This window comes from Equus przewalskii, chromosome 15 (genome assembly GCF_037783145.1).
Source record: "Equus przewalskii isolate Varuska chromosome 15, EquPr2, whole genome shotgun sequence".
NCBI lineage: Eukaryota > Metazoa > Chordata > Mammalia > Perissodactyla > Equidae > Equus > Equus przewalskii.
This window is the reverse complement of record NC_091845.1, coordinates 88,494,669-88,566,757: the sequence shown is the minus strand read 5'-3', so window position 1 is coordinate 88,566,757 and position 72,089 is coordinate 88,494,669.

Below are 72,089 nucleotides of genomic sequence, written 5' to 3'. Positions count from 1 at the left end.
AACTTGGATGGAAGACTGTTGCATCTTTATTTTCCTATTCTTGAAGAGAAGTTTGGTATTTCTTTCAATCATCATAGGCAACAAGCTGTAGTAATGGACGTAATTCTGGATTCCTAGGACTTCAGCGAGTACCACCACCCCTTTCTTCTAAGCCAGGATCTTCAGGAGAGTAGCAGACAGAAAAAGAAACGAGCAAACCAAACTTTCTCCATGGCAACGAGGCCAGCAAATAGAGGGAAGGTGTCAATCCAAAAAGCCATGAAACGTGTGAGAGGCTTCTTCACCCAGCCCCACAGAAGCGGCCAGGATGTCAGCCCAAGGACACGGAGGACTTGACCAGCGAAGTTGGGGCTGACTTTTGTGGAACTGTTGATCTCCCTTCCTGTCATAGAAATCTAGAATGCAGTGTGATCCCAAGCACACAACAATGGGATTAAAAAACAAACAAGGGGCCGGTCCTGTGGCCCAGTGGCTAGGGTTGCACACGCTCCACTTGGGCAGCCCAGGTTTGCGGGTTCGGATTCCGGTGCAGGCCTTCTCCACTCGTCGTCGTGCTGTAAAGGCATCCCACATGCAAAGTAGAGGAGGATTGACACAGACTTCAGCTCAGGGCTAATCTTCCTCACCAAAAAAATAACCAAAAAAACAAACAATAGAAATTGCAGGATGATCTTAAGGAAGAATCTATGTATAGGGTTTTTGTTTGTTTGTTTTAATAAAGAAGAGTGATGAAGGAGGTAAATCTGTGCTGAAAATATAAATTATTTAATAGATTATTGACAAATTGGCTAACTTGCTATGGGAGAGGCAGACAAACAAGTAGCTTCCTACCTTAATTTTAAATCTAAATAAATTCCAGATGGATAAAGGTGTAAGTATAAAGAACAAAACCATCATGGGTGCAGAACAAAAACGTAGGTGACATTTGTGTAGATCGAAGGCAGAGAAGGACCTGCTCAGACAGATGCCAGAGGCGGGAACAGCAAGGGGCAATGAACAGTCACGAAAACGCAAATCTTCACTTAAAATATATATAACCTATATATAATAAAAAAATATATAATATATATATAATCTTCACTTAAAAATATAAAGACAAGTGATAAATGAGAGAACAGGAAAACCCTTCAGTAACATTTATGAAAGACAAGAGTTAATGTCTCTAATCTGTAAAGAGCTCCTCCACACCTAGAGAACCAGGGGGCTCCAGGAGGCACCTGCGGAGGAGAAGGTATTAGCTGGAGACACAGATGTCCATGTGCAGTCGAGGAGACTCACAAAACCACGAGCTACTGGTTTCAACCATCCTGTTGACAAACAAGATCTTTATTTGAAGATGGTGAGCATTATGGGGGAAAGAGGGTTTTCATTTATTGCTGGTAGATACATAAATTAACCTTCCCAGAGAGCAATTTAAAAAACGTGTCCAAATTATTAATGAAAAAAAATTCATGTTACTTAGCTAAGTAAACAAAAGTCGTTTATGAAATGATTGACATTGTAAGACTATTCTTATAATGAATTTATATGAAAATTATACATGATTGAACATAAAACATCTTACAAAAATAGAAATTATCCTCTAATGAGAAAAAGCAATCTAATGAGTACTAGTTCTTTCAATAATTATAAATGGCTATATTTAGTGTGGTCTTCTCCCCATTAAAATTTTAAATATCACTGAAAACCCATCAGAGCGTTACTGATTTAAATTCCCTTTATTTGCAGACCATCACGTAAGGTAAGTAGGGGAAAGTGAATTACTGTGAATGTATGAATGAGCTCTACCCAGATACCAGAGCCTTTGCCAACAGGAAAAGGAAGGCGAGGGGAGAGAAAAGGTGTAAGCCACAATGTAAACAGTAGAGTTATCATACAATATACTGTCTAGGTAGTGTAGGAGGGGTAAATGAATCGGGACAGGACTCCAACACTAGGACCACTGTAGTGTGTGTGAGGTGACGCGGGAACACCGTGGACATGAGAGTGTGTGTGGGGTGATGCGGGAACACCGTGGACATGAGAGTGTGTGTGGGGTGATGCGGGAACACCGTGGACATGAGAGTGTGTGTGGGGTGATGCGGGAACACCGTGGACATGAGAGTGTGTGTGGGGTGATGCGGGAACACCGTGGACATGAGAGTGTGTGTGGGGTGATGCGGGAACACCGTGGACATGAGAGTGTGTGTGGGGTGATGCGGGAACACCGTGGACATGAGAGTGTGTGTGGGGTGATGCGGGAACACTGTGGACATGAGAGTGTGTGTGGGGTGATGCGGGAACACTGTGGACATGAGAGTGTGTGTGGGGTGATGCGGGAACACCGTGGACATGAGAGTGTGTGTGGGGTGATGCGGGAACACCGTGGACGTGAGAGTGTGTGTGAGGTCATGCAGGAACACTGTGCACATGAAATTGTATGTGAGGTGTGTGCTTGCACGGCGCAGATCCTGGGACTCCTCAGCATCCATGGTTGTGTGAGTCTACACCTTATAATAAATCTCTTACTTTGTGTGTGTCTCCTGTTGCTTCTGTTTCTCTGGAGAGCTCTGCCTAATAGACAGGCCACCCTGAAACAATCCCAAATTTCCAGTAATCGACTTGAGAGAAAACACTACAAGAGCACAGAACCTAAAGTAAAGTAACCTGCTCAGTTAGGAAATCTCTGAGGTCTGACTTCACTCCCCAGCTTCTACTAGATCAGAAACTGAGGTGAGAACCCAGAACCATTTGAGCCACGATCCAAAACGAGGCACCTTCTTACTGCCAGTCATTCAATCTGACACTGGTCTACCCACCAAGTGACAAGTCTAGGTGAGTAAATGACTTTCACAACTGCTAAATATTGATGTATCATCCATAATTTTCCAGAAGAAGAAACTGAGAAGAAATTAGTTCACAAATTCTGACCCATGGAGATGCTAATAATTGTGTCTATTGGGTTAACCCAAGCAAAACAGGAGATGCCAATTGGGGTTGGCAACCCAGAGTGAGAGACGGACAGACAGAAATGGGGGCTGCTCTTTAGGAACCTGGTGAGCTGCACTGTCAGTTTCTCAGACTTGCACCTGACAACCTGACATGCCAGGCACAGTTGTGCTGCTGTGAGCTCAGAGGGCCAACCTTCTCAAATGTTCAAATGAAAAGTGTTGAAGGTGGACGAGCAGGCTGGGAAATCACCGAGGGCACGTTTCTGAAAATAGATATTAAGTCCAAAAAGTTGGTGTAAAAGGTTGTTGACTGTCTGCACCCCAAAAGTGATATTGGTCGTTAACAGGCTGTCTCAGATGTTGAGTATGACACATTCTCCTGGCTACACCCACCCCCTAGCTTCACCGTCTATAATTGGCCTGATTCAAGACCTGAGACTCAGATGACCTCACGCTTCCTGAAAACTTTGGGTCTCCAGGATCCTTTTTGGGTATGTGTGGGAAAATAAGAATATTTGACCTTTATGAAAAGATAGTATCATTCTAAGACGGGGAATCTTGGGGAAAAAATAGGATTTAAAAAAAATTATCAAGCTTTGAAAGCTGAAAGCAAAAAGTGATTTTAGTTTCTGAAATGGACTCTGGGCCTGAGGAGCAGGTGTGATTCTGAAATTTCAAGTCTGTGTAAAACCAACACTCCTAAAAATGTTGTTGCCTGTCTGGCTTAATGTGTCTTGTGGTGCCATTTGTTCAGAGGACACTGGAAGAAGGATTCTTTTTTGAAGAACAAACTTCCAAAGTAGGTGAAAGTTTTCAACTTTCAGTAAACATTTCTTTAAAAGTTACTGGGGCTGGCCTGGTGGCACAGTAGTTAAGTTCGCACATTCCGCTTTGGCGGCCCGGGGTTTACTGGTTCGGATCGTGGGTGTGGACACGGCACCACTTGGCAAGCCATGCTGTGGTAGGCGTCCCACATATAAACTGGGGGAAGATGGGCACGGATGTTAGCTCAGGGCCAGTCTTCCTAAAAAAAAAACCCAAACAATTATTAAAAAAAAAAAAACACGTTACTAATTTGTGCCCCATCCCCGCGAGCCCTGAGCCCAGACAGGTAAATACAAGAATGATAATTTCTTTGTCTTGCTCAAGTACAAAAACAAGTGGGTAACTGCCAGGCAAATGGGCAGCTCTGCCTGTGCCACTTTATTCTTTCTGGTCGCTTGTTCAGCAAGTATTTTTAATTCGAGTTAATAAATTTCAAAAAATATTTCCATAACTGTGCACAATATTGTGAACAAAATAATTGTAAAACACCAAGAGCATCTTAAAAATTATGCATTTGAAAGTTGAGCTCTAAGGTGCCAGAAAGAATTGACATTAACTATAGAAACTTGGAGTAAAATAATATTTATAGACTCTGTGTAGTTGAAGAGAGCAATGAATCAGTGGGTGGGAGCACAGTTTGTTTTTTGGTGACTGAGCGTCAACCCAACAATGAGGCAGAGCTCTTTCCTAGTTGCCACTAGAGTCTTGGTCTTGTGACTGGACGGAGCTTTAGTTGGAGGTTCTTTTTTTTTTTCCCTCGAGGAAGATTAGCCCTGAGCTAACATCTGCCAATCCTCCTCTTTTTTCTGAGGAAGACTGACCCTGAGCTAAAATCTGTGCCCATCTTCCTCTACTTTATATGTGAGACACCTACCACAGCATGGCTTTTGCCACGCGGTGCCATGTCCCCACCCGGGATCCGAACTGGCGAACCCTGTGCTGCCAAAGCGGAACATGTGAACTTAACTGCTGCACCACCGGGCCGGCCCCTAGTTGGAGGTTCTTGAACAGAGTCTGTGAACAATGTTATGGGCTGAATTCTGTGACCTCCTCCCTCCCCCAGAGATATCCAGGGTCTTTACAGAGGTCGTCAAGCTGAAATGAGGTCATGAGGGTGGGCTCTAGTCCAACATGACTGGTATCACTAATGCAAAGGGGAATTTGGACCCAGAGAGAGACATGCGGAGAGGAAGCCATGTGGAGACACAGAGAAGATGCCGCCTACCAGCCAAGGAGAGACCTGGAGCAGATCCTTCCCTGCAGCCCCAGAGGAACCAGCCCTGCTGAAGCCTCGGTTTTGGATTCCTAGCTTGCAGAACTGTGAGAGAAAACGTTTCTGTTGTTGAAGTCACCCCGCGTGTGGACTTTGTTATGGCAGCCCGTGTTGGCAGACTAACGTAGCTGGTTAGTGTGTGTCTTGAGATGGGTACAAGGTTGTGTGTGTGTGTGTGAGTGGAAGGGCATGTTCTCCTTTCCCTTCGTCTTCCCAGTGCTGGACATCAGAGTGCTAGGATGATGGAAGGGGACAGGTTCTGTAAGAAAGCGTAATAATTCTAAACAAACGGGCAAACATGGATAATTTACTGTGCTGCAGCTTCTGGCTTCCTTCGACTGTTGGGAGAGGAGTCACTGTCTTCAGTTTCGTGTTGGAGATGTGGGTACTATTGGAATCCCCTGACTGAGGAAGATAAGAGAGAACCATGGAGGAGACAGCATGGCAGACAGCGTAGCCTAGCCCTGGAGAGACACTCACATTCTGCTGAGAATTTTTGTCAGGCAAGGCTCCTCCCACTGCCCCTGTGGGGCTGGGGTGGGCAAAACCCTTGTGAGGAGCCTCTGAGCTGTGGGCACTGGAGGAGGGAAAGTGAGCCCTGCCTCAGGGGAGGTCCATGGCCTTTCCAGGATGCGGGGCTCTGCTCCAGAGATGCGGTGTTGTCTATAGTCATCGAGTGCACCATGGAGGGGCTATGGGAACATTGGGAAACAGTGCCTTCTAGGAGCCCCCGCTGCTTGCAGACTTGAGCCACTTGGGGAGGAAAGAAGCACTGGGGGTACTAGTGCCGTCCTTCTGCCTCTGATGGTGGAGAAGGTGGTGACAGAACAAGACCACTGATCACTGCATTCAGGGAGAGGGTTTTCCCCAAAGGTGGGCCATCTAGAAATCATTCAATCAGCAAAACTGAGAATTAATCTACATTGAAATTTTTTGTTTGAGGGCTAGACATCTGAATCCTTAGTGATAATTGGTGGCAATGGACTGTTTGTCCACTTTCCCATCCCCAGGCACACACCATGCAGATTCAGGAAAAAAATCTTAGTAAGGTGAAGATTTCTCTCTTGGTTTCTGATCAAGGAAGACATTTTGAGCTGTTTACTACTAGAAGAGTTTCAGTTGTTTGGGATTAAAAAGTCTGAGACTAGTCTATTATCACCAGCAGAGGTATCAGCAACCCACGGTGCTTAACAGATGTGTACCAAATGGTATGTGAGTCCATCTAACAAAGGGCCAGCTGGGCTTCATTCAAGTTTATGGTCCATTTGAAGGTTGGACTGAGCCAGGGCTCAGGATGCTCTCCTGTTTCTTAGGAGGCTGACCTTATCTCTCACAAGGAAGTTAATAGGCTGGATTCCAAAGTCAAGAGTCCCCTCTACTCTGTCTCGGGGTGAGAGATATGTACAGTGAAGGGTGACACTCAAAGGTGAGGGCTCAGAGGCTCGGTGACTCCTCCCCTCAGATGTGTGGAAGATTTCTACCATTCCTAACAGGAAGGAGGTGCACACCTGTAATGTGTCCAGATGGGAGCGCTCATGGTGTACTGGGAGCAGAGTGACCTATGGGTGTGTGGGTATGACTGAGGGAGTGCTGGTGGTGGAAAGCTGTGCACAAGCTGTTGGTCCTGGGAGACCAGCACAAGTCTAGAGACTGAAAGGTGTAGGCAAAGTACGTGTGGAGAAACTTCGGGACCTTTACACCACGAGTGGGGTTGGGAGGGGGACTGGCCTTCGGGAGCATTGAAAGGTTCCCACGGAGGGGGCATAGCAGGATGGATCTGTTTTCTCTTCCTGTTCTCCTTGGTGGGAGAACAGATGAGAACACATTGGGAGATGCCCCCAGGATTTCCGGGTGATAGGAGAGTGCTCCTCACAGGAAGACATCACATCTTAAGTAAGACATCTGTAGATGCCTCTTTCCATCTGTCCTCTCCTCTGCCTCCCAGAATGCTCTGCCGAGAACCATCTAGATGGCATTGGAAGTGTGAGGATGACTTCCTGTGCACAAAAAGAGAATATCCCAAAGGTGCAAAATTAGAGAGGAATCTCTTTAGTGTACAACGGGCCTTGAGGAAGACAAAGCCGAAGTGGGAGAGGAGGCTCCTCTGCTGTCCCCAACGTGGTGGCCAGTCAGCATGTTAAGGGTTAAGAACTCAGTTCCCACCCCAGTAAGAAGTCAGCTCCGAGCAAATGCATGTTGTATATATTCTTTTGGACTCATGTGTCTGATGGGCTAACAGTAAGATGATGTGGATCTAGACGTTACTGCCCTACCCTCTCCATGAAAAGCCAATGCTACCAGTGTTTCAGGAGCAAATGTGATTTTTATTTCCTAGGCAGAGGGCATACAGCTGGAAAGACTGATATAATTTAAGAACCATTGCTTGTGTTATGGTTCTTTTATTTTTCCTTGCCAGCCTATTATCTGGGAAATGGGGAGGATGAAAGGTGTGATGGTCGCCATTGGATGTGAGCCACCTATGTGCGAGGTTCGTGGACACATAAAACCTTATCAGTCCTCACAAAACCTGGGAGGTGGATGCTATGACCTCCATTTTCCAAATGAAACTTGAAGCTCAGCAAGGTTAAGTGGTTTGACCAAGGTCAAGAGTGGTTTGACTATGGTGAAGAGCTTGGATTTGAACTAGGTCTGCCCTGCCCTGACGCCCTGAGCAGATTCTGCTCATTATCACACTGTCTCCCAGGACGTCCATGGGTGTGTGTGTGTGAAGAGTCCTTTTTTGAGTAGAACGGCGTTACTTATATGGCCTTTCTCCCTTATGCCTTCATCTTGGCAGCTTTAGGACAAAACAGTATGACTGATCCCCACCTCTATCTTGAAGCTCGAATGAGGCTTAAAGCTGGGATCGTCTTGTTTTAATCAAGTGAGACACTTTCAAAATGCATTATTCCTCTGAATGCATTCACATGTGGAACACTGAGTGAATTCAGTGGGAGCTTTCACCAGAAATGTTGATTTATATGCACATATTTTGCTAAGTGAGATTTGTAAATTATAATATTTTATTCAATCCCTTCTTAGTCATGCAAAATATTCTGGAAACAACTAATTTCATTGCGTCAAAGAGCAAAGAAAGAGCTGTGGACAGTACCAGGTCTGTTGTGGTGAGCAGAATGAAATAACTTAGTGAAAATTGAAACCCAAATGGCTACAGGTATTGGAGTTGGTATGGTGACATTTAGCTGGTTTCAATGACTGCACTTTTTAGATTCTCCCGTAGTCGACAGCAGTAAACAAGACCTTTGAAAATGTTGCTTCTCGGAGGTCTCACCATCACAGAAGAGAAATCCAAGCCCAGACATTCTTGCCTGTGTTTGACAAGGAGATCTGAGTTTCATTCGTTTGTCTGTTTTATGCTGTGCTGGTGAACACACTTAACAGGTTATTCTCAGTAATTTTTCTTCTGTCTTAAAGAAAACACTGACCACTTATGTAGGGGAGACATGACATTCTTTTGGATTTGTAAGGGTCTCTGAATCTACCCTGTCGTGCACAGTTGTGCATGGTCGTGACGCTGTGGGGATGCGTGAGGGAGCTCTTCTCATTTCTCACTTCGTGCTCAACATGCTTCATTCATGGCAGAAAGCTCAGAAGGCAGCAGGTGATATCTGACAGCTGTGAAAACCCAGAAAGTTTTCCTAGGCACTCTGGAACAAATCAGTTATTTTCTTTCGAGATGTAATCTGGGAGATGACTAATATTAATATTCAAGGGGCTCTGCAGCCCCTAGCAAGAAACTATGGGGGGAAATTATTTTTGGTTGTTGTAGCCAGTGATAAGAGAAGCAGGCTGTATTCACTCACGTGGTTCTCTAGGCAGTTCCTCCCATTTCCCAATCCCCTGACAGCCCCCCTCCAGTCTTGAGGTTGCAGTCGGGTCTCAGAACCCACGCGCTTTTCTAGGTGAGGTGCTGGGTGCTACAGTAGCAGGTGATGTGCTGAAGCCCTTGCTGTGCAGCTGACGGGCCAGAGCACCCTGTTCCCGGAGCGTCTCCTCCGCTGGACGGTGTCTCAGCATGCGGCTTCCTCCTCGGGCCCCAGCCGTTGGATGCACTCGAGGCCGTTTTAACTTGCTTGATTTCTCCTCACTGCCCATTACAGTGTAAAACATTTTCCTTAGGGGAGAACAGTTACTTGAATAAATGTGGATTCTTCCTGGCTGCCTCCTCGTGTACACTCCTGGGATTCACCTGGGTCCACTCAGAATGTCCACAACCAGAAGACGCAGGGTTTGTGCTCTCGTGTCTCAGGTTTGCGAGTGTTCATATCTTGTGAAGGCTCCTCTTCCACAGTTTAAGTGATGTTTGGGCATGTCAGTGTCAACTTTGTAAAAGCATAGACGATTCTTGGTTTTTAGTTTCTGCTGATAAGCACTTAGGAGCGTTCCAGGCTGAAGACGTCTGTTAATTCTCATGTGATGTTCCATCCTTTCTCTCTTGGGTTATATCGGATCTTCCCAGAAAAGAAGGTGGATATGATTTTCTTTGTCCAAGTGTCTCTGCCATGGACTCCAGGGGCACTGAGATGTTTTAGCCCCTGCCCATCCCCATCCAGGCTCTCTCGTGGTTATAGCAGAAACCTCAGTGGTGGTGTACATCTAGTCTTGGTTCTAGAAGCAGCTTGCAAAGGGATTAAATAGTGTAGAGAACATTGAAACCGAAATAACAAAAGAGAAAAATGTTAATGAATGGTAAAACCTGGGTTCGAATCTTGGCATCCAGACAGTTTGGTCACGGTGCACGGCTCTCTGTGGGAGCAGGAAGGGGACCGCCCGCCTCAGAGGAGCAGGAGGGACGCTTAGAGCTCACGTCCACACTAAGTCCACAGGAGTCATCCAGGCACCCAAGCGGAGGAGCAAAATGTATACGTAAAGTTCTATATTGTCTGTGCAAGAAAATCCAATCAATTAGTGGGAATGTTTTGGGGATTCCATGCCGCTTTGGAGTCGGCAAATTCCTCATTCTCATTCCATTGTTGGGATCATGGTTCTTAAGAAATAACATTTAGGCTCTGGCCATTCCTATAGAACAGGTACAGATCCTAGGATGTATAGGGAGATCAAAGAAAACCTTAGATTTTCCACACTGACCCTCCGCTTCCATACACAGTGAAATAGAGGCAGACAGTTCCACATCTAAACACTTGGTTTTATAACAGTCTCATTTTGGGAAGCTGGAAAGAGATGTAAGCAGGAAAGAGGGAAAAATGCAAACTAGAGGGATGAAAGTCTGAATCTGCGACTTTTCCTTGGCCTGTGCTTGCTTCTTACCGTGGAGCGATCACATTTCACAGTCTCGCATGACTGCCGCATGAAAGGAGGAAACAGTGTGGGTCACTTCACCTCGAGGAAAGAGATGAATCACTTCCACTTTGCAAAACACATACTCTATTTTTTTCTTTAGAGATGAATTCTTACCAAAAGCAGGGAAAAGTCATGAAGGTATTTAATTTTTCTCTGACAATGTCTGTCATTTATTAGTATTCTTTGAATGAATTGTCCTTTAATTTTATTTTGAATGGGATGAGATGATTTTCTCTAAGAACTGAATTTGAAATAGGCATGGGAAGAGAGAGAGAGAGGTGGAGCGGGGAGAGAGGGATAAGAAGCAGAATAGACTGTAGGAAAATAACACGTTACTATGGCTTTCTGGAAAAAAATTCACTGTTTCTCCCCATCAGCTCCCTGTTGATGTTTCAGAATGGAAGTTTCTGGGAAGGACCGTGGTGAGTTCATGCAAAGGTGAGCCGGAGCCACAGGATCTGAGAGACACAGCCTCTCCCCACTCTTGAAAGGCACAGACGACACTTGATGGACATCAGGGAAGTGAGAGGAATTGTCGATCAAAGAAGAATAAGAGTATTTTCAGTATGGTCACACTGAATTCCAGCAGTAGCTAGCAAGGGACTTGTAGTTGAGATTGCTTTGCTAGCTAGTGTTTCTAGCTTAGCTCACCAACTCTGCTGCTAGCGTTGCTTCTTGAGCTGGGCATTCCCTGAACTGGGTCAGGAAATGGTTAACTGAGTTGGCTGGTACCAGATGAGCAGGTCTTGGAGTGTACATGACGTGGTCTAGTGCGCAGAGCGTGGCAGGAGGTGTCTTAAGGTCCGAGGTCAGGTTGTGGTTAGGGTCTTCACCTAGTGGCTGAGAACTCTCGTTCTTCTGTGTCTGTACAATGGGAGTCCTGGATCGGCTCTGCTTATTCCACACAGGGAGCTCTGGTGATGGTGAAATGAAAACGTTATGGGTGGAATCGCTTTGAAAAGAAGAGAGAACTCCACAAATGTAACAGAGGGCCGTTAGCAAAGAGCAGAGTGCTTCTTGGGAAGATGCCTGTGCGGGCGTGTGGCAGGTTAGTCAGTGGGGTAGCTCCTTGTCCTTGGGAGGGATGCTTTGAAGGGGACACTGGCTCCACTGCCAGTGCTTTGCTTGTGGATGGTGCCAGAAAGGCATGTAATTTCGAGGTGTGACCTGTGGGAGGGCACCCGGGAAGGAGGGCCCCACATGGTGCAAGGTGTGACTTGTGGGAGGGCACCCTGGGAGGAGAGCCTGACAAGGTGCGCTGCATCCTGATCTTGCCTCGGGGAGACTCAAGGGGAAGTTCCGGAAATCATCTAATTCAGAAGCCATCTGAGCTCTGAACCGGTGTCCAGGGAGAAAGACCTGCATCCTTGTCCCTCAGCTCTGAGGCAGGTGTCACCCGCGACTCATGGCGGGGCCACGGGTGGTGGTCAGAAGGGAAGAGAATTGGTCACTTTGACAAACAACACTCATGCAGTTGAGGATTATAACCTGCTGTCTTTCATATTTTCTCAACAATCTTTTATTTAGCGCCTGGTGTGTGCGAGGCCATATGTTAGGAGATTAAAAAGTTAAGAGACACAAACATGATTGGGGTACGGTTCCTGCTGTGAGGATGCTCACCAGGTGGTGAGACAGACGTGGAAAAAGCCCAGCAGCACAAGGGTGTGATGCTGTAGAAGCACAGGCGAGGAGGGAGGCAGTGTTGGAGTCAGGAAGACTGCACAGAGCTGGATCCGAAAGAAGCAGGACGGACTGCCCAAGGGGACGGGGAGGGAAATCTTTCCGGCTGGAAGAAGCAGCATGTTCGAAAGTGTGGAGAGGGTGAAGATGCGTGATGTGATTGTTGGAGTGTGAGCGGAGGATGGGGATGGGGTGGAGCACAGTGAGGAGAGATGATGTCAGAAGTGTTGGAAGATCCCAGACCACGAGGGCCTATGTCTCTGGCTTATATACCAACTAACAGATCAAGGGTCCAACCATGATTTTAGCTTCCCTGTCTATAATCTTGCCCAAGACCCATGAAGATAACTTGCTCTGTCAGTAGAGTTGGAGCTACCTGGTATATCCCAAACAAGACACCTGTTTCCCTTCCATGTGTACTAATTGTTGCAGTTGTATTACCATCTTTCCTTCCAGGACTTAAAGCCATAACTACTCTGCTGTTAGCAGGCTTCCTCTGATCAGGTTGGAGGTGAAGACCCAACTTCATATGAATATTTATTCTGATTCTTTGAACTTCTTGAAGGATTTATTCTAATTTTATGTGGATTCAGAATAATTTCACTTATATTATTCAGGACCAAAATTAACCCTTTGTTTATATAGAAATAATATGAGCAATACCAGCAATTGGATTTTTAGGATATATTGTGAGTAAATCGTATATTACCATAGAAATAGTTCTAGACACAATCGCCCCCTTCTCATCTACTATGATAATTATTGCTTGCCCAAGAAGGGTATAATTCCTCTAGCTGCTTTACACAGAGGAAATATTAAATGATGGTCAGGTAGACTGTGCGCCTTAGGCTTGGTTTTCCTATTTACTGTTGGGGGGCCATGGTTAGTTTTCTGTGTCAGCTTGGTTAGGCTATAGTACCCAGTTATTTAATCAAACATGGATCTAGGTGTTCTGTGAAGGTATTTTGTAGATGTGGTTGACATCTACCATCAGTTGACTTTCAGTAAAGGAGATTGCCCTTGACAATATGCCTGAGTCTCCAGCCTGCCCTGCAAGTTTCAGATTTACCAATCCCCACAAACAGGTGATCCAGAACCCAGAATATAACTGATAGGGTAGGTGTGTATATCCAACCACCCAATCATATATGTATGTATATGTATGGAGAGAGAGAGAGAGAGGAGAGGGAAGGAAGGGGATTTACTTTAAGGAACTGGCTTACACAGTTGTGAAGGCTGGCAAGTTGCAAATCTGCAGGGTGGACCAACAGGCTGGAGACACAGTGAAGAGGTGGTGTTGCAGCTCGAACCCAAAGGCAGTCAGCTGGCAGAACGCCCTCTTTCTTGGGAGGCCGGTCTTTTTTCTCAAGGCTTTTAACCGGCTGGATGAAGCCCACCCACATTATGGAGGGTAATCTGTTTTATTCACAGTCTATTGATTTAAATGTTAATCTCATCTGAAAAATACCTTCTTAGTGACATCCAGTGGTATTTGATGAAGTATCCAGGTACTATTGTCTAGCCAGGTTGACGCGTAAAATTAACCATCACAACAATATATATTATGTTTTTATCTATTTCCATTGTGTCCTGTCTATCAGAGGAGGTGGCCTTGTAGACCGATTCCTATTGTTTTCAGGATTTACACCATAAGTTACTTGAACCAAAAGCCCATCTTGTGATGGTATGCCTAGGTGTTAATTTAACCCCTCTCTCCCCAACATATTCTTAGTCTTTCTGGTATGTGTGCTATGACAATACTCAGACTATCTAGATTCTACATGTTTACACAACATGAAACACAGTTTCATCTACAGGGTCATTTATTTCACTCAAAACAGTAATGCTAATAATATTTATAATTGGAGAAGCATTTGTCTGAAAACAAGAAGTATGCCCTGCATCGTATCAAAATGCGAAGAACCAACTTACTAAAAGCTTAAATATTTGAAACACTTGAAATCCAAAATATCCAGCCCTTGAGAATCAAATTCCGCAAAATTAGTTTCAATCTTATATTTAACAAATTATTATATAAATTTGTCAAAGTGATTTATTGGTTAAAATTCTTTATACCATAGTGGCGTACCCATTTCAACTATCATTTCAAAATGTAACTTCTATTATTTTCCATATTTCCATGACCTTGTCCTTATAATTGTATTTCATTTGTGCAAAATTATCTCACACAAGAACAATAGGCACTCAGGAAGTACAAACAGCAGGAACGTTGTTACCTCAATTATTTTCATTTTCTTTTTTTCATCTTTATGTGTTCTTTGCTTAATTCTATACTTTTGGATAAAATTGATAATCTATTCTTAACCACAGAAACAAGAGGATATCAACAATGTTGAATTTATGAATATACAGATGATAAAATCTTAACTTTGATTCATATGGAATATCAACAACAGACTTAAAACCGGGACAGTTTGATCTACTGGAACTTGATAATCAAATAGCGCCACTCACAGAACCTCCGATCCATATATTGATCTCATCAAAGGATGTGCTCTACTCCTCAGCTGTCTTTAGATCTAAAAGAGCAGATGCTATTCCAGGAGTTTTAAATCAAGAAAGTCAACATTCACAAGACCTGGTGTTTGTTAGGGGCTGTGCTTTGAGGTCCTGCTTCAGCTCATGGCGCTTGACATGGCGCCCGCAGTATATTTCAAAAGCTGGCCTGCATCCATGCTATAAGTTAATTGAGGAACTCATGTAGCATTAACCTTTCTGGTTAAACATTGAGAGTTTAAATTGCTCCTCGTGCCCGGGAACCATTACTGTCTTACCAGTAATTCTAACATCATTTGGCAATTTTCCATTTAAAATTTCTCATTCTATTTTTACACTATCATCCTTGCTCAAAACACTTGGAACACCAAAACACTCAGCCCCTTGAGAAACAAAATGAAGCAAAATGTACTTACCTCTTTTATTACCCCACAAAATTAGGATTACCTGTTGTAATCTTATATTTCTAACAATTCCGTTCCTCTCACCAAACTACTTCATTAAGAACTGCATAATTCATTACATTCCAGCACAGATTAGACTAATTGCTTTAAAAACCACTACAGTTAATTCACAGCCACTGAGGACAAACTTTATGTCTAGTGTTTATGTCACTTACTTTATTTACTGGGACTACAAGCCTCTTAGGGGTGCTAGACAGACGTTTACCCCACTCACTCAAATCTTAATAACCCTACAAATGTCAGTCCTGTAAACTGGAACAGTTATTACTGGTTTCCACTATAAAACCAAAACCTTGTTTGTACATTTTCTATCCCAAGGAACATCTGTTTCATTTCTCCCTATATTAGTCGTCAAACAATCGCTCTCACCGTGCACTTACAGGAATGTGATAGCTCTCATTTCCAGTTCACCCAGTCAGAGGAGGAAGGTTAGCCCTCTGTCCACTGGCCCATTGGCACTCTCGACTGAATTTATGATTTCAGTGCCTCTTACAGTTGAACAGCCAGCTAGCAGCTGCCTTATTCCCATGTCTTCACATTCTTAGGAAATGTGTCAAGACTCACCAAATAGGTACTGACCCATCTAGGAAACTCAAGCCCTTGGCCATTAACAGGAGTAGTATTGATCCTATTCCCTATTAAGGATCTCAGGACTGATTGTATGATTCCATTTCAACTCATCAACCTTATTAATACTACGATTATTAACCAATGCATTAGCAATAAACCAATGATGATCGATGAAGGTTGTACAGGAGTGTATTTTCACAGGTTGCTGTACATCAGTTGTATAAAATGACTTTGATACAGGAAAATCCTCTTGATTCTGTCAGAAGCATTTTTCTGTGCAGGGTTTTTCTGGGTTTCCCTAGACTTAACCCCGAAGGTGGAACTTGGCAGATGCTGAGCAACCGCAGGTGTTTACCTGCTGCACTCGGGCGCTAGAAGAGCTGTTACTTAACACTTCAATCCTTCCAGCTCCTGGCATTCCCATCCCTTGTCTAATAGAAGGAAATCATAAACAAATGTTACTTATCACCTTTGCTCTAGGAGTTCGCATTATTACAAGCGCCAGAACATTACGGAAGAGGGTCCCCATTTCTGACAGCGTCTGTGGATCTACACTTTTTAGAGAAAGAGGATGTTGTGGGTTACATGTAGTTATTTACACAGCACTCCTAATCGTGTGCTCTCTGTATCAACCAAGATTCCACTTCACATCTAATCAGCGTTTGCGGTTAGAAGCTGCCACCTGATACTGACCCCTTGTAGAAGTCGGGATTACTCGTCCATGTGTTAACTTACCCATGCAGAGCCTACTTCTCAAGTACTAATTGCACAACTGACTTCAAATCAGCTACTTTTGATATAAATCCGAGAGAAGAATAGTTTCATACGATCACTAGTACTTAATACACTGGTCACTTCTGTGTTAGCAATTATCACAATTTCATGACCGCAATTAAACACCGTCCCAGAAGAATCAAGTCCATCTCAATCTGGATTTGACCCAGAGGATCTGCTTTCCTGCCATTTTCAGTAAAATTCCTCCTAGAGGCGATTGCTGTCTTACTGTTTGGCTTAGAAATTGTGCTCTCCCCACTACCTTGGGCCTCCCAGACAATCAGGCTACCAACTATGAGTAGTATTGGATGTATCCTTATTCCACTATCAGCCAACCCGTGATGAATTGGAGGAACGTGAAGGAGTAGAATGAGCTGATGTAGGAAGTCTTGCTTCTGTCCTCAAATCCTCCCATCCTTGTCGTGACAGCCAGCGCGTCCACACCTGATGTTGGAAGCTGCTGCGAAGTCCCTAATGGGGAGAAAGTGCCCCAGAGCACCAGCACCCGCCTTGACCCCACACCCTATGGTTTCGGGGCCAGACTTGTCCCTGGCCGCACATCCTGTGATTCCTTGGTTTTCTCGCTGAAGAGTCAGTGAGATCAAGGGGGCCTCGACCCGTCCTGTGAAGGGCGCCAGGCAGTACTCTGCCTGCACTCTTCTCCGAGGCTGTTGAGTGCCCTCCTCACAGGCCCTGGCACCCGGCTTGTTCCAGCAGCAGCAGGACTTGTTCCTGTCTTACTTATTCCTCAGACTCCCTCAGAGAAGGGGAACCTAATTACTATTTGTTGTGCTCAGTGCACACACTTGAGGGAAGTTAGAATCGCAGCTCCTTAGAGCTCCAGGTCCAGTGGACCTGTACAGATCTACCCAGTTCACTGCATCTGAACCAAACATCCGCTTATCAAATACGCCTTCCTCCTTTTGGATTCTGGTACCAGAGTGAGAGAACTGCAGACAGGGCTGTAAGATGCTCCAGCGCAGGAGGTGACTGCGGGCAACTGGCAGGTCGGGGCGCCAACCACCCGGACTCATTCAACACTCAACTCTCTGAGCTCTCCATTTCTCAGTTCACTGACAACCCAAAGACGATAGAAACAGGCATCTCCTTGTGGGGAGGGGCTCTCATTTAGAAAGATGGTGTGGACCTGGCTCTCGGCTCCTCCCCTCTGCCTCTGGCTCTCCACTCCACTGGAGTCACCGTCACCCTCCTCACTCCACCTGCTCTCAAGGTAGATCTTGTAGGAGCTGATGTCAGTCGGTACCTTCGCATGAGCTGAGGTCCCTGGGTCCCATCTCTTTTCTAATGACGGGAGGCTTGGTCTCAGTTAGAAATCTCATGGCTTGCAGTCAGTGGAGGGGTGGGTCTGGCTGGGCTTAAGTCTGTCCCAACCCCTCAAGCAAAGTTCTCATTGTGGGTCCCTGGATTCCATAATCTCAGACTTCCTAGAAATGCTCGTGTGTCACTCACAGCAGATCTCCTGGCTCAGAAATTCAGAGGTGGAGGGGAGGCAGCAGTGCAGAATCACCCTCAGGTTTGAGAACCACGGCCGGGGACTCACCCCCTAGGCCACACAGCAGGGCCTATTGTACGAAGTCATTGTGTGTGAAAAATTCGATGTAATCATGTGAACACATCACGGGGCCAGGCCCAGGGATTAGTATTTGCAATTTTGAGAGACCCTGGGATTAATTTTCATGATGAATATTACTCTGTCATGGGATTTTATGCATCCAAGGGATTAAGATTTGCTAATGGAATTAGGAGCAGAAACAAGGGACCTGCTCATCCATTTGTGAACCCACATCTGCATTCAGACCATGAAGAGGATAATCACAGCTCCCATCCCTTCCAGAGCAATGCTTTCTCATACCCTTTTCAACCAGTGTTCTTTTCGGCCTTGGAGGTAATGAAACTGTATTCCTTTTAAAATGCTCTCAGACCCACCAGACCGACATTTGTCTTCAAGTGGGGAAAACTTGCAGGATTTTATGATTTTGAAAATCCTTCAATCTAGCCTCAGAGAACAGAAACCATCATGAACACGGAGGAAAGGCGGGAGAGAGAAGCTCAAGTGCAAAGGGCGTAACTCAGGAGGAGGGGCCATGGTGAGGGTGGAGCATGTGTGAGAGGGAGGAGGCACTGGAGGGGAAGATGCTCCATGTCTCTGGTGCTAGAACTTAAACTGATAGACATTTATACAACTTCCCACGTGTTTACATGTTAAACTTAAAATGTTGAACTAAGACCAAGAGACATGGCAATGAGTGGAGAAAAGAGGACAGCGAAGAAGCAGGGCAGCGTGGAGACCTGGCGTCCTGACAGCTTGCTGCTTCCACGCTCTAGTTCACTGAGCATTTACTTCTTCCTCACAGCGCTCTGAAGGAGCAGGGTTATGGTACTGACTCCACTGTATTGTCGGTGAAAATAATCCATAACCAATCTATAAATGAAAATTGGGGTATGTTTATTCTGAGCCAAATGTGAGGACCATGGCCCGGGGCCTTTCTTCCCGAAGGAAGAAAGGGCACCAAAGAAGCACAAAGTGGTTATATACCCTCAAAGAGCATGTTTCACATATGATTGAAATGTCCCTTTTACAATAGTTGCGATACTGCTCTGTCAGCACGATTGATGGACACAGCAGGTAGATCTGCTGTCTCAGTGGACACAGCCGGGTGGCAGGTCTGTTGTCTTGAGCTGGGTGGTCAAAGGCGAGCTGTGTGGTCACAGGTGAGCACAGCAATCAGTTCCTAGCCTAAGGAAAGATGCTTATCCTTAAGGAAATACCAATGTGGGGGAAGTTGCATCTTTATCTTAAGGGATTTGTTCTTGTCTTTGGGACACAGCAAATGCTTAAAGCAGATACACAATGCATGCTCTACAGCCACATTGGGCCCTTTTGTAAAAACAATGTCAGGCCGAATTAGGTTTACACCAAATGGCTTCCTCATATACTCCAATATATCCTATTCCTTGCCATTTCTATTTGTCATTTCCTGCTTTTGATCTTTAATCTTTTGATGGAAAGCATTGGTGATCAAAATATTGTCCCTTGGTGCCAGGGAGGTTGCTGCCTTCCCTGGGTCCATCATGTCCCTCGGTGCTAGCCTTTTATCTCATTTATTTTCCCAGTTGTCCACGTTGGGGGAAAGTAGTCAGATATGGTAGACAAGGCCAGAGGTATATATATTAACAGAGGAAGCATTTCATAGGTTGTATATTTTCAATTAATTTTAGATTGTTGCACAAACATTGTATATGTGCTTTTCTATGCCTCCTTATGTTTACATTGTTCACAATTATAGGACAAGTACAGTAACAATGATAATAATTCAACAAATTTGAAAACAGTTTAAAATGAGTTCTTAAGCATAGTCCTTATCAGAAAAGGAAATTTGTTCAGTGTTATTAGATCAACCATCTCAAGTCACCAAGCGACCATTACTCTAGCTTGTGTGCCAGTCTTACAACATTAAGTCAAGAAAACAGCAATTAGTTTGAAAATTATGACTAGCACAAGAATTCCAAGAATAATAGAAATAGGAATTGCAATCCAGATCAGAAAAGGGAACCAATACTGGAAGGGAGCCAACCGAACAAATCAAGACTGGGTGTGGGATTGCATAAGTTACCCACCTGTTTCTTCATGTGCTTTAGCAGAGATGACACATTGGAAGACTCATCAGTTTAAAGCACAGCCTTCAGTTTGAGTGAGTGCATATGTACCACCTTGGGATGCAGTTAAAATATCTAAAGCCATTCTACTTTGAAGGACAGCTTTCCTGAATTAAAAACATTTCAGTATTTAATAAGGCTATTCCTGCTTGACTAACATTAAGGGCTTGTTGATTAAATTTAGTCAGGGCTTCTACATGTGATAATGACATCTTTTAGCCCCAAAGAAGGAGAAAATATAGCCGTTTGGTGGCCATACCAGTGGAACACTGAATGAGCCCATCTGGCCTTAAAGAAAGGGAGGTTGGCAACGGGTATTAGCTCAATATGAATCCTTCCCTGCATCCAAGAGAAGCTCAGGGTGCAGCGTTTTAGCCATCCAGGCAGCAGCCAAGGACAGAGGTATGTTCCACATAACGATTGAGTTCCATTAGGAGACACCTGATAAATGACTGGCCTTTAAGACCAGTCTGTTCCAAATCAATCACTTTCTTCAAGTATGATAGTATTCCAAAACCTTAAATGGAACAATTGTAAAATGGGTATACAGTTTAAGCATGACAAAGGTTTAAATGCAGAGACACAGGTTGGGAATACAGGCCTACTCTGGAGTCTTGGGGCACTTGTCAACACAGATGCCATCTTCTTCTCATCCTGGTGTGGTCCTTTCCAACAGGCTGCAAAGAGTCTTTTATTTGATGCCTCTTCTGATAAATAAATGCTCCAGGTTATAGTCCATGATCCTTAAGGTCTAGGAGCTCCCTGTCAGCTACCAACATTTCATTTTTTTAAGCATCTCAATGAGACCCTGACAACAATGTAATATATCTCCCTTAAGCAAAGTTGGTTCATATATTTCCTCATCTAATTGCATAGGCTGTCCTATAATTATTTCAAAAGGAGACAGCTGATGTTCACCAAAAGGGTGTAGATCTAAGATTAAGGAGCACTAGCTCAAGAGCTGTTGGCTATGAGAGAGTAAATGCTTCTGAAAGCTTTGTCAATTGAGTTTTGATTGTGCCGTTAGTTCTTTCCAGCAATCCTGAGGATTGGGGGTGGTAATTGCAGTGGAAATGCTGCATTATTGGCCACATGCTACAAATAGATTTGATTATTTGTCCAGTTAAATAAGTTCCCTGGTCACTGTGTAACTCGGTAGGAATACTTCAAACAGGAATTATTTCCTCCAATAATAATTTACCTAAAGCCATGGCTCTTCTGAAGGAAAGGCCTCAGCCCAATGTGAGAACATGCAGATCATTAAAAGATGTATTTATCCTTGAGATGGTGGCATACCAGACATACTTTTTTCTTCTTCTTCTTCTTCTTCCATGGTGATTTCTTGAGCCTGTAGAAGGAACTCTTTTACTGGGTTAGCAGAGTTAATAGAAAGTATCAGGCATTCTTGATGCTGGACAGCATATCCAGTTTGGTAACATCCTTGCTTATCATTTAAATACAACACATTTGTAAACCAAGTCAAATAATAGTATGCAGTCATGGTTTTCTCCCCTTGTCATATTGGAAGCAAAGTAGCAGGGTTAAAATAGTGAATAATATTTACCTACACAATATAACCTAAGAAGGTTTATGATCATTTACTTGACAATGCTTCCCACGCAATTTAGCACCAAACAAGGCTAATTAGTATCCCCCCCCATCTTTATAGGAAGAGAGAACAAATTTCTCTGAGAAGTCCCAGGGACCCTCTGAAAATCCTCAGAGAACTTCCAAAACAAAGACTTCATTTAGGACATGAATTATGGGGAGCTTGTACCTTAATAGAGAGACCTCAGTCTTTTTTAACATAGGAAATTATCTTAACAAAACATAGATCTTCTGTCTTTTAGGTAAACTTACTCAAAAGAAAGACCTTTTATAACCTCTTTATCAAGAGAAGACTAAAGAGTTTAGGAAAATTATCCTTTTAAGAGAGGGAAAAAAACGAATTCTAAATTTTGTACCAGCTTACTTTGTATATTAAACCTACTCAATTAAATTTTTTTCAATCTTAGCCAACTTGGCCATGCACAAAACTCCTGAGGATTTTACTTCCTTCAAACTTCTGTCACTTTCTTTTTACATTTAGAATTTGTCTCATGCCTTTCTTTTTTTCCCTTCTAGTACTTTGGGACAAATTTATCTTTCTTAACCCAACAAACAAAATATCTCCATTCTTTATACCTTCTTTACTGAAAACTTATATCTTACTTTCCTCTAATACAAATATGTTTCCCTTAATTTCTAGTAGCTTTAATCACATATAGTAGAATTCTTTAACCCTTAGAAACCTTAATTTTTAGTGAAAATTAAGAAGTAGGCAATTATAAACTTTCTTTAGCATTTTGTGGCTTGGCAAATTTATAAATATCTTCTATAATTTCTGAAAACATGTTACTTTTAGTACAATCTTTTAATAAAATATGACATGTTTACTGTAGACACCTTTTAGGTTTTTTTGTAATAAGATGGCAAGAGTAGGGAAACCTACATTTAATAATTAGTGTCTAATATTTTATCTTATTTAGTGATGATCTAGATATTCAAGGAATCTGTATCATTTAAATTAACCTAGCAAAACTTCAAAGTTTCAAGTTACCAAAGAGATTTTGGAAGTTATTTTAAGTACATACACCATAACACACAATCGTTGTTAAAATTTCATGCAACACTCATGTTTTTCACATCTATTTAGTTACTGTTCCCAATAATCACTTAGATTTCCTACAAGACTTCATGAGACATTAGACAAAATTAGCCATCATTTTAAGTTATTTTTGTTAACCGGTTTTGTAACAGAAATAATATCAGCTTATTTGACCAATAAACCTAGAATAAAGGCCACATGTCTGCATCATATCCAATGCTGGTAACTCTGAGGACAAGCCTATTTTAATCAAACCGAGAAACTTAAACAAGCTTTCATTCACCAAAGATTATTTCATCCCATGTTAACTTGAAAGACATTTGGGTTAGCTGCATTTAGAAAATTTTTGTAAGCACTTACTTTCAGTCATTTGAATAGAGCTCCTTAGAAACTGTACCATCCAGAGGTAAAACACCACACATTTATAGCATACATAGATGGACACACACAAACAACAGACAGATACAACAAAGATTTTCTTTAGATTTCAAGGCTAGGGTGTTCTCATAGCAGAGTGAGTCTGCAAAAACTTGTTTTCCCAGTTTTTTTTTTCTTTCAGTCTTAGGAATCTGGGATGGGAATAGACCCCCTTTTGTTAAGCACTTGGAAGTCACAGCATGAAACCAACCGTAGTTCAGAGGAGAGGCTGCCCATTCTGGAACTGGTTGGGCTTTTTTAGAAGCTTAGTTTCCTGCTTTTCTTTTAATTTTGTTTTGCTATAAAGTCCAAACAACTTCTATGGATCGAGCAGTTTGTTCAGACTTTATAAACACAATTCTTTCCAATTTAAAGGTAAATTAAAAACATCAGCCTGCCCCATTCACTCCAAAGTTCCCTCTAAGCTCCTCAGTCCTAGGAGATTCCCTCCACAGGTTCCTCTTACCTAGGGTATGTACCAGTACCACTAAGACACCCAGTCTTAAGGTTTGAAACAGCTCATAGAAACTCAGGATCATCTATGTAAAATAAGGAGGTCTGGGTTTTGGGAGAACTCACCAGGGTCACCTGAAAAATGCAGTGATCTGGGGGGGCTCAATGGGCCCCTATTGGTACCAAATGCCAGTTCAGTGTAGATTCCAGGTGGTCTCTGGTGGGTTTCTCTGAAATCCTGCCAACTACACGACGAAATATTGACACAAATAATCCATAACCAACCTATAAATCAAAATTTGGGTGAGTTTATTCTGAGCCAAAAAGTGAGGACCATATAGCCTGGGGCCGTCCTTCCCCAAGGAAGGAAGGGCACCAAAAAAGTGGGGTGTACCGAGTGGTTATATACCTTCGAAGAGCATGTTTCACATATGACTGAAATGCCCCTTTTACAATAGTCACGAGACTGCTCTGTCAGCACAGCGATTGATGAACACAGCACGCAGTAGGTCTGCTGTCTCAGTCACAGGTGAGCACAGCAATCAGTTCCTAGCCTAGGGAGAGATGCTTATCCTTAAGGAAATGCCAATGTGAGGGCAGTTGCACCTTTATCCTAAGGCCATTTGTTCTTGTCTTTGGGACACAGCAAATGCTTAAAGCAGACATACAACGCATGCTCAATGGCCAAGGCAGGCCCTTTTGGAAAAACAAAGTTGGGCTGAATTAGGTTTACATCAAATGGCTTCCTCACTTACTCCGGTATATGCTATTGCTTGCCATTTATTTGTCAGTTTAGAGGAGGAGGCTGAGGCCCAGGGATGATCCGGGATGGATCAGGGACCAGCGAGTGATGGAGCCTGCTGTGGAGACGAGCAAGAGCAGCACAGCTGTTCATCCCGGGCGTGCTCCAGCAGGGGCCCGGCCACTGTCCCTCACCTGGTGGGACCCACAGGCTGGCAGAGGCGGGACAAGGGATGGCTGGGGGTGCTGACTGGGGGCAGGGGAGCTGGGAGCAGCTAGGGACGCGAGTCTGCATTCTCTACTGGACCTAAGTTGGAAGCAGGGACAGAAATTAGGGAAGTGCCAGTTACTGATCAAGTCCTGGCCTTTTGGGGGCCACTGTTACGGGGGGGACTGTTGGGTTCCTAGACTTTCCCAGGGGCAGTTGTCTGACTTCCCGCAGGGCTGATGCGACGGAGAGCAGGCTAGCCTCGGCCAGTTAACGTGGGTAACGGACAGTTTTCCTACAGCCTGTGGCTCAGCGTTCTGCTTCAGGAGTAGTCTGGTCATGGTCTGTTGATATATTTAGTCTCATTCCTGAGTCCTTCTTGGTTTTAGTTTTTTTAAAAAACCGGACCAGAGTTGTGCCGTCCACTTTCTGTTTTGCCCGAGGCTGTTCTGGAGAGTTCCAGAGCAGCCTTTTCTGGGGTGCACAGGCCTTCTGGGCTCCCGCCGTCCATGGTAGGAAGGTTGGTGGGAAAGTTGTTGCTGGCCCCTGAGTGCGAGGCTGTGCCTGGTTTGGAGGGAATGCCTTGTGCATCTGTCTGCGTGATGGAGGACAGCAGCCTTGGCTCTGGAAGCCCTTGTTCCTTACTGGCTTCTGGGGCCCCAGGGGCTGAGTGTGCCGCGTAAATGAGGGACCGCGGAGGGCCCCGTCTGCGAGGGGTTGGCTGCCCTGAGCTTCCTCACCCTCAGGCAGACCTCCTCCCCTCTCCTGTCAGCTGGGGGAGTTGCTGGTGCGACAGGTGAGTGAAGCAGAATCCTGAAACCTCACAGTGTGGAAATCACTTCCCTCTCCAAATATAGGAAATAAAGCCCAGGAAACCTGAAGCCAGAGCCCGGCTCCTGCTGGTCTGCAGCAGGAGGAGAAGCGGTGTCCGTCGTCATCGCATGATTTGAGGCGGCCCAGGAACCCGACACAGTGCCCTAGATGTCAGCAAGGCGAGCAGCCCTTGGCCTCCCTGACCTGGCGCCTCCTCTATGGACACCGCTGAATCCTTAGGGCACAAATGCCCTCTGCTGCAGGCCCAGAGCAGGGAGCGTGTCCTCAGAGCAGGCGGCTTGGCACACGGGGCTGACAAGTGGACCAGTGGGCTCTCCCCAGCAGACGTGCCCCAGAACAGAGGTTCAGGCCCCCAAAGGGGCCTTTTCTCTGACAGTGCTGCCACGCTGTAGCCAGACCAGCTTTCAGCTTTCCAGGGCCCTTGTCCTTGCTCCCACTGGCCTCCTTGCTGTCCACAAATGTGCTGAGTTCTTCCCACTGAGGCCCCTGGGCTGCTGTCCCCTCTCCTCCAACGCTCTCCGCTTCTGCACCTGGCGGGACCCCGACCATCCTTGGAGGGTCCACATCCTTTCCTGGGTACAGGCTGCCTCAGTCTGCTGCCTGCACGTTTCCTCTGAAACGCTTGTTTGGGAAAGGGAAACGCTTCCCGACCCTCTTACGGTCCTGGCGTAAATTAAACTGATAAAGGCTGACTAACAGGAAAAGCATACGAGTTTATTTAAGTTTTACAGGACACAGGAGCCTTCATAAGGAAATGAAGAACTGAAAAACAGATAAACCTGAGTGTTTTTATGCTAGGTTTGGAGAAGAGTGGACAGATGTGCCAGGACGAAGGTGAGCCGAGTGTGCAAACTGGAGGACACTGGCCAGGCCTGCTGTTCTGCTCTCCCTCCGTCCCTTGTCTTCGGGAGAGATGAGGAGGCTCTTTCCTCCTGCAGAGGGAGGGCACCTCTCCCCGAGGGTTTTACAAGCTGCTTCAGGGAAACCAGCAAGTCCTTCCGCAGGAGCAATTCTCTGATTCTATGATTCCTTCAGCCGGAAGGACTCGACGTGCCAGGGGCCACGTCTGGGGTAGCAGGTCCTGTCACAATTCAAATGGCACACTTGTGTGGTCACTTGGTGGTGGCTGCCTTGCCCACTGGACAGTGAGCCTGCTGGGGCGAGGACGGCGTCTGCCTCCACAGCTGATCTCGCCGCAGTGCCTGGCGCCGTGCCTGGCTCACAGGCACGCAAGACGTTTTCGTCGGATGAATGAAAAGCACGAGAAGAATTCTGTGACTTCTTTCTTAAATCAGATTCCCTAGGACTAACCTCACTGCTGGGCTTTCTCTTTGTTCCAACACACTCTTTTCTGCCTGAAAAATAAGCTGCTTCTTTCTCTCAGAGACCTACCAGCTGTGTGCCCCCAGTTCTCTCTCTGGCTCGAGCCCCCGCCCCTCACCAAACCCTCACCCTGTTCTGTCCTTTGTCTTTGTTCTCTGCAAGGGGAGGGGGCCGGAACACCAGGCTCCTTTCCTGTGTCTTGTCAAAGGCAAGAGCTGTGAGTCACCTTATGAGGACGGCAGGGGCAGCTGCCCCCTCGGTGCTGGCAGCCTGGGCTCTGAGCTGGACCCCCTTTCCTAGCGCAGCCCTCCCAGCCCGGCTCCAGCCACGGTGGAAGACTGTCTCCCAGCTGTGTGCGCAGGTCCTGTGGGGACGAGCTCTCAGGGTAACGTGTGGAGTTGGCTGGTTCTTGGAGCAGCCGCGTTAGGGCTGGTGCTGCAAAGCCCCAGGGGCTGCATTTACATAGAAACGAGGCAGCCACCTCCTGGGGTTGAGTGCTGACAAATAGAAATGGCAAGCAATAGGATACACTGGGGTATATGAGGAAGCCATTTGGTGTAAACCTAATTCAGCCTGAACTTATTTTTCCAAAAGGGCCTGAGTGGTCGTGAGCATGCCTTGTATATCTGCTTTAAGCATTTGCTGTGTCCCAAAGACAAGAACAAATGGCCTTAAGATAAAGATGAAACTTCTCCCACATTGGCATTTCCTTAAGGATTAGCATCTCTCCCTAGGCTAGGAACTGATTGCTGTGCTCACCTGTGACCACCCAGCTCCAGACAACAGACCTGCCACCCTGCTGTGTCTACCGAGACAGCAGACCTGCTACCTGCTGTGTCCATTCCTCGCTGTGCTGACAGAGCAGTCTCGTGACCGTTGTAAAAGGGGCATTTCAATCATACATGAAACATGCTCTTTGAGGGTGTATACCCACTCTGTACACCTCACTTCTTTAGTGCCCTTCCTTCCTTGGGGATGGAAGGCCCCAGACTGTATGGTTCTCACATTTGCCTCAGACTAAACTCACCCAAATTTTGATTTATAGGTTGGTTATGGATTATTTTTGTTGACCGTGCTTAGGGGAGGGGGGAGCTGCTGTGCATTCTTATTGATGCATCATTCTAGCCCTTGTTCGTGGATGAAAAGTAAATTCAAATGTTGTTCTGTGGCTTTAGGATGAAGTTGTACAAGTCTGGGCCTTTAAATCAAATAGGCAGTGACTTAGCAAGTGACAAGCATAAAACATCCCATAGGAAAGTCTTAATTTTACTAGTCAATAAGTCTGAAAACCAGCAACCGGACTGAAATGATTGCGTTAAAAGGAAGGAAACGAAATTAAGTTTCCATGTAGTCAGTTTGCAAGTCTGTAAGGAGTCTAAGACTTGCTCTTGAGTTTACCATCTGAGCACATGTGAGTGTGTGAGTGTGTGTGTTGACAAATAGAAATGGCAAGCAATAGGATACACTGGGGTATATGAAGAAGCCATTTGTTGTAAACGAAATTCGGCCTGACCTTGTTTTTCCAAAAGGGCCTGACATGGCCATTGAGCATGCACTGCATATCTGCTTTAAACATTTCCTGTGGCAAAAACAAATGGCCTTAAGATAAAGGTGCAACTTCCCCGTACATTGGCATTTCCTTAAGGATAAGCCTCTCTCCTTAGGCTAGGAACTGATTGCTGTGCTCACCTGTGACCACCCAGCTCAAGACAACAGACCTGCCACCCTGCTGTGTCCACCGAGACAGCAGACCTCCCTGCTGTGTCCATCAATCGCTGTGCCGACAGAGCAGTCTCTCGACTATTGTAAAAGGACCATTTCAATCATATGTGAGACCTCCTCTTTGGGGGAATATAACCACTTTGTGCACCCCACTTCTTGTGTGCCCTTTCTTCCTTCAGGAGGAAAGGCCCTGGGCCATGGTCCTCACATTTTAGCTCAGAATAAACTCACCCAAATTTTTGTTTATAGATGGGTAATGGATTATTTTTGTTGAGAGTGTGTGTGTGAGCATGTGTGTGTCTGTGAGTGTTTGTGCATGTGCCTGTGTGCACGAGTGTGTGTCTTCCTCCAGACAAGGTACAACACTTGAAGTCGGTCTGGGGTTGGGGTCACGTGGAGAGTCTGCATGAAATGACCCTGGGGCTGAGCAGGTTGAGAATGGCGGTGGGGAATTAGAAAACAAAATTCAATGGAATAAATTTGAAGATCTGATTGAGTAAACAGAAGGGAGCTCTGAAGAGCTGTACAAAGTGAAAGGCTTTTTTTTTAGGCAGAAGGGGCGGGAAAAGGAAGTTTCTAGCAAAGAGTGGGTTGTTTCCACTGAGGTCACCTTCCTATGGGGGAAGGAATGGATTACCTCAGTGGTGCCGACCCAGAAACCCCAGGTTGACTGGCTAAGGGTCTGATTCCTGGGAGAGGCTGGACCTGCAGTTAGGTTGGGCTAAGTCTCCGTTTGCTGACGTGGGGTTGACTTAGTACAAGTGACCCCAGTGGGGCCTGTTGTCTCTTTTCTAACAGAGGAAGAGAAAGACAGTGGGTCCTTCTGCTGTATTTTCTGCACTTGCACAGAATAGAACATGGAAACCACTGTTCTCAAAATGCTTATGTACTCAGTGTCTGGGTGGTTGGTCCAATGATGGAAAGGGCTCAGAGGTGTGAATTAAGGGAACTGGGGCTCGGCCACCTTCCACTGCTAAGGGATGAATCATGGCGGGAACGTTCATCAGGAGCCTCTTAGAGAAACGCTGGACCAAGATTACGAGCACTGAACCAAGGGACTGCCACGCAGCCGAGGTTCCCCGGAGGCTGTGAGCACAGTGACAGAGGCTGGTGGGTTACCTGGTGGCCATTCCAATTGCATCCACTAACCTCCTCCCGTCGCGGCGGCTGAGCAAAGCCAGCGCCCACTTCGCCAGCAACCTTGCAGCTAGTTGTCCACGTAACGTGGTTCTGACCAGTGAAAACAAAGAGAACGTCGACTGGGGGATTCAGGGCCGGATTCCGCTCCCTGATAAACGGAGAGAAGCCATCACAATGGTTCCTTCTCGCCTTCCTCTTCCTGTTCTGCGGCCGGCCCTGATCCTGGCTTTGGACGCACTCACGTAGACCTGACACTGCGTTTCACAACCGTCGTGCGGCGACGTAGAGATGGTGTGGGAACCATGGAGATGCTGGCTCGGTCCTGCCTCTGTGTTGCTTCCGAGCCAGTTTTGGAACTACCTATGTCCAGATCTAATTTCTGTGTCGTTTAAGACACTCTTAGTTTTTGTTGTTATTTCTTGCAGCTGAAATTGTTCCTAATTGATACAGGGCATAATATAGTTCCTACCAATCCAGGGAGTGGTGCAGACTGATGAGGGGAAGGATGAGCTTTATTTGGAATCAGACAGGCCTGGGTTCAAATCCTGGCTCCCTCATTTACTAGCCATGTGAATCTGAGCAAGGTGATAGACATCTTGGAACGTGAATTTCCTCATCTGTGAAATGAGAGCCTTGGACAAATGGATGCTAAGATGGTGCTGTGAGAATAAAAAGTAGTGGCCCAGTGAGCTAAAGGTAAAAAAGGGCAGGATGACGGTGTATGCAGGGGGACAAGCAATGGAGGCATCTCTCTCAGTGTTCCCTAGACGGGGTTCGGTTGCCCCAGACATGACCCAGTGGGGTGCATTTCTAAAGGGCAAACCAGGAATTTATTCACGGTGGCTCTGATCTTGCCAAGAGCTTGCCTCAGAGCATGACACCATCTGCAGCAAGTCAAGGAGGGTTTCTTGTTTCTTCAGTATGTAATTAGCAAACTAGCAGCTGCATCTGACTGTTGCTGTCAGCTCTGAGGACCCGGTCTCTGGCCTCTGCAGCATCCGAGGCTTTGGCTGGATGGGCGCCATGGCAACAGCTCCAATCCTGCGCCAGAGATGTGCTTGTTTTTCTAAGAGCTGGGCACTGGCCTTCCGATTTGGGGGAAATGAGCTTTCTCTTTCCTGAGTCCTGCCACAGAGCTCTCCAGCCTCCCTTTTAGCCCATGATCACCCCACAGCCAGACTTCCTCCAACTGGCTGGCCAGGCAGACTGTGGTTTTAGGCCACAAGGTAGGGCTTTCTGGGATGGGATGTCCCCAGGGATCCAGCAAGGTGCCACTTCTGAGGGAGAGAGGGAATTTGAAGTACACACGCCCACCTTAAAAAAGCAGCCTTCTTTGGAGACCATTAGCCAATTTCTCATCTGACTTTTCCGGGAGACTCGGTCAGCTCTGCTGAGAAATGAGCACGGGAGGTAAAATGCTGGCGCAGGGGCCCTTAGCCGTCTGACGGTGCTTGGAAACCAGGAAGGACGAACACGACTTTGTTCCCAGAAAGATTTAACCCGACCACTGCAGGGGCTCCCGAGGCTCGGCTCTGACTCCCCTCAGCCCGTCTGTCGTGCCGTCCCTCTGCAGGCTTGGCTGCTGGGGCTGGAAGAAGTGAGAAAATGGATGAACGCCAGGACCATGGCCCACAGCTGTGTAGACTTGTGAACAACGAGAGTTCCTCAAGTTTTCTCTCTTATCAAAAAGCGGGATCTGGAAAGTGTGCATTTTGTCCTTCTGTTAAGGTTCCAATCGTAATAGCATCTTCAATTTAGAGAAATAACCACCATGTCCTGTTTGATCATTATGCCCAGTGCCTTGTGTTATGGGTGACACAGTAGTGGGGATCCCCGTTGGAGCCTAAACTGAGTTTATTTCTGGGATTTGGAGCTTCTGGGCAAGTCTGGAGTCTTGGGGAACAGGACCACCGGGAGTCTCTTTGCACGTGGACGTAAGAAGCCTGCTGGAGGAGAGCTGCTCCTGAGGCCTAGAGTCGGGCGACGCCAGGTTCACTGCTCAGCCGTCCCAGCAGAAGGGCGACTTGAGGACCAGCGGTGCCCAAACGTCTCCATCCTGATTACCTGCAGCCTTGGAGGAGAGCGGGAGCTGTTGGTGAAAGACGGCCCTGTTCTCACACGGAGGCCCCGGAAGCGGCAGGGGCGTCAGCCTCCTTTCTGTCACAGCTGCAGGTGCGTGTGGAGGCGGCGAGGTGCCGGTGGGTGAGGCAGCCGATGGAACAGTCCGGGACGGGTGGGGCGGTTCCCGGGCAGGACCTTGGGGGTCAGTGCAGGCGGGGGCCTCGCTCATGAGCAGAGGTGAGGCTTCCCCCGAGGGCGCCTCGAGCTGAGGGAGGCGACTTCAAGAGCGCGGGATGTCCAGCCACCCCGCGGGCAGATGACGAGTTGGAAGGGCCTTCTGGGGCAGGCTGGGGAGTTCAGTCCTGAAGGCTGAGGTGCAGCTTGCTAGTTGGGGGAGTGACCTGTTCAATTGCTCTCAGAGGGCCGGCCGCAGTGATCTGTGATGATGAGCTGGAGACGCAGACGCGTGGGAGGCGGGCGGTTCTTCCAGCAAGTGTAGCCAGACTTGTGAGCCGGAGTCAAGAAATGCAGCGTCGCAGAGAAGGTCAGACTCTCAGGAGCAATGTGAGGGATATTGGGGTGTTCTGGGAAAACAGGCTTTCCTGGGAGGTGGGCAGCCTTGGGTTCAAATCCCGAGGCCCCCACTCACTGACCAGTCGCCCCCAGTAAGGCTCCTGTGCTGCTGTCAGAGCTGCGTCTTGTTCATTGATGAAGTGGGGGTGATGCCACCCACCTCCAGCTGCCGTGATGGTGGAGGGAGCACGGGCGTGTGAAGAGCCCCTCACAAGCCATTGACGTACGACGTCCTCTTCCCGCTCGGCTCCTGGGCACACACAGCACCTGCAGGCGGTGGTTACCTGAGGGCAAGTACTGGCCGTTATTTTATGACAAATTCCGTCCCCATCTCGTCCCATTTAAAGGTTATGGAGGTGACTCTCCTGAGGAGCTCAGGAAAGAGGCTGACGAAGCAGCTGTCACATCCCCTTGTGATTTTTTGTTACGTGAATACAAATGTGGTAAACCAGGGAGATATGTCTCCATAAAATGTAGTTTTTAGTAATCCCTTTCTAAAACCTTATCCTAATTTTGAAGAAGACGAAAATATGAAAAAATGTTTTATTTGAAACAAAAGGATGCATCTGAAAATTCTTGGAGATGGAGCAAACGGACTGCCTTTTTTGGTATTTTTAACCGGGCACAACGATTTGTCACCGGTTACATTAGCAGCCTTGCTTTGTGTTCATGCACTTGGTGGGGACACGGGTCCTGCTGAGAGTGGGCCGAGCGGCCCCCGGGACCCAACGCGGAGTTCTTATAGGAACTCTCCTTGTCGTTCCTGGTGGAGGAATGTGAAAGGATGAAAACTGTCCCTGGGGCCCAGGAGGCAGTGGCAGGGTCCGCTGAGGGCTGGCAAAAACACGATGGTTTCAGGAGGTCTGGGTGGGGCCCGGGAGGCCGCATTCCAGCGAGTCCCCAGGTGACGCTGGGGCTGCTGTAACAAAATACCCCAGACCAGGGGCTTGAGCCTCAAAAGTTTATTTCTCGCAGTTCTGGAGGCTGGAAATGCACGGTCGAGGAGCGGGCTGACTCAGCTGCTGGCGAGGACGTTTGCTGGCTTGCAGCTGCCTTCTTGCTGTGTCCTCATGTGGAGGAGAGAGACGTGAGCGTGGGCGAGCTCTCTGCAATTTCCTCTTGTGAGGACACGAGTCCCATTACGAGGGCCGGCGCTGATGGCCTCGTCTAACCTCGGTTTCCTCCCAAAGCTCCGCTCTGCAGTGTCATCACTTTGGGGGTTAGAGCTTCAATATGTGGACCTGGGGAGGGACGAACGTTCAGTCCATAACCTCCCACGCTTGCTGCCCCAAAGTCGTGTCCTTCTTGCATGAGAAATCCTCCATTCCAACCCAATAGCCCCCAAAAGTTTTAACTCACTCCAGCATCGACTCTGAAGTCTGAGGTCCAAAGCTGTTAAATATTATCTACCTCAGGTGAGGCATGAGCCGTGGTTCAACCTGAGGCCAAATTTCTCTCCAACTGAACCTGTGAAACCAGACAAATACAGTGTCCAAAATACAGTGGTGGGGCAGGCATCGGATAGACATTCCCACCGCAAGAGGAGAAAGTGTGAGGATGAAAGGGACGCTGGAGCCAAGCAAGCCCCAAATCTAGCAAGACAAACTCCTTGAGATCTTAAGGCTGGAGAATAATCCTCTTTGGTTTGGCGCTCTGCTTCCAGGCCCTCTGGGGTGGCAGTGTCACCCCCGTCAGCCCCACAGGGCGCCACCCCCGCAGCTCTCCGAGAGGAACTGAAACCAGCAGGCAGCAGCCTTGGGCCTCTGCCTGTGGTGGGAGAGGTCGTCCGATGTCTCTGAACTGCCTCCAGGGCATTCCTCCCTCTTCTTGAAGAATAAAGCCTGTCTGCTGCCAGCTGGCTCTGTTCCTATGGTTGGGTCCTGCAGAATCCCAGACGCCTAACAGTCTTCTGTCATGCTGTCCCATTTCTTCTGTTCCCTTTAGGGCCAGCTGGCGGTGTCTCTGCTGGTGTAATCCTGTCTCCCTTCCTGACTTCCATGGAGATGGCTCTTAAGTCCCTGAGTTGCACCGTGACCTCTCCATCAAATGATCGTTCAGCCACATCTGAGTGCTCTCTTCAGAACGAGCTTTCTCATTTTTTGCAATATGGATGGGCTGGGAATTTTCCAAACCTCAAAGTTCTGGTTCCTTTTCACTTAACAATTCCGTCCTCGCCTCATCTCTCCACTTTCATTTTACCGGAGGCAATCAAGAGGAACCACGCTGCTTCTTCCACACTTTGCCAGGCCAGGTATCCAATTTCATCACTCGCAGGTTCCACCTTCCACAAGACGCTGGAACACAGTTCAGCCAAATTCCTTGCCACTTGATAGCAAGGATCGCCTCTCCTCCTTTTTCCAGTCACCTGTTCCTCGTTTCCATCTGAGATCTGGGCAGAACGGCCTTTGCCATCCGTACTTCTATCGTCATTCTGCTCACAGTAATTCAGCATACGGACTTGGGAGGGACACACACATTCAGTCTGTAGGGTGCTGCTGGTCTGGGGGCCGCACTGAGAGCAGAGGCCTTGGTCAGTGGACTGCTGTGTTTTGTCCTACGACTTCCTGGGCAGCACTGACCCGTCTTGTTACTCTGAGAATGTTGTCAGGAAACCACAGCCTGCCCCACGCCCTCCGAGCTGTGTCCCTCTTGACCTGGCTGCGTCGAGTCCTGCTCTGGTTCATTCTGGGCCTTCTCTCGCCTCACCCCTCCCTGTGGGGAAGGAGTCCATGAGCCCAAGTGACAGCCACCCTGGAGCCCGTGTCTCCTTCCACACCCATTCCTCTGGGTTCCTGGGACACTGGAATATCTTGTCCAAAAGGCCATGAGCCTATTTCTTGAGTCTTTTCCCAGGATGGGGGACGGGCCGAGAAAGGGGCAGGTCTGGAGAAGGGCAGATGTGGGATTCTGCCTTTGAGCCTGGTCTTCCACATTGTAGGGAGGGGTTTTGTCAGGGTGGAGGATGGGACGTCCTGGGACCTCTTTTCTCTCAGCTGATCTCCAACTGTTAAGTATCTATATAAATGGTGTAGGGTGCCCTGGGCTCCACAAATATTAGGACAGACTGACTTCAACTACTAATAAAATAGTCGGGAAAGGTTACCCGAGGTCTCTTACCTTATAAAACACAACTGTATCTTCATACGCTCCCTCAGGATCATTTGTTCTATTTCTGTTACACTGGGCCTGCAGATTCCTTTGGGTGACATGGACATTTTCACAGTGTCAGTTGCTCCAGTCCATGGATGTGGTATCTTTCTGTTGGGTGTCTCTTCTTCAATTTCTTCCATCGATGTTTCACGGTTTTCAGTGTACAGAGCTGCCATCTCCTTGGTTAGGTTTCTTTCTAGGTATTTTATTCTTTTTTTTTACTTTTTTTCCCTTCTTCTCCCCAAAGCCCCCCAATAGACATTTGTATATTCTAGTTGTGAGCCCCTCTGGTTGTGCTCTGTGGGACGCTGCCTCAGTGTGACTTGATGAGTGGGCCATGTCCTCACCCAGGATCTGAACCTGCAAAACCCTGGGCCGCCAGAGTGGAGTGTGTGAACTTAACCACTCGGCCACAGGGCCAGCCCCCGTTTTAATCTTTTTAATGCTATTGTAAATGGGACTGTTTTCTTAAATTCTTGTTCAGAAAGTTCATTGTTAGTGTATGGAAATGCAACTGATTTTTGTATGTTGATTTTATATCCTGAAACTTTACTGAATTTGTTTATTAGTTCCAACAGTTTTTTGGTTCAATCCTTAGGGTTTATGTCTATAAGATCATGTCATCTGCAAACAGATAATTTTACTTCTTCCTTTCCATCGGGCCCCAATTCTTGTCTTAAGAAAGCATAGGCAAAACAAGTGAATTTAAAATTGGAGGAAACTAAATGTAAGTCCCAGCTTGGTCAAATCCTTCTTACCCACTTAGTCCAAGAACACCTGTTTTCTGCCTGTGTGGCCAGGCTGGCACTGATTTCTCCCATTTTTTTCTTGTTCCCCATCCAGGATGTTCTAGATCCAACAGATATATCTTTTTCCAACCCCTCAGTTCTTATGCTAACTGATCACTGTGTACCAGTTGCGATACTTGCAAACCGTGGCTCAGGGTATAATTTTGCCCTGAACGACGAACATCTGTCTTGAACTCTCATTCCACCTGGAGCTGAAACTTAATCTTGGACAACGCAGGGCTCGTCACTTCTGGGATTCCCTTAGATAGATTCGGGGTCTCCCCTTTCTCCCTGGTCTCATCTGGATTCTGTGGATGTGGGTGATGAGGTGGTTTGTGTGGGCAGCTCTGTGAGTCGACCAGGGTGTTGTGTCCTTGGCTAGTGTCCGCTATGGCTGGATCAGCATTTATCCTCAAGCATCCACTAGGGGCCAGGCCTCTCCCCTGGCCTCCAGTCAATACTGCCCTGTTCTCCTTAACACAGACATGATCGTGGGCCTGACTCTTCTGCATCTTGTAAGTGTCACCTGGGAAACCCTGGGCACTGGGAAGGTGTGTAGGAAGCGTCCCTCTGCTGCCCAGCCCCTTGCCTCCCCCTGTTCATTGGCACCTGCTGCTCCCCACCCATGAGAGTGGGTAGAGAAGCTGTGCTGACCTGAATCCACCCTTGTCTCCTCCAGGAGGCTCGCAGGTCGGCAGGGTGTATGTTGAGTTCTGGAAGGGGGCAGAGGATGGAATGGCATGTTGCTTCTGGGCCAAGCATCTGATTGCTGAATGAAAGACACTCTGGTATCCACTCTGCCAACAGAGAAGGCGTGTATTTCGCATGGAACAGCCGTGGACCAGTGGGCCTCTCTCGGCCCGAGTCCCGGGTGAGGGTGGCGCAGAGCCCTCACTGCCCTGCCTTTCTCAGGCAAGGCGGGCAGGATGGGAGCGTCCGTGGCGCGTGCTCATGGATGTGGGCTGTTGGCCACTGCGGCGTCCCCCGTCTCCTGACCAGCACGACGGCACGGGGATTTCTACAGGGCTCCAGAGAGAAAAGGCTGTGCCGCCTTTCCACGCTCGCTGCCTGAGGGTTCCTTACAGACACGCGGCCCAGCCTCCGGCTTCAGCTCGGGTGCGTGTGGTCGTGGGTCCTCTGCTGCGGTGTCTCCTCGTCCTGCCCTCCATCATTGCCTTCGCTCTGTGATCCGAGTTCAGGCTGATGCGGATTCCTGTGCCAGCGAGAGCATCAGCTCGTCTGCTTCTCCAGAGACCGGAAGAGAGAAATACTACGCTGTGTTCACTGTCATGAGCACACGGGATCTGGTTAAATAAGAGTTAATCAGCTTTGACAGTCATGGAGGAATTTGAGGCTCATGCGAGTAATAGCTTAAATAAAAAAACCACTAGAAGTCTAGAAATTAAGAAACAAGGAAGGAAACCAGCACCGAGTCGTGCTCTGTGGCCGGCTGTGCTCAGTGTTTTCTTGCACGGCGACTTTGTGAGAGAGGTCTGCTGTCTGGCGATGGAGAAACTGAGGCTCAGAAAGTTGCCTAAAGTTGAATATTTTATAAGGGACAGAATCAGGATCTAAACCGAAGCCATATTAAGTCAAAAGGCCAAACCATAAACACCAGATGATGGAAGAGTCAAATTAGACAATCCTTCTGAAGCCACAGGCAAAGGATCCAGTAGGGTCCAGTGACAGCTGACGACTGACACAGAGCGCTTTGTGTTATTCTGACAAGTCTGTAAGGACATATTTTAAATGGAGACAATAAACAGAAAAGCAACTTGGCTTTTGGTATTTTAACCATCATTTTAGATCAAAAGCCAGAAGCCATTGCTGAGATTTCTTGGAGAATTATTTCATTCTAATCAAATTGCATTGGTTGATATAATCAGAATGAAGAAAACTGAATCATCCTAGCACATAGTAGTTTCAATAAATACCTATTGATTAGGTAAAAGAGTTCTGATAATGTGAGTTTTTTATTAAAAAAAGACAGTAAAATATGTACACAATAGATCTAAAAAATATATTTGATAGAAAAATTGAATTAAGAATAAACATTAATAACTAGAAGAAATGTTTTATAATGTATTCCAAAATATTATGCATCTTTCAATCATTCTGAAATAGAACGAAGCTTGCCCTTAATTTCAGTCTGAGAGTCAACGTGGAGAGAGAAAGAGACACGGCCACTGCTCTGAATCGGGATTTATTTCAGTGGATTATTTATGTTAATAAACAATAGTCTCAAACCAGCAAACCGATCCCCACAGGATGCCTCCTTTTTACTTTGGTTTTGTTCAGAGTTTTTGCAGTAAAACAATTTAACAAAACGAGTGCTTTTCTTCTTCAGCCTGCTCCAGACTGTTCAATTATTGATACGGCTCAGCACTCCCGCTGCTTCCCTGGCACCAACCGTTCGGGTCAACGAAAAACAAGGTGAGGCCGTGGTTGTCATTCAGGAACTTGTTTCTGTGCAACGTGTATAAAGTTTCTGAACCGATGACTCGGGTCGTGGTAACTCTTCTATGAATAACTTCTGAAAAAGACACGAGCATTTATGGTGCTTGAACACCTTGCTATTGGGGAGAAGATAATTCTCGTTGACGTAGCTGCTCAGCTAATGAAAGGACCCAGGAGACGTTAGGAGTGGCCTCTTGAGCTCGCCAGCCCTGTGAGTGTCGCGATCTCGTCACCGCTCAGTTTCAGACGTGACCTTTCCTCTTTGCCCCTCGACTGCTGCGCTTCATTATCAAAATTTACAGGAAATAATTTTGGGGAAAATGACTCCATTTTGGCTTACAAACAAACCAACTGAAACCCCAAACATTCTGCACAGGAAATAAAGAGTATTAACTACCCAGTGAGAATGTTATTTTGTGTGGGTGGCAAAGAACCTCAGTGAGCAAAGGACAACCAGGTCAGGGCCGGGCCGACAGAGGACACTTCACGGGTGTTGGAGTCCCATCGGAAACAGCCGCAGCCCCACTGCCTGCCTAACTGGGTTGCTGTGGACGTTCGATTTAGCACATTGAATCCCTATTCTGAGCAGACAGCTGTGTTTGATGTGTGTCTGCGTTAGCGGGAGAGGTCGATTGGGGTCAAGGAAAAATCGTTTGGGTTTGTAAAGACTTTGGTGTCATCTAGTCCTGAGCTCTCGATGTGCTGCTGGGGCAGCCGAGGTCCTCAGAGGTCACCTGACCTCCCTCAAGGTCACAGTGCTGTGGGGAGGGGCGAGCTGGGGCTGTCACACGGCAGTTCCTGTGTTTCCTCCATCGCCTGCCTCCCCAGATGTCTGTGCTCGTAGTAACCAGCCGGCTCCCCCCACCTCTCATTGAACAGCACCTTGGACCTTGGCCATCTGTATTCTTCACGAGAATGGACTTCTCTCCAATTTTCCCCCAAAGATGTGGATACTCAGCTGCAAGCAGGGCTCATGTGGGCAGGATGGCTGTGCCCACATTGGTCGGTTACAGCGTTAAGTGTCTCTCTTCCCTCCTGGGCAGGGCGCAGACCTGGGGCACTGAGCACGGCTGGTTTTCCAGGCTAAGAAGTAGGGAGTGGAGTGGGCTTGGCTGAGGCTGGGGCTACCATGCAGGGAGCTGAGGGGGACAGTGGCTCTGGAACCAGACCGTCTGGATGAAGCTGCGTCCCCACAGGGCCAGTTGGTCTCAGAGTGAGGGGCCCAGGACCCCAGCCCCTCCTCACTCTCCTCGTGCCCTCCTGGCACAGAGGGCCTGGCTGGAGCCGCCATGGCAGAGTGGACTCTGCTCGCTCAGGGCTTCATGGTGGGTGGGCCAATGGCTGGCATTGAGTGGAGATGGGTTTTAGGACACATTTGGGGCCCTTTGGGAAAAAAGCCTTCCAAATTTTTCCTAAAAAGAAAAAACTAAAAAACAGCTCTTACAATTGTTTCCAGTATTTTCAGAGCCAAAGAAGACTTCCCACAGAAAACATGCCAATTCCATCGAGTTTGGTAACGAAATTGCTGTTTGACTTATTGTCTCTGCATTTGAGGATCACGTCCAACCGAAGCTCAGACAAACCTAAATGTGCCAGTGACGACGTGTGTTAGAAACACTGTTACACTTTAAGTGGAAAATATCTCTTAATCCACCCAAATTTTTAAGAGAGCAAGAAAATAATTCAAAAATTGAAGGACTAAACAGTGGTTAACTTCCTCTGCTTTTGAAGGTCCCTTCAAAACTTAGGCTTCAGAAGTTCTTCCAGAAGCTTGGCTGAGTGGAGAGAAAGTGTTTCCAGTGTGTGGTTCAGGGATGTCCTTCGGGATGCGCGTGAGTGTCCAGCTCAAAATGCACTGATGGAAGAGACGCCAGCTGTGCAGTTTCCACTGTAGAGTCACATGGATACACGTCCAACAGACACAGACGGCAAGAGCACTTGCTGTATGTGCAAAATCAGGATTTAAAGATTAAATATTTATGCATTTTTTATATTTAAGAATATGGAGAAAAAGACCACAGTGTTGCACTTGGTTTGCCTGGCCCCAACTCTGTATCAGTAAAACATATGTATTCTCATCTGTAAAAGAAACTTTAAAATAGAGGCAAAAGCAACTACCTGATAAACCACGTATTAAATGCAAAAAAAACCCACCAAACCCCCAAAACCCCACAACCGCGAACAACAAGAGGCTGTGATCTGAGTGGATTTAGTAAGCGAAAAGACTCAATACTGAAAATAATTATATTTATAGATAGCACCCGGAACAACAATTAAAATGTCCACCAGGGAGCAACTGCGAAGATTCAAACAGGTTGAGCGAAAAATAAGAAAAATCTGCCTTTGGCCTCATCAAAATGGTGAGGAGATTCCTTCCTTTCTCTGGCTGAAGCCGTTCTCTGCTTTCTCGTGGACTCTCCTTCTGGTTTATTAATACAGAAGTGCGAAGGGCAATATGAGGAACCTTTGTTTTTCTCTTCTTTTATGTCCTAGGTGATAGGGAATGCCAAATGTTCTGGAAAAAAGGAAATGAGGGAATGTATCCATTAATTTATAACAAGACACTGTGTCCTTTTGTTTTACCGGCATGAATATATTTATAATTGTTCTTTTTTATTCTTTATTGATTATACAAGCTTAGAAAATAGTTACATATAATGTATGCTGATTTATGCATTTTACCTCAGTTTTTTTTAGATAAGGTATTTATATAAGGTACAATATCTAGTGGAATTTTTCAAATAGAATTGACTGAGAAAACTAATTTCAAAGACTGTGTTCTGAAGTTTGGCATATTCTAATTTCAATTCTGCATTTTAATACAATAACACATTACCTGAAAACAAAGTGAATGGTCTGGGACATGGGACACGTTGTTCCTGACCGGATGGCAAAATAACATGATCTCTGCTCTGAGGATGAAGTGGGAAAATACCGAAATCAAACAAGAGAAGGGCTTTGGGTGGATTCACAATGACAGAGAGCCTGAAACTGAAGACACTGTACTCATCATTCTTCCCAAAGTCCAAAAGGAGAGCAAGAAGGAAACAAAGGAGGCAATGTGCACCCTGAGTCTGAGAGGCAGCGGGAAGTACGGTCCAGAGACGTCCCTAAAGCGGCAGGCCAGAACCCTGTGTCTTTTCAGGGCCGGTGGTGGGGCGTGAGCCGAGAGGGAGCTCAAGGGGCTGAGCCTGTCCCGCAGACGGCACACACAGGCTCAAAGCTGGCATGTCTCTGTGAGCCCAGGACTCTGGTGAATTCTTTATGGCAGGGGAAGACGGTGACACTGAAACAGAGTCGCGAGGTGAGTGCGCACCGCCAGGGCGTGGTGTCTCAGTCTGTTTGGGCTGCTGTAACAAAGTGCCACAGACCGGGTGGCCTATAAATAACAGAAACTTATTTCTCACAGTCCTGGAGGCTGGAGTCCGAGATGAGGCTGCCCGGTGTTCGGGCTCTGGTGAGAGCTCCCTTGGGGTTACAGACCGCCGACTCCCCGTGTGTCCTCGCAGGTCAGAGAAGGAGCGAGCTCTCTGGTGACTCTTACAAGAGCAGTGATCCTGTCCACAGAGGCTCCACCTTCACGGCTCATCCACTCCTAATTACCTCCCCAAGGCCCTGTCCTCCAGCACCCTCACACTGTGGGGTAGGGTTTCAACAGCTGACACAAACGTGCAGTCTGGAGCACACGGCATATGAACTCAGCAGCAATATATCACAGGGAAGTTTGTGGAGGGCAAACCAACCCTCTCTTTCCAAAAAAGAGCTCTGTGAGGAGCAAAAGGCCCCACATGCACACCTCTCCCCAGGACCCTTGCACTATTTACTGGGCTGTCCTCTTACTAGTCCGCCATTTTGGCGTGGTTCCTCTCCAGACCAGAGCAGCATGTCCAGAGTCTGCACGCAGGGGTGAGTGGGCGTCTCCCGTGGCCCAGACCTTTGCACAGGCCTGGTGTCCAATCACACATTAGTCCCTAAGGGGGCATGAGAACATCCCCATAATCTGTTCTGACAAAAGCTGGATTAAATATTTCCAGGTCATTGGGTGCTCAGTGTGGCTCAATTAGACAGACCCGAACCCACAGGCATCTGGCTGGTTGTATTTTTGGAGAGCAGGCCAGTACGAGAGAGAAAGTCACCAAGGCAACTCCATGCGGCCGAGAGACAGGAGGTCATGCAGACTGGATTCCCCACCCGGCGGCTTCGGGATGGGCACCATTCATGCACTGTTTGATGCTGTCACCTTGTTAGGTTCTCTTTGAGGGGCATCTGCACTCCAAAAGGGCATGGATTTACTTATTTCTTCTAAATATAGACTTCAAGGTGCCGTTATTAACATGAGCACGTCTATAAAGATGTCAGATCTCATTATGCAAAATTTCAAATCTCAAATGTGTGTCATCTCTGCTACTTTACATTCAGAAGTATCATGGGATCCATTACACAGCGCAGGTTATGGGACTTCATATATTCCAGCAACTTCTAACGGTCTGTGTGAACACCATTCCTGGCTTGCACTAAGTGAAATAGTTCAGTCATTTTAAATGCAGAGTAATCCCCACTGCATTTCTATCTTTTAAAATTCGTTTTGCTTTTAAGCTAGTGGTTTCATTATTTCTCTTTTAAAACTCAACTTATTTAGGGTTTAGGACCGTTTTTTCCCTATAGAGCTGCTACACAAGCATGTGTGTAATGCTCTGGAGTTGCAAGAAAACTTAGCAATTATTAGTCCAGTCGACCATTGAATAAAGCGTCACAGGACTTTTCCAAAATGAAAGGATGTCTCTGAAGCTAGGGTTACAAGTTATTGATATTGTTTTCCTTGCAATGAGACGAACACTTTAGGACCCAAAGTCAAAGGATTTTGTTGTCCCTTTCTTCACTATCAGATACGAAGCTAAGAAATATTCCTGTCTTGTCTATCTTCCAGCTTTCTGCCAACAGTGAGATTCAAAGATCTGCACGGTCCTGGACCCCGTGGCGGCAGAGCGTGCTCGGGGATGGGACACACTAGAAAGGTTTGCTCATCGTCCCCGAGTCTTTGGCAGAAATGAAGTGGCTGCTCCTGTAGAGAACAGTAGTCCTGGGGAGGAGTCCGATTCTCTTTCAGACCTTCCTCAGAGCAGAAGCTTTGGGTCCCTTGTGTCTGTCAGTAATAATTCTCCTAACTCACTCAGGACAGTGGGAGATGATTCTTTCTCTCCTGGAAGAACCATGGAGAGAAGTCAGCACAAGCTTCAAAGAGAGCGTTGAGCGAGCTGTTTGGCAGGTCTTGCGTTTTCTCTTCCCTCAGTGTGTTTATCTTCCAGAGAAGAGGCACTTAGATCCTCTTGTAACTTGTTTACGAACAAGGGTTACCGTCTGTTAACTTCCTCCTCTTCCCCGAGGAAGAGAAGAATTACAGGCTCGTTGGATTGTCCCAGGATTTCTGAGGGTCTCTTCTAACATTCAGCCCCTTGATTCATCAACTGGTTACCAATATCTGAGACGTTCTCTGATGCATAAAATAGCCTCTTATTTGATCTGTTAAGGCTGATTAAAGACAGATAGTTAATGATTACCTGCTTTGATGACAATATAAGAATAGTAAGACAATACTTCCGAGTCCAATAAATGCAGAATTTCTGTGCAAGAGTGTTTTCATCTCAGCAGCCTGGAGATGACCGTTCACAGATTTCAGATTGGTCACAGGTTAGTTTGACACATTTGGCTTGTTGTTGCTGCCATTCAATTTTCAACTTTTGGATTGTTTATCTTGTATTCTTTTTTTAAATTGAAGTGTAGTTAACATACAATATTATATTAGTTTCAGGTGTACAATATAGTGATTCAACATTTATATGCATTATGAAATGATCACCACAATAAGTCTAGTAGCCGTCTGTTACTGTTCAAAGTTATTACCATATTACTGACTATATTCCCTATGCCGCACGTTACATGCCTGTGACCTTTATTTTATAACTGGAAGTTGATTCCTCTTAATCCCCTTCGCCTGTTTAACGCATCCTCCCACCCTTTCCCCTCTGGTGACCACCAGTTCGTTCTTTGTATTTATGAGTCTGTTTCTGTTTTGTTTTGTTGGTTTGTTTCGTTTTTCAGATTCTATGTATAAGTGAAATCCTATGATATTTGTCTTTATCTGACTTATTTAACTCAGCATAATACCCTCTAGGTCCATCCATGTTGTTGCAAATGGCAAGATTTTATTTTTTTTTATGGCTGAGTAAGATTCCATTGTGTACATATGCCACATCTTCATCTATTCATCTGTTGATGGGCACTTAGGTTGCTTCCATGTCTTGGCTATTGTAAATAGTGCTGCAATGAACATAGGGGCGCACATATCTTTTTGAATTAATGTTTTTGTTTTCTTTAAGTAAATACTCAGAAGTGGAATGCTGGATCATATGGTAGTTTTATTTTTGATTTTTTGAGGAAACTCCATGCTGTTTTCCATAGTGGCTTCATCAATTTACATTCCCACCAACAGCACACAAGTGTTCCCATTTCTCCACATCCTCACCAACACTTGCTATTTCTTCTCTTTTTAATAATGGCCATTCTAACATGTGTGAGGTGATGTCTCATTGTGGTTTTGATTTGCATTTCCCTGATGATTAGTGATGTGGAGCATCTTTTCATGTGCCTGTTGGCCATCTGTATATGTTCTTTGGAAAAATGTCTGTTCAGGTCCTCTGCCCATTTTTTAATTGGATTTTTTATATTGAATTGTATGAGTTCTTTATACATTTTAGGTATTAACTCCTTATTGAATATATCATTTGCAAATATCTTCTCCCATTCAGTGGGTTGCCTTTTCATTTTGTTGATGGTTCTTTCACTGTGTAAAAGCTTTTTAGTTTGATGTAGCCCCATTTGTTTATTTTTGCTTTTGTTACCTTTGCCTGAGGAGACAGATTCATAAAAACATTGCGAAGATCAATGTGCCTATGTTTTCTTTCAGGAGTTTTTGGGTTTCAGGTCTTACATTTAAGTCTTTAATCCGCTTTGAGTTTCTTTTTGTATATGGTGTAGGAAAGTGCTCCAGTTTCATTCTTTTGCGTGTAGCTGTCCAGTTTTCCCAACACCATTTATTGAAGAGAGTGTCTTCCCTTTGTATGTTCTTGCCTCCTTTGTCACAGATTAATTGACCGCGTAAGTGTGGGTTTATTTCTGGGCTCTCTACGCTGTTCCATTGATGTGTGTGTCTGTTTTTGTGCCAATACCATGCTGTTTTGATTGCTATCGTTTTGTAGTATAGTTTGAAATCAGGGAGTGTGATACCTCCAGCTTTGTCCTTCTTGCTCAGGATTGCCTTGGTTATTCGGGGTCTTTTGTGGTTTCACACAAATTTTAGGATTATTTGTTCTAGTTCTGTGAAAAATTTTGATGGGGATTGTATTGAATCTGTAGATTGCTTTGAGCAGTATGGACATTTTAACACTATTAATTTTTCTAATCCATGAGTATAGTATATCTCTCTATTTATTTGTATTGTCTTCAGTTTTTTTCATCAATGTCTTAGAGTTTTCAGAGAACAGGTCTTTCACCTCCTTGGTTAAATTTATTCCTAGGTATTTCATTCTTTTTGATGCAATTGTAAATGGGATTCTTTTCTTAGTTTTCTCTTTCTGATTGTTTGTTATTAGTGTATAGAAATGCAACAGATTTCTGTATATGGATTTCGTATCCTACAACTTCACTGAATTAATTTATTGGTTCCACTATTTTTTTGGTGGAGTCTTTAAGATTTTTTATTTATAGTATGATGTCGTACAAATAGTGACAGTTTTACTTCTCTCTTTCCGATTTGGATATCTTTTACTTCTTTTTCTTGTCTGGTTGCTGTGACTAAGACTTCCAACATCATGTTGAATAAAAGTAGTGAGGACAGCCATCCTGGTCTTCTTCCTGACTTTAGAGAAAATGCTTTAAGCTTTTCTCCACTGAGTATGTTAGCTGTGGGTAGGTCATATGTGGCCTTTATTATTTTGAGGTAATTCCCTTCTATACCCATTCTATTGAGAGTCTTTATCATAAATGGATGCGACTCTTGTCAAATGCCTTTTCTGCATCTTTTGAGATGATCATGATTGTTAGCATTCATTTTGTTAATATGGTGTATTGCATTGATTGATTTGTGGATGTTGAACCATCCCTCATCCCTGGAATAAATCCCACTTGATCATGGTGTATGATTTTTTTTTTTTTTTTTTTAGGAAGATTAGCTCTGAGCTAACATCTGTGCCCATCTTCCTCTACTTTATATGTGGGACGCCTACCACAGCATGGCTTGCCATGTGGTGCCATGTCTGCACCCGGGATCCGAACCGGCAAACCCTGGGCCGCTGAAGTGGAAGGTGCGAACTTAACCACTGTCCCACCGGGCCGGCCCCATGATCTTTTTAATGTATTGTTGTATTTGGTTTGCTAATATCTTGTTGAGGATTTTTGCATCTATGTTCATTAGGGATATTGGCCCGTAATTTTCTTTTTTTGTAGTGTCTTTGTCTGGTTTTGGTATCAGGATGATGCTGGGCTCACAGCATGAGTTTGAAAGAATTCCTTACTCTTTAATTTTTTTGAAGTTTGAGAAGGATAGGTATTAACTCTTATTTAAATGTTGGTAGAATTCACCTGTGAAGCCATCTGGTCCTGGCTTTTGTTTTTTGGGAGGTTTTTGATTATTCATTCAATCTCCTTACTAGTAATTGGTCTGTTCAAATTTTCAGTTTCTTCCTTAGCCAATCTTGGAAGATTGCATGTTTCCAGGAATTTGCTCATTTCTCCTAGGTTTTCAAATTTGTTTGTGTACAATTGTTCGTAGCAATCTCTTATGATCCTTTGTATTTCTGTGGTTTCAATTGTAACATCTCCTTTTTCATTTTGATTTTATTTATTTGGGTGCTCTGTCTTTTTTTATGATGAGTCTGGCTAAAGGTTTGTCAATTTTGTTTATCTTTTCAAAGAACCACCTCTTAGTTTCATTGATTTTTTTCCTTTTTTTTTTTAAGGCTCTATTTTGTTTATTTTCACTCTGATCTTTATTGTCTTCCTTATGCTAACTTTGGTCTTTGTTTGTTCTTTTTCTAGTACCTTTAGGTTTAAGGTGATTGTTTATTTGAGATTTTTCTTGTTTCCTAAGGTAGGTCTGTATCACTCTGAACTTCCCTCTTAGAACTATTTTTGCTGCATCCCATACATTTTGGAATATTGAGTCTCCATTTTCATTTGTCTCAAAGTATTTCTTGATTTTCCGTTTGATTTCTTCATTGAGCCATTGGTTGTTTAGTAGCATGTTGTTTAGTCTCCATGTGTTTGTGTTTTTTCCAGTTGCCTTCTCATAATTGATTTCTATTTTCATACCATTCTGGTTAGAAAAGATATTTGATATAATGTCAATCTTCTCAAATTTATTGAGGCTTGTTTTGTGGCCTAACATGTGATCTGTTCTGGAGAATGTTCCATGTGCACTTGAAAAGAATGTGTATTCTGCAATTTTTTGATGGAATGTTCTGTATATGTCTATTAAGTCCATCTGGTCTAATGTGTCATTTAAGGCCAATGTTTCCTTGTTTTTTTCTGTCTGGATGATCTGTCCATTGGTATAAGTGGAGTTAAAGTCCCTACTATTATTTTATTTTTATTTTTTTGAGGAAGATTAGCCCTGAGCTAACTACTGTCAATCCTCCTCTTTTTGCTGAGGAAGACTGGCCCTGAGCTAATATCCATGCCCATCTTCCTCTACTTTATACGTGGGACACCAACCACAGCATGGCTTTTGCCATGCGGTGCCATGTCCGCACCTGGGATCCAAACTGGCGAATCCTGGGCTGCCAAGAAGCAGAACATGCAAACTTAATTTCTGCACCACTGGGACCCCACCCCCCCCGCCCCCCAACTATTGCTTTTTACTGTCCATTTCTCCCTTTGTGTCTGTTAATATTTGCTTTATGTATTTAGGTGCTCTTTTGTGGGGTGCATAGATAAGTTTTATGTTTGCTTATTGGATTGTTCCCTTTACCATTATGTAGTGTCCTTCTTTATCTCTTGTTGCAGCCTTTGTTTAAAGTCGATTTTATCTGACATAAATATTGCTACTTTTTTTCATTTCTGTTTGCATGGAATATCTTTTTCCAACCCTCCACTTGCAGTCTGTGTGTGCCTTTAGATCTGAAGTGAGTTTCTTGTAGGCAGCATATAGATGAGTCTTGTTTTTTAATACATTCAGCCACCTATGTCTTGAAGCCATGTACCTGGTTTTGACCAATGGATGTGAGAAGAAGGATGCATATTCCTTTCAATCGGAAGTGATTACGAGGAGGCATGAGCTCCTTGCCCTCTCTCCTGCCATGCTGCGCATGTCCTAGAAGCCAGGTGGAGGAACGCACATCCCCAAGAAACATGTGAAGGAAAAGCTGCCTTGGGGAATTGCTTGTCCTTATTGGACTTTACATGAGCAAAGAAATAAATTGCTGTCATGTCAGCCACCAAGATTTGGGGGTTATACTTTGTTAGAATAATTCAGCTTAACCTGACTAATAAACCACCCGACCAGAGGACTGTTATGTGGGAGCCAAAAGCCCGGGGCAGTGTGGTTTGGACTCTTGGTGCCGCCTCTAATCTCTGGTTTCCTTGTAGTCCAGCCCATCAGGAGATATTCTGGCTACTAAAGGTTTGCTGAGGAAATCGGATATTTGTGACTAAAATGAAGCTTTCTGTACTAGTTTCAGTTATCAGTGTGATCTTATTACCCTGAGGCAGAACTATCAGAAAAGTGAGAAATTTAATTTTTGAGGAGGTTGCAAAGAAATGGAATAGCTAGTTAAATTGAGGCTACAAGACTAAACCATTGCAGAGGCTTCTCTTGCTTGTAAAAATGACCAAAATCTTTTTATTTTTAGTAATAATCTCCTTCTTTTGTGGTACAAGATTTGCTCCTGTTGTTTGCATCTTCCCCATGGAATGAGGACACTGTCCCTTCCTGAGGATTTGGGCCACATGCAGACATTCTGCTGTCTCTCCTCTACTGTCCATCACAGCATTCCATCCATTTCCTGCTGCATCGTGATAACCCTCATTGTCTACTCGATTCCCCGACTGAAGTAAATCCTGGAGAAGGACTCTTTCTTCAGCTGCGTTGGTTCCACCTCACGCCACGCCAGGCACGTGGCAGGCACCCGTTAATATTTCCTGCCCCAACGTGGGGTCTAGTTCTAGCCCTGGGCACACCGTTCTTTGTTCTTTTAAAGTCACATATGACTTTATAAAGGAAGAAAAAGGGGCGTCCCAAAATCTAGAGCCATTTTTTGCTACTCATTTGTTAGTTTAATAACACATAAAAACATAAACAAAACAGTTCTAATATTTGTTTCTTTCAATGACGAGCACATGTTCCATTCACAGTTAGAGTTAGTTAGACCACAAGCACTTTGAAGCACGACCTGGAGAACAAATTCTTAACAACAGCAACCAGTATTTGTACATCTAGTGCTTCTTAGGGCCAGGCATCGTTCTAAACTCTTCTCGTGAACACCCTTATTTAACCTTCAGTGCATCTCTGCGGTATACGTGCTATTGTTTTCTCAATTTCTAGATGGGAAATTTGCATTGAGAGGCCAAGTCACTTGCTTAGGGTCACGTAGGATGCAAATCTGGGCAGTCAGCCCCCAGGTCTGTGCTCTCCACCAGGAAAGGTCATGGACGGAGGGGTCCGTCTCTCAAACATTCTTGGAACTGAGATGGTTCTTAAATATCCTCTTTAAAACATCACTGCCAAAGCACTGTCACATCTCTCTTTGAGCACTTTCAATGACAAACAACTCACTACCTCATAAAGTAGACCACCCCTTCTTCAGACAAAGTCCAGATGTTTGAAAAGCTTTTTCTAATATTGAACTAAAACCTTACTCTCCACGTTCCTATTTCTTCCCCTTGGTGCATGAAACAATGCCAGTCCTCCTGACACAGGACGCGGTACATTGTGAGCCCCCGAGTCTTCCCTCCGTCAGGTCGTGCATCCCCAGCGTCCTGCTTGTTGTCCAAGTAAGACGTGGTTTCACCTCTGTCTCCTGAATATATTCCACATCCTGCAAGTTTGTCTTTCTACTCAAAGCTCTTCTTGAATTAAGTCTCTCAAGTGAACCACACACTGGTGTCCTCCACTCCCTCCGGTTCCCGCCTCAGGCTGTGGGAACAACATCTGAATGTATTTCTGCTAATATGATGCCCAGTTAGGCTCCTCTAGGTTTCAAGAAGCAAAGACAAGCTCAGGCTCAGGAATAGGGATTTGCAGCAGCTGCAGGGGGAAATAAGGCCACAGCGAGGCCACAGCAGCAGCCCTGGGGCCCCAAAGAACGTCGGTAGGTGACCCTCAGAAGCGGCCTGCTCTCCCCCTCTGGGGCCGGGTCCCCGCGGGGACTCAGCAAGCCTCCGACTTGGTGCCTGTTGCTCCTGCCTCTTGCGGCCTGGCGTCCTCTGCTCTCTGACTCCTGACCTCTACTGCTCCAGGCTGCTGCTTCCTGCTCCTTTTCTGTGCATGTTTTCAGGTTCATATTAAGACATTTAGACCAGAAAATGTGTAAGCTACCCTCCCCCCTCCCGACCCCTAGTTTCACAGTAAAAGCCATACAAAGTTTTAAGGTAAATATAAATAAGTCTAGAAAAAGTTCTGATTTTTTCCCCCTGTGATGATGACTTTAATGCTTTACAAAATAAAACAAATATCAATTCTTTCCAAAGTAGTTTTTTTTTGGTACCCTGGTGATTAGATACACTTTGTTTGCTTGTTCCATTAGCAAAATATTTTTATTCCCTCTACCAACTGCTACTTGTTTATTTTAATGCTGGGCTCTCAAATGGTCTAAACCATGGGATCTGATCAGCTCGGTCAGGCCACAATTGTGCCTGTTTGGCAGGGTCCCTGAGCCAGGCTGCCCTCGTCAGGCGTGCCTCCTCGGTCCAAGTGTCACCAGGGTTGGTACCAAATAGCTCACCGAGTGGGTGTGCTGGAATCTCAGAGGGGGCGAGGGGCCTGGCAGATGATTGCGTGGCTGTTCATACAGATCTATGCAAACCCCTGCCACACGCCACAGCACCATTCACTCCTCCGCTTTGAGATGTGATGGGCTCAGCCAGGTCCAAACTAACTCAGGTCGCCAACCTCTCCGGGAACACTGTCTCCACAGACCAGGGCTCCAGGGCGCCATGTGGCCCTGGCCAGACTACTCGAGGGTCTGCAGGTGGTGAGGGAGCGAGAGAAGCCACCTGGCTCCCCATCCTCCTCCTCCTGCTCAGCCTAAGTGCAGGAGGCCACCAGCTGGGGGCCTCTGGAGGATGTTGGGTTGTCTACGACTGACGTGGATTAAGGATTTCAAAGATATCGGTTTAGATGCATCTGTTTTTGCTCTAATCTTGTCACTGTTTTTCCAAGGAGGTCAGATTTGTGTGTAGATATGGCTCGTGAATTCTCCATGTGAAAATAGACCTTGAAACACAGGAGACCCTGCAGAGCCGTCTGCTGGACTCTGACTGCCCTGACGCTCTCTCCTGCTGTCTGGAGGGTCCCTTTGGTGGCCACATGGGAGCTGTTGTCGGAATGCTTCTGCTTGGCCCAGAATCCCTCCCTTCTCCTTGCACTGTGCCCGTGACAGCTGATGTTTGTGGCAGGGCAGCCTGTTACGTGGCCAACAGCAGAGAGCTGGTTTCCGGAGATGTGAAGAGCCTGGCAGACTGGGGGAACATGGGTTGTTTTTATTGTCCTGCCCAGAGGTAATTGCCAGGAAAGCGGCTGCCCTGGGCATCTTCCCGTCAGGTGCAGGTGTCACGGCTCGAGGGCAATGGCAACGCTCGTCCCTCCCCACTCCCCAGCAAAACCCAAGGCTATAAAATTAAGTCTAGCGTCACTCTTTTTTACATTGAAAGTGCTCTTAATTCTGAATTATGGATTCAAACGGCGCTCACAGGGGGCACCCGAGAGGCTCAGAGTGCTGCCAGATGGCAGGGGAGCTGTGTGGGAGATGGTACCCGCTGCCTCGGATGGAGATGACGCCACGGGGGGGTGGTGGGGGCCGTTTCTCTTTTCCACGCACATCTCCAGCTCAGGTTTCCTCGCTTTCCTGAAATTGGCTTTTGTGTTTGGTCCGACGCCCTGCCCCGGGTTGACTCAAGGATCTCATTAGTCCTCTTGGACATCGGGACCCATTTATGGGATGCACACCGGGCCCCTGGTGTTGAGCCAGTTATTCAGGTCTGCGGCTTGTATCCTGTGATAGCTCGGGCCTTGGAGACCCCTGATGTGGGGCCTGGGGAGACTGGAGAAGCTATGGGTCTACAGGGCCTCCGGAGGAAGTGGGGGATGGAGGGAACGCAGAGGGAGAAGCGAGAATCTGCCAGAAGTGAAGTGCAGGCAGTTTGCTGTGCAGTAACTGGGGGTCTCTGGAGCTGGGGTGGGCTCAGCTCTGCCTCCTGCTGCAGGAGGGTCTGAGCTGAATGGAGTCTCGTGCGCCTCCTCCCAGTCTTGTCCTAGTTCAGGGTGCCTCGCTTTCCCTCCGCATCCACTGGACATTTGTCCATCCACTCACCCACATTCCCCCCAACAAACACAGATGGGTCTTGCACTCTGTGCCGATGCCGTGCTACTCGCTGGATGGAAACACTGACCAAGACACAGGGTGATTCCCCAGCGAGGCCCCCCCATGGGGCGGTCACCTGGCGAGGCCCCCATGGGGCGACCTCAGAACCTTCTCGGAGCTTTTACAAGTTCGGCATCCTGGTCCACCCTAGGCCGGTGGAGTCTGAGCCTCCAGGTGTGAGGCCTGGGCATCTCTGTTTTCAAGGCTCCACCTGGGCTGGAGAGCCACCTGGGGGAGGCGGTCACAGTCCGGCGGTGACAGGAGAGCTGGCAGATAAATCATGAGTGCTGCTTGAAGCCTGAGCAAAGTCCTCCGGAAGCTCACTCCGTTCTGGACAAGAGGGGGACGTACCCAGAGGAGGTGACAGGGGGGCAGTGCTTGAAGGACAAGTAGTGTCCCAAGTAGGATACCGGTGCAGGGAGGGTCTAGCCACCGGGAGCAGCACCCACAGTAGCGTGGGGTGTTCAGGGAAGAGGGCGTTCAGTGCGAGGGAGGGTGGGGGCCCTGGGATGCACAAGCAGGGGGCCTGGGTCACGAGAGGTGGCACAGGCGTCAAGGGAAAGTCGATGGCTTGACTGTGGGGTTTCTGTGGACATCCTGGGGACATTCAAGAGGAAACGTGGAGCGTGTCTGAAATCCCGGAGAGCCATCTGTCTGGACACGTATTTTTGGGAACAAAAGCATACAGCTGGGCAGGAAGCTGCCGGGTGTCTGTGCTGGAGCCTCTGGGAGAAGCTGTGAGAGCTGGAGGGAGGACTGAGGCTCCAGCCCAGATCCCAGAGGAGCCCTGGGACCCCTAGACCGCTGAACCCTCTGGGCACCGGGGAGCCCTCTCTGGACCTGGCTGTACCGAGGGATGCTCGTGTCCAGGTGGAGTCCTTGGGGTTGATCTGCCAGCTGAGATGCTGTCTCAAGGTGCCGTCATCTGCTGCCTTCTGCCGGCCTGGGCCCTGAACTGGCTGTCGATGGTGTCTCTGCCCAGCCATTCTTGCAGGAAACAGCTGGCGCCGGGCACGGGGCTCCTCACTCATTTGTTCAATTGACAAACACCTACTGTGCCAGGCCTTGGGCCGGGCTTGGTGGACGTGAGGGTGAGTAAGACACAACTCCCAGGTGTGTCTGCTTCTGCCACTGATGCTATTTTTAAAGCTCTGGGTCCCTGCCTTTGTTTTTCTTTCTCTCTGAGCAGAACAGGGGTAAATACCCTGCTGCTTCTTACTGAAAAATGTGCCGTGGGTTGAATAAACGCCAATGAGCAGAGAAAATCAGAAGAGCCCATATTCAGCTGCTCTATTCAAAACCAAGGGTTTTGATGTGGTATTTAGGGTGCAAGTCATTCCCCAGGAGAGCGCCCCCCGAGAGCAACTGGTTTAATAAAGTCCTGAGTTCTGAATTGCCTTTCTGGATAACAAAAGCTTTTGGTGAATAATGGTAATGACAATACTAATAATAAGGATGCTCTGGAAGATGGCTTTTGTTAAAGGAGGGAAAAAAATCTCATGCATTTTTTATGCTGTGTCCAGTCTCTACACAAAAACCTGTCAGCTTCCTGCTGTTTCGGTCAGTTTCACAGTTGGGAAGAGAGAAAGGCTGATGGCTCAGGAGAAATAACTTCAAAGCAGGAAACACAACTGCTGAAAACATCCCTCAGAAGGAGAGCTTTTTAACTGTAGCTGGACGTATGGAAATAAAAAGCCAATAGGTGCATGTGTCGGGGCGCGGGTGTTGGTTTGGGGAAGTGCAGCCCCCAGGGAGGGGCGTGAGGCTGCGGTTTTAAGAACAGGGAACCTTAAGCACCAGGCTGGCTGTGAGTGTGCGGAGGGCAGCAGGCTGTGCTTCTGCTCTCAGGAGGGTGCGCCACCCGGCTCGGGGCTCACGCGGCCTGGGGGGAGGCGCAGGATCTGCGGGCAGTCGGACCTGGACCCTCCCTCGTCCCAGCTCGGCCACCACTCAGCACCCACGGCAGGTCTCAAGGAATATTTGTTGAACGAATAATTTGCATGCATTCTGTTAATATTCACAAACACTCAGGCAGTGATGGTCCTGGCAGTGTGACCGCTCTCCCAGGGTTCAGGCTGTTAGCGTGAAACCCAGGAGGGACTTAAGTGAATTGTTCTTGCTCATTTCCACGTCTAGATGTTTTTAAAGGGGAGCAGGCTCTTTAAGTCGTAAGAGCCAACAGGTGACCCTTATCACCAGCAGCGCACCCTGCACTTCACCAGAGGAAATTCACTGAGGGAGGGCACGGGGGCACGTCCCCCCACCCAGTGCAGCCTCAACACCGGGCAGGGGTGGCTATGTGGGTTTGACAAAGGGCCAGGCTGAAGTCTGAGATGTGGGAGAGGGCTGGAGGGGTGTGGGGTGTCACCTTCCCCGACATTGTGCCGCAGAAAGGGAAGGAGGATGTTAAAACTGTGACAAACGAGAACAGGACTCCCTCCTGGCCACTGACGCCTGGAACATCGCTGCTGCTGGGCAGCCCTTTCTGATCCAGATCACGAATAGGATGCATGGGGTTTCCCATCCGCCAGTGCAGGCCGCTGTTCAAAAGTCGATTGAAATACATGTTTCAAATATTCATCGTAGAATGATATCAATAAAAAAAGAAATTCTAGAGGAAAAACAAATCCATCACCTGTTGACACCAACAGAACAATTGTTTCTATTTGCCAGGCTCCTTTCTAGCTGTCGGTTCTTCCCAGAGGCCGAGACGTCTGTGGCTGCCAAACGGCCCCCGCTTTCCTTAGCTTATGGGGTCCTGGCAACCTGCCGCCACCAGCCTTTCCTCTGACCAGGCTATTCTCACGTGTGGGAGTCGTGTTTTTCTGGTGTGTGTGTGTGTGGCTGCAGGATCTCCCTGCTCCAGGCATGCGCTTGGGAAATTCTGTCAACTCCTCTTATGCTCGGATCTATTCCAAGGCAATATCCATTCTACTCTATCCACAGAGCTCCAGAAATCAGTCTACACTGTCCTAAAGTGCAAACATCTTGCCTCGTTTAATCATTTTCCTACTTTTGGATCATTGTATCCCATCCCAAATAATGCTGAAGTAAATGTTTATAACCTCCTGTCCTTTCCTTTGGATTATTTTTGTTGATTAATTACTCTTAATTCATAAGGTTAAATCCCATGAATGGAATTATGAGTCAAGGAATTTAATTTATTTTGGCTTTTACCAGGACACGATGGTGACTTGGACCCATCTACAGTTTACAGAGTGGGGCCAGACCATCGTGAGTGTCTTGAAGTATTTTCACTCTGGGGGCAGGAGGGGCACTGTGTGTCACATGGGCCTCCATCTGGGGCTGTTCACCGAGGTTGTGGGAAACAGGTGAGTGTGGAGAACACGTGTGACTGAGAACGGGGCGCCTGTGACGACTTCAGCACCTTGAGTCCCTGTGTGTGACGTTTCCTGGCGGGCCTGTGGCCTGGCCAGACCACCTTTCTGCCCGTGCTGTTGTTTTAAAGAAATTTGGGGGAAAATGTCTGCTTTCCCTCCAGACACAGCACTGCGTGAAGCTATTGCTGAAGAGACCGCTGAGTTAACTGAGCGCAGCCGGCTGGAGAAACCTTGTCGGTTCGAGGTGCACGCGGTGGGCTCACCCGTCGTGACAGTGGGTCGGGGGCCTGGAAGGTCGTGGCAGCGGCTGGTGGTGCTTGGTGAGGACAGCGCTGAGCCGGGCGTCCAGGGAAGCCGGAGGAGGAGCAGAGCTGGCACAGCCGAGGCCAGCGCTGGGAGGCTGGACAGCCTGAGGGAGCTCAGCCTACCACAGCGCCGACTCGAGGCCCACGGGCTGCACCCCCCAGGGAGGGAGGGAGGGAGGCGGCCTCGGGCCTCTGTCCCACTGCCCGCAGCCTCACAAGTGCTGTGAAAGCTGAGGCCACATGGCCCCAGTTAACAGACCAGGTTATGGTTGAATTTGGGAGCGCATTCTTCACATGGGGAAGAAAATGAAGCAAATGAGAGACTTTGTCAGAGGGAGTTGAAGGGGCCTGTGGGGGACGAACGGGAGGCACTGGAAGGGCAGACAGGCTCAGGGCGGGAAGGCCTTGAGTCCCACCTGAAGACGGGTCTGAAGGTGCAGGCGAGGCAGAGGTGGAGCGTGTGGTCGGAGCAGCTCTGAGTGGAGCCCAGAACGTGGGGCATGAAGGCAAGGGAGGCTCTGAGCACGCTGGCTTCCGGCCGGTGAGCCTGGCCTTGTCTGAGGAAGGGATGCAGAGGCCAGGGCAGGTCTGGGGGGCGTGCACAGCTGTTGATGCCCAGGGGCTCCAGGTGGGGCCTCTCAGGTCCACTGAGCCAGCCTGCTCTGCCATGAGACCGTGCATCTTTGGTGCCCACTGCTGTCTGGAGGCCACGCTCCTTCCAGCGGGCTGGTCTCTGGCCGTCCCTCAATGCCTTCCTTTCCCAGTGTCTTGGGTGGCTCCTGCCCTGAGCATCTTGTGTCCCCAGACTGGCTCTGGCTTCAGCTCCCAAGCGCGAGCACCTCGTCACAGCCTCTGCTGTCCTGCCAGACCCGGCCCGTCTCTTCTGAGGCTCAGGTGGGACTTGCTCGCCTGTCGCTGAGGCCGGACAGCGGCTGCGTCTGCCCGGGTCAGCCCTGTTGTGGACTCCGCAGACCCCGTCGCTCTCCCAGGTGCACACCTTCCTGGGCCCCTTTGGAACCCGCGGGGGCAGGGAGAGAACTCGAGACACGGCATTGCAAGCCCTTCATGGGAAGTAGACCCAGGAAAAGTGATACACCCACAATGAAAAGCCACGACCCGGGAGCGGGGGCCTTTTCTGGAGGGAAACTGTGTGGAAACAAGGCCAGTCTTTCAGGAGACGCGTTTCCCTCTTCATCCTCTTGTCAGACTCCATCCACAGGACCCTTCCTGCAGCCCTGGCAGGAAGGTTTGAATTGAAGAGTCATGACAACAGGAGCAGCTGATATTTGTTGCGCACACGCTGTCTCCAGGAGCCATGTGTGCTGCGTGAACCCTCATCTAACCCCCACGTTGATGCTATGAGACGTGTCCTGTGATGACCCTTTTCACCAGGTGGAGACAGGGCACTAGGCCAGTCACACGACTGGACCGTGTCTCCCAGCTCTGCCGTTGGGGAGCCTGACCGGCCACCTGGGCCATGCTGTCCATATGGGGCTGAGCTGTGTCCCCAAGTTCATACCCTCCAAGTGGGAAACGGGGTCTTTGCAGACGCCATCACTTCAGATGAGGCCGTGCGGGATGAGAGCGGCCCTAAGTCCCATTACTGGAGTCCTAATGAGGAGGCCGTGTGAGACAGAGATGGGAGAGGCGTCTTCCAGCCGTGGAGCCGTGATGGCCGCGGCCCCCCGAGCTGGGAGAGGGTCCTGGATCAGTCTCCTCAGGACCTTGGCCTCGGTCTTCAAGCCTCCACAACTGTGAGGTGATGAATCTGCTTTGTTCCAAGGCCCCTAGGAAATGAAGGCATGGCACCGTGGCTCAAAGGCTAACTTCCCAACTCGGTTCCTGATAGTCAAAAAGATGCTGGTGTCCAGGCACTCGTCATCTTTCTCAGTTTCAAATATCGTGGCCGTGTGATTGACAAGGCTCGTCTTTACCCAGCTCCTTTCCTCTTACACAAATCCTGGGTTTGTGCGTGTACGGGTGTGCCATCTAGTGCATGAAGTGAGAGATGCGTGCAGTTTTTGGAAACGGCTAAAGGGAGGGTTGGAATGGTCTGTACCTGCCGCCTGAGGAATCTCAGGCAAAATCCCACAGTAGAATCTTTCCTGAGTGTCTGCTTTAGCGACGTGAAATCAGGCAAGTCGTTCTCAAAATCATATCTAGGTTTTAAAAGACGGGGAAAATGGAAACTTTAACTTTAAGTCAGACGAGGCAGAATTGAGCTTTTTGGGGCATTATCTGTACAATTCATAGTATATGGGGCAAGTTACATTAAAAGTACATGAAACTTGTGGGAGTATTTTATAATTTTTTTGTGGGTTAAAGACTACACAGTTTTCTTTTCTTTTAAAAATAGTAGAGCAAGAGTAAGATGGATATTTTTATCCTTTTTGTAGAAATGAAGAAATTGAGCCAGATTGACTTGCCCCAAACCACAGAGTTGAAGAACAGCGTCACCAAAACTCAGCCAAGGCTGCCGCCCCCGCCTGTCCACCGAGCCGCCTCCCACGGTCCAGCCGCGTAGTTAAGGCTGATGTGAAAGGCTGCAGAATAAGAATTTAGAGGAAAGGAATCGAAATAGTGAAAAAAGCCATTTACGTTCATGGATTTGACTGAGTGGGTGACACATTCTCTCATTCTTACTGCTTTATGAGCACGTCGATTAGCTGCACTTTCTGAGAATCGTTGTTTGGCTATGCCCGTGAAAAGGGAGGGGGCGACTATATTTGAATGTTTTCATTGATTAAAAAAATTCCAAGGTGTATCATCGAGATATTTTAGAATTTAGCATTTCCAGAAATTTCCTAGTAAAATGAGTTGGGGAAAACTTCTTTTAGTATTTAGAGCTCTTCCTTTTAGGACAAGTAACATTGCACCCACCCACCATGATGCATATTCATGCAAAGGTAACATAAATCAGCCAAGTCAGAATGCAAGAGAGCAGTGATTTTCCAACACTGTCAGCCTCCTCAAAACTCTCTCCTTGGAACGCAAATGTCCTTCAATTTTAAAGAACAGTAAGCTTGGAGTTTCTCTGAGACTATTCTCTGCGTGCCAGCAAGGGAAACGAGCATTTAAATGATGCCTCTGCTCCGTCTGTGTCAAACGCACGGGGAAGATTGGAAAGGGCACCTCGGAGGAGGTGATGGGCATCTATTCATTAAAGTAGCAGAAATGATTCCTGTTGATCTTTAACCCCAAGATCTAAACGTGTTTCCTTGATTATCCAAAAGTTGTTACCTCTGCAGGAACACATGATCGAATTTTCTGATAGTGCTGAACCTGCTTGGCTGAAAAGATGAAAAAAAAAAATTCCATTTCTTATGTGTTTTTGCTAAGAATACATCGTGTCTGTTCTGCCTGACTTTAAAATATCTGTCAAGTGTTAAGATGGAATGCATTTTATTAGTGACATTTTTTTAAGCAAGAAGTTGACTTCTTTGTAGAAATTTGTAAGATGATTCTAAAATTCTTATGGAATTGTGAGGGACCTAGATTAACCAAAGGAATCTTGAAAAAGAGGACCAAGCTTGGAGGACTCACACTCCCTGATTTCGAACTTACTGCAAAACAATGGCAGTCAAGACAGTGTGGTCCTAACACAGGACGGATATGCAGATCCCCGGAACAGAGTTGAGAGTTTAGAAGTAAATCCACACATCTGGGGCCCACTGAGTTTTGAGAAAGGTGCCAGGACCATCTAACGTGAAAAGGAAAGTCTTTTCAATAAATGGTGCTGTGACAACTGGAGAGCTACATGCAAATAATGAAGTTGAACCCTTGCCTCACACCATCTACGAAAATCAACCCAAAATGGATCAAAGACCTGAATGTGAGAGCTAAAGCTACAGAACTTTTAGAAGGATATGTGGAGGTAAACCTTCATGACGTTGGATTTGGCAAAGGTTCTTAGATATGAGACCAAAACTACAAGCAACCAAAGAAAAAAATAGGTAAATAGAAAGTCATCAAAATTAAAAACTTTTAGGGGCTGGCCCTGTGGCCGAGTGGTTAAGTTCGCACGCTCTGCTTTGGAGGCCCAGGGTTTCACCGGTTCGAATCCTGGGCACCAACATGGCACCGCTCATCAGGCCATGCTGAGGCGGTGTCCCACATGCCACAACTAGAAGAACTCACAACTAAAATATACAACTATGTACTGGGGGGATTTGGGAGAAAAAGGAAAAAATAAAAATCTTAAAAAAATAAAATAAAATAAAAAATAAAACTTTTGTGCCTCAAAGGAGACCAGCAAGAAAGTGAAAAGACAATCCCTATAAGGGGAGAAAATACTTGCACATCGAATATCTGATAAGGATCTGGTATTCAGAATATATAAAGAATTTGTAAAATTCAATAATAAAAAACAAATAACATAATTTAAAAATGGGCAAAGGATCTGAAGAGACATTTCTCCACGGAAAATATATAAAAGGCCAAAATGTACGTGAAAAGATGCTCATCATCATTCGTCTTAGGGAAACTCAAATCAAAACCACAATGAGACATCATTTCACACCCACTAGGACGGCTGGAATCAAAGGTCAGATTATAACAGGTGTTGACGAGAGTGTGGAGAAATCAGAGCCTCGTGCACAGCTGGTGGGGCCACTTTGAAAACAGTCAGCAGTTCATTGAGTGATTTAGCACAGAGTTACCATACGACCCAGAAATCCACTCCCAGGTGTACACCCCGAAGAAATGAAAACAGGTGTCTGCAGAAAAACTTGTGTGTGAGCGTTTATTGCGGTATCACTCTTAATAGCCAAACGGTGGAAACAACCCAGATGTCCATCAACTGATGAACGGGTCTACAAAATGTGGTCCGTGCATACAGTGAAATATTATTCAGCCACAAAAAGGAATAAAGTACCAATACATGTACAACCTGGATGATGCTGAAAACATTTTGATAAGTGGACAAAACCAGTTATGAAAAACCACGTATTATGTGAGTCCATGCATATGAAATGCCCAGAAGAAGAAATCTATAGAGACCGAAAGAGGACCAGTGGCTGCCGGGGGCGGCAGTGGCCTGGGGAGGATGGGGTGTTGGGAATGTCCAGAAGGGGCTGTGGTGATGGCAGCCCATCTGCGAACATACTAAAAACCATTCAATTCTACACGCTAAGTGGGTGAACTGAATGGTGTGTGAGCTGTTCTCTCAAAGCTGTTACAAAAGATACACAGATATTAGTAATTTCAGCAATCTAACCAGCTCTCCCCATGTGAATGTATGTGTATGTATACATACTCATGCTTTATAAGATTTGACGTTATCATAGGGAGCGTATTTGACAAACGATATTAGATTTAGTTACATTTAACCTACGTACATAGAATAATTTTGCCAAACAAGATAGAGAGAAGTGAGCTATGCTGCCTTCACACTGCCTTCCTGCTATGATAAATGAGATATTTCTAAAACGCCCCTGGGCTGGTCCCCCTGGCAGGTCCCCATCAGCTCACACCAGCTGTGATGATTCCCCGCGCTCTCCTCCACCTCAGCTCTTTGCTTCTCTGGCGGTCGGTGTACTCCCTTCCCACACTGTCTTCTTAGAGCTGCATGCGAAGCCCGCGCAGACTGACCAGGACCCGGGGGCTCAGGGGAGGGTGGTGCCACACACCCTTGTCTCTCATCTCACATGGTTCAGAGCGAAGCCTCGCTCCTCTGTAAGGGATCCAGTTTATATCTATGTTGAAAAGAAAACGGCCCTTTCCAGAGCTGGTTTGCTGAGTTCTGGATAAACTTGGGGAAGTTCACAGCTTCTCTTCGTTGGGGCGTCTGCTCTGCGTGTGCCCTAACACGCGCTGATTGGCTGCTTGGGTCCTGCACCTCGGCAGCGAGCTGAGTGTCTTCAGTGGCCTCCCCCACCCTCAGCCTCGGTCCCACCCTGACAAACATCCCTTCCGTCTCTGGGACAAGCCTGGGCCTGGCTCTCACCTGGAAATGTTACTGCCTCTCTCCCACGAGCCCAATGCCAGCCCTTCTCCAAGGCCCAGCCCAAATCATGCCTCTTCCAAGGACAGAATTTTTTTGAGGAAGATTAGCCCTGAGCTAACATCTGCCGCCAATCCTCCTCTTTTTGCTGAGGAAGACTGGCCCTGAGCTCACATCCGTGCCCATCTTCCACTACTTTATATGTGGGATGCCCACCACAGCGTGGGTTGAGAAGTGGTGCATAGGTCTGTGTCTGGTCAAAGTGGCGAACCTGGGTCTGCCAAAGTGGAGCATGCAAACTTAACCACTACGCCTCCAGGCCGGCCCCAAGGACAGAATTTTTAACTCCCCTTTGGCCCTGCCCAAATAAATATGTATTTTGCTTTTGTTCATCAGTAGTTGAAAATTTGGAAAAAACAGGTGGCTTTCTATAATAGAATTCAAGATCTCTTTTAAATAGTTCATTTTAGAGACCTTGTGACCTAAGGACAAAAGCATTGGAAATATTGCTGGCAAAACACAATAAAACTCAGGAAAGACTTTCCTTTATGAGTCTCCTGGACAACGCGTGGATTGAGAGGGCCGTGCTTTTTAGATTGACAACACTCGGCTCAGCTTTCTGTGGGGAACATTGTTGACTCATGTACAACGAATAATTTTTACATTGAAATTCGCATCTCAACATCTGATGTTTCTATTTGTTCAGACACGTTGACAAACATAAAAATGAAAAATATTGGCATACAATGAAAAGAATATTTTTAATCTAGCATTTTTACGAGAAACACGTTATTGCTTTTGAAACAGAAAAGCCAGTTACTCTACATTCACAACAGGATCATTAAAATCGTAAAACATCAAAAAAGCATTTAAAAAGGATAAAAATGGTTGACATAGAGGACTCTGACTGCCCTGCGCTGTGTTCTACCTCAGGAATTTTCTGATTCATCGAAAGGCAGTTTTTCTTTCATCTCCTCTTCCCATGGAGGTAAGGAGTTTTTGTTGGGAGTGGGCGTTACTCCTACTTAAGAAATTTTGAGGCGACGTCCCTGCTCCTCCAATTCTTTCTTTATGACTGGATTTCGTTTCTGCCACAGGCATGTTGCACAATGCCAGAACTGATCAACAGTTGTGGCTGTGAAAAGGGAAAAAAGGAAGAGAAGCTGACTCGGTCCTGGAGCCTGTTATGGTGAAGAGAGGAGGCACTGGACTTGTGTGAATGGAGGTGCCAGTCAACTCATTTCCGTGAATGACAGGATCTCAAATCTACTTTAAAATGTTCCCTGCAGATAATGTGAAATTAGAATGTGCTGGTTAACTCAAGTTTTAAGCATAAGGGCAGAGATTTTCCCTAAAGGAGAATCCACAGTGCAAGGGTATAGGACATAGTGGTCTCATACAGACGTGGCCACTGTACACCTTGGTATTTGCATCTGGATCAAACCAAGGCTATGGTGATTAGGTATTGCATCAGAATTGAATGTCAGAACTGCTATTGATAAAAATGGGGACCTGCTGACCATATAATGTATGTTAGAAATGGACTCTCCTTTGTAAAGTTTGCAGAAGTCAGAATGTGAGGACTGGCCGTAACTCTTGCATGAACAAGGTACAAAATCCCGTAGTCCACGTCCTTAGGGAAGGCACCCCAGGTTCATTCCCTAAATGGTCCTGTGTCCCATTGGTGTAAGAGGATTCTGGTTGCTTGATGACGCCTAAAGGGCCAACAGACTCTTGCCTCTGAAGTGTGTCGTGTCTGCCTCCGTGAACTTGTCAGGAAACCTAAGAGGCGTCCAGGAGCTGGCACGTCTTTGAGTTTACACACAGTTTGCAAGAGCGGTTTTGTGCTGGTTGCTGACGAGTGTTTGGTCAACACACACCAACACACATGCGTGTCAGCTTTGCTTCGTTCTAACCTGAGTAAGAAGGGCGTGGGCAACAGCTCACCCTCATCCGCCTCAAACTGCTCTGTCGGTTACTGCATCCCCCAAAAGGGGGTTGTATGTGCCCACATCAGTGCGGGAGTGAGCAGCAGTGCATAAACTAGTCCTTGTCAAATGCGTCTGCTGAGGGAATACGTATCAGCATGTTCCCATCCACGCTGCTGGTTTGCTAGATTGGACTGCATTTGGCATAACCCAATCACAAAGCATGCTAGATGGTGAAAGTCTTGCTGGGAAAAAAGGAAGGGTAGACCAGGTAGGGAGAACCCGGTGGGGGGCAGGGCGGTTGGGTCCTGTAGGGTCTTACAGGCTGTTGTAGGAACTTTGTCTTTTCCCTCGAGAGAAACAGGGCACCATCACCGGGCTTTGAGCAGGGAGGTGGCATAATCTGATTTGTAGTAGGATCATTCTGACTGTTGGACTGAAAATAGTAGGTTAGGAGGCTCTCGCGGGAGCCAGGGGAGAGGTGGCAGCCACTCAGACAGTGGGTGCTGAGGAGGGGATGTGTCTAGATCTGTTCTGCAGTTAGAGCTTCCTAGCTTTGCTGATGGTTTGGGCGGAGGTGTGTGAGAGGAGAGGAGCCAACGACGACCCCAAGGCATTTGGCTGAACATCTGGAAATGGAATTGCCATCAGCTGAAGAATAGAAGGCTGTGGATGGAGTGGGTTTGAAGGAAATAAATAAATGGGGGAATGTCTTTTAATTTACAAATTGCTATAAAAATGTCTGCTGTAGAGTTTGACACGTTTAGAAAGTCTCTGTAATTTAGCATGAATTTACGATACAGGGCTGCTTTTTGTCCAATTTGCTCTTAAGTGAATTTTGTGGTTTCCAATGATCACACCACACACCACACAGGAAATCTGCTTTCATTTGTTGTCCGGATGCTTCCTGTCTCCCTCAGCCTCCCGCCCCGCACGGATCCAACGTGGTGCCGAGGTGAAGACTGTGTCAGAGATGGGAATCCCAGAGTTTGTGCTTGTTGACTAGTGAGGAAGCTTGCCATCTGCTTGGCTCGTGAAACCACTTACAACAAAATGTGGTTTCTGTCACCAGCTTGCCTCTAATAGGCATCAGAAACACAAGGTGTTGTTGAGATTGGGGTTCTTTGAGTCTGATCTGCTGGGCTCCCGTTCAATTTTCAATTTCTCTTTCTTGGAGACTTTGCAGCAAAACCTACTCGTGCCAAAAAGACACAGATACGTCACACATGAGTGCAGAGTAGTGATGCGGGATGTGGCCTCCAGCTAGTAAGAAGGGAAAAATGAAACTCTTCAAAACACCATATTCTTGTTTGCTAAAAAAATAAATAGCATACTTTCCTTCCAGGCTTGATGATGTAACAGGGACTGGATTCAATTTCCAACATAAAAAAAAGGAAAACCACTCAAAATACAGGAAATGAAGGCTTCCACGCATTGGCTAAGAGGCGGTACAGGACTATCATCCTCGAGAAAAGGACAATTGAATCCATCAGACGAACTCTGCAGGGGACCCAACTTGCTGCCAAAGTTAGTCTCCAGGTTGCAGAGCCCAGAGGTCTGGCTGAGCTGAGGAGATGGAAATTGGAATTCCGGGAGAAGAGGGGCCTAGAGTTTGTGAGACAGAGAACCAGAGATGAGGGAGCTACACGAGGAGTCCCCCAGATGCACTCATGAGTTGTCTCTAGTCTTTGGCTGAGTCCTGATCTGCATGTGTGAGACAAACGCACTGAGGCCAGGGAAAGACTCTCAGACACACAGGTCAGACATTTCCTGGGCTCACGCTGGGCTAGGAATGGCTCACACTCCTTCGGCCAGAGGTGGAGCCTGTAAGACCTGGGCATTGAGCAGAATTCGAAGAGGGGTGCCAGCACCAGACTAGTAGTCTCTCCTGATGAACCTTAAGAGCACATTTCAAAAGGATGAAACGGTTCCTAAGTAGCTGCCTGGATGCTGGGACAATGTTCAACACTCCTTAAAATGGTGCAAAAAACCTAGTAAATGACATTCTCAAAATGTGAAGTTCACAATATCCAGCATCCATGTCAAACTACGGGGTGTGTTCGTGCCCTTGGGCTGCCACAACAAAGGAACATAAACGCAGCGGCTTCAAACAAAAGAAACGGGTCCTCACTCTTCTGGAGGCCAGAAGTCTGAAACCAAGGTGTGGCGGGTGGTGCCCCTCTGAGACTCTGGGCGGGTTCCTCGGGGACTCTTCTGGCTTCTGGGGCCGGCTCTCGGTCCTTGGTGCTCCATGTCTTGGAGCTGCGTCGCTCCACTCTCTGCCTCTGTCCTCACGTGGTGCTCTCCTCGTGTGCCTCTGAGCTCTTCTCTTCTTGTGAGGACACCAGTCGTAATGGCTTAAGAGCCCGCCCCACTCCAGTGTGACCTCGTCTTAACCAACTACGTCTGCAGCAACCCTATTTCCAAAGAGGGTCACAATCTGAGCGCCCAGCGGTTAGGACCTCAACATACCTTAAAATTCAACCCATAACACCAGGCACGCAAAGATGCAGGAAAATGAGACCAGGAGAAAAATCAACCAGTGGAAACTACTGAGAGATGGAATTTCAGATACAGGTGCTGTAGTAAAAATTCTCCATATGCTCCATTTTGGATAGTTTTGGTTGCCATACATTCTTTTGGATTAATTACTTTTTGTATAATTCTATTTAATCTCTGTAACAGCATAAAGGACATATGCAAACGTTGTCAACCATAAAGTAGCCCCTAAGAAGGATCTCTGAGAACGTGAGTCGTGGACATTATCTCAGCTGCTTCCTCCCAAGTGGGAATAATAACATTTACCTCACAGATAAGTTGCGATGATTACGTGAAATTTTTATAACTTACCTGGTACATAATCAGCTCAATAAAAAGTAGCAATCATTATTGTTAACAAAACCTGAGAAGATGACAAAGGCAGTTACAGGTCAGGTGACTACAGACCTATGATGGATGAGGCTGGACAGGCTCAGTGTAGTCGTAATGGTTTTGATTTGTTGCTCTTGGTAAGAACTTTACTAATTCAGACACGTTGGGACAGGGAAAAAGTCAGGTCTAGCTGAGTGAGCGTCTTAAATACAGACTATTTTGAACAGATGGTTTTGATTGCTTTTAGCTGCACGTAGTGATTAGAACCAGGCTACAAGTTTTGCGTGGTATACAGCCCTTGATGATTACGTAAAAGGACCCTGCATTCGCACAGCAAGGCTTCCAGCGCCTGTAACAGTTTCTTTTCAGAGGCGGTTTATGTTCCTCAGCAGCAGCGTGACTCCTGTGGGGGTGACGTGACCAGCATCCACCGTGTGGCAGCTCCTTTGTGGATCCTGGCGTAACTATTCTCTTGACTAGATCCCAGCTTATTCCATCGACCAGGAGAAACAGCAGTTGGCTCGAGAGCAGCTCACCGCCTGGCTCTCAGGTTGTCAGTTAATGTGGAAAAGTCAGCATCCGCTGGATAGTGGACACCTGTGACAGTTACGGTACGGGGCACCAGTCGATCGAAAAACAAAGCATTTCAGTGTGGGTCAGATGCTGCTGGCATTTCGCTCCCATGGGCCAGGTTATCTTCTGGTCCTGGTATAAGCATTTGGAGGACTTCAGACTGTTCTTTCAAGGCCACATACGAGTGAAGCTGAAACAGCTGCCGTCCATCTTCAGCTTCACCACCTCCTGAGCCGACGCATCCCCATACCACGGTCGTCGGCTGCTGGAGTGATTCCCCGTGTGGCTGTAGGTTTGAGCTGAGGGAATGGCAGAGTGTTGACAAGGGGGTCTGAGCTACCTGCTCGTGCAGCTTGCTTGTGTCCTCTCATCTTGCTCGTTTTGGATCCCAGATACACCATTTCCTTCTTGGGATGAATTACTGCTGGGCCCGCTCGACACAACGACTTGCTGGGTCTGAAGACCAAGCTCACGCCGAGCAGTTCTGGGGGCACGGCTGCTGGAGCCCCACAGCCAGGCACCCCTCTCTCCCAGAGCTCAGGGGTTGTCTTTCAAACCATGTCAACTCTTCCCTGAATGTGGCATGACCTCGCTCCAGACCCCAGGGTCTGTGTGGTCGCCCTCCATTGGGGCTTACGCTACACTTCACACAGCATCTTTTCCACCACTATCTCTGCCGCCATCGAGTGAGCTGGCTCGGAAGGCCCAGGAGGCCAGGCTGCTTGGCACCACAGCCTGCACCTGCTGCACAGCTCTTCCCGGGGTCCCACCCGAGGCCGGCAGTCTTTCGTGTCACCTGGTGTAGAGGCTGGAGCAGGCTTCCTAGGTGTGGAAGATGCCATCTTCAGAACCTAGAGGCACTGGGCTTCCTCCTTCAGAAGGTGTAAGATGCAGTGATTCGTCCTTTACTTTGGAGGGTTTACTGGCATGCCTCTCACCCCCGGGCTCCAAATCTTTTGCTGATGTAGCCGCTTGCATCTTTGTGAGGCTCCCCTTCCGCCTTCTGGAGAGAAGAGTCTCACCGAGGCCTCCAGCGTGCTGGACTCTCACTTGTCAGCCCCAGCAGCACATGCTACGTCCAGAGTGAAGCAGTGCGACTCTCTGTGGGTGTTCAGAGGTCCAGACAGCTCTGGAACGTGTCGTGACCAGTGGAAGGAGAGTCAGTGAAGCTCTGGGGCAAAGAGCAGATGTACATGCTGCCTGTTCCATGGGAGTCAAACTATTTCTGATCCTCATTTCTGATCAGAGTAGAAAAGAACGTATATGTCAAGTCAACGGCACCTACCATGTGCCTGGGGCTGTGTGAATCTGCTCTAGAAAATACCACATCTGGCCCAGTGGCTGCACTTGAGGCCACTATCTGGCTGAGTTTTCAGTGGTCCACCCTGGAACCTACCTGGTCTCTGTGTGGGCCGCACTGGAGAATTGAATGAATTCAGTGTGGACCCCCCTGCGTCCTTTAGATCCTCAGGGTGGCCTTGGCTCCTGCCATCCCCCGACTCCTGGGAGGCGATCTTTTTTAAAATTTGGGTATGGGCAGTTTTAGAGGCTCCAATTTGACCTTCCCACCATGACGTCCCTTATTTCCCAGGCTGAGGACCCCGTGTGTGGGCATTACACCCACTGACTAAGGGGTGGACCAAGTGTGCCAGTCCCAATTACAAATTCAGGAGCCAGGTGAATGCTCACCTGGTGGGTTCACAGACCCAGTGGACTCCATCTAGCAAACCATACCCCCTACCCCGCCCTGAGGAGGGTCAGGGTGACACTTCCGACATCTGGGCGTCAATGTCAGCTCCATCCTGTGTCTCACCTGCAAGCAGTTGTCTACCAGGAAATGCTTCACATGAAACAAAATGAGACAAAACAAGAACACAGAAGCTGTAATAAATCAGGAGCATATCGCAGATGTCAGAAGAATGGTGCTGACAGTGATGGCCGAGGAGCTGGAAGGAGAACTCTTGGCCCTTATGCTAAGATTTCCATAAATACAGCCTATTCCTGGAGTGGATTTTTTTGGGATTTATATGTAAAAAGAAATCTGCTAATAGTCAGGAGGAGTACGTTGTTATTTTTATTTCAGAAATAAACATCTCCACCCCGAAAAAGGATCTCAGATACTTCCATCAAAATAAAACAGACGACTCATTGGAACTTGATAGTCTTGAGTGAACAAGTGCAGACCCAGGGGACGGGGACGCCAGCAATGACGGGAGGGCGTGGGCTGCGGTTGCCTCCTGCCCTGAGGCCTGTGCTGCCCTGGATGGTTTTACTGTTTCCATCTACACTGCAGAGCTTTGAGCCCTGTCTCGGCTGTTAGTTAAATCTGTTCCTGAAGAGGGATGCTCAGCGTGCCGACTGCTTTCCCGCGACGCGGATCAGCACTATTGCACACAGTGTGGCTTCTGCTGGATAATTGTGAACGTTGGTCGATGTGCTCCCTCAGAAGTGTCTTCACCACGCGTGCTGCTTTCTGGAAGAATGAAATGAGGCTCTCATTTGGAAATGGTGTTCACAGCATTTTCTAACCCCCGTGTTGATAACCACCTTACGTTGATGTACGTCGCTAGTGTCTGCACACATTTGTGCGCACGGTGCGCATCTTCAGGTGCAGAATAGAAGGCCCCCACTGTTTCCAACAGGCTGCCTTCAAAGCTCTGAGGACTCTCAGCTCTGGCTTTGGCCGAGCTGCAGTGTGGCCCGGCAGGCCCTGGTTCTGTTGCCCTGGACCGTCTTTCACAGACACTAGGGCCCTTGGTGTTGGGAGGGACATTGAAGGTCATCTGGCTGCAAGAACATCCCAACCTGAGAGCAGGTTTGTCAGGTCTGCCTGGGAGCTTAGCACGTCTCAGTCCCTAAGTTGCCGTCAGTGCTGCGGGCTCGATCCAGACTCCCAGCGGCCCTGTGCACAGCAGAGGGAACCCGGGCCAGCCTTTCTGCCCATCCCCTCCCCTTCCTGCGCTGTGTCAGACAATGTTCTGCAGCTATTCACAGGGTTTCATGGCCAATTTTTTGGGAAGTGGGTGGCCAGCTCCTTCTTTCTCGTCTGTCTAGTCTGGAAGCTCTGCTGAAACCTGTCCACGTGGGTGACCCTGCTGGTATCTGAAATCCCGGTGGCAGAGCTTCCAGCATCACAGCAACATGCAGCTCCCAGTGTGACAATGACAGAGGGGTGGTGTGGATTCCTGAGCGGGACATGGACCTGGGCCGTGGCGGTGAGATCTTAACCACCGCACCACCAGGGCGGGCTCAGCCCGTATGTGGTCCTAGTAAATGAGAATATCTGGAGAAAGGACTTGAGAAACGTCAGCCAGATCTAGGAATCGCTGATCTGCTCCACCCACCTTCACGGTTTCTTGAAGTCTGCATGTTTGGAGTCAGAAGTAAGTAGATCTTGTTAAACTCGTGCTTTCACATCCGGTTGCCGAGCTGTTGGTGAAGGTCTCTGCACAGACAGACCAGACCCCGCGGTTTTATCTGATGGGCGTGACGTCCTGTTCATCTCAACATCCTCCCACAGCAGCCTCCGCTGTGCCCAGTTCAGAGCCGCAGTGTAAGATATTTTGGGTCGGATGAATTAACAAACTTTGATTTCAGAATTTTTGCTGGTAGACAAAGAGGGAAAAAAATAATGTCATTCAGAAGAGAAGGACGAGCCTTATTTTCTTCTTGAACCTAAACATTGGTACCTTAAAAAAATTATGTTAGATCAGAACAAAGACGATTGTAGTTATTCAAGAGCATAGACCGGGTTCCTCGCCCGTGTCGGATGATGTTCTTCGTTGCTGTCTGCTGGAGTCAGCGCAGCACCAGGTCCTTGCCTGTCTAGTTTACCGAAGCTTCTCCCTTACTAATAATCCTGGAACCAGAATTCATGCCAGGCCCCCGGCTAACCTCCCGGCTGCAGTGTGAGCATGGGGTGGGGAACGAGGGGGCGCAGGTCCAGCCAT